The 72,089-nt window shown below is 44.1% G+C and overlaps 2 protein-coding genes across 2 annotated transcripts; one reads left to right on the plus strand and one right to left on the minus strand.

The window, feature by feature from the left end:
- Window positions 1-21,252: 21,252 nt before the first annotated feature.
- LOC106890677 lies at window positions 21,253-55,267 on the minus strand. Its single transcript, XM_014946631.1, has 11 exons — window positions 55,228-55,267; window positions 50,536-50,695; window positions 49,764-49,840; window positions 47,539-47,771; window positions 40,490-40,726; window positions 39,071-39,148; window positions 37,582-37,798; window positions 32,770-32,978; window positions 32,170-32,242; window positions 27,407-27,524; window positions 21,253-21,448 (listed from the first exon to the last, which is right to left on the minus strand). Exons 1-11 carry the CDS (start codon window positions 55,265-55,267, stop codon window positions 21,253-21,255), a joined length of 1,638 nt encoding a protein of 545 aa, XP_014802117.1.
- A 4,002-nt stretch (window positions 55,268-59,269) lies between these two features.
- Window positions 59,270-66,019, plus strand: LOC106890678 (2-epi-5-epi-valiolone synthase-like). The gene is made up of 5 exons (XM_014946632.1): window positions 59,270-59,439; window positions 61,698-62,331; window positions 63,983-64,216; window positions 64,899-65,151; window positions 65,919-66,019. The coding sequence occupies exons 1-5, from the start codon at window positions 59,270-59,272 to the stop codon at window positions 66,017-66,019; spliced, it is 1,392 nt and encodes a 463-aa protein (XP_014802118.1).
- The last annotated feature ends 6,070 nt before the right edge of the window (window positions 66,020-72,089 follow it).

Consider the following 72,089-nt stretch of genomic DNA (forward strand, 5'->3'; position numbering starts at 1 on the left):
CACAGGCCATTTGCAATTTTCATTTCTCTTCTCTCTTTAATGTCATAGACTTAACTTCATGAAGGTCTAGAGCAGGTTAGTGCAGAAGATTGATGATTACAGCCTAATAGGGTTTTTTTTTTCTTGGCCCCTCCACAGTATTAGAAACCTGCACAGATTCAGAGCAGCAACGTGTCTGTCTCCTCCTGGCCTCTAAGATAAGAGGCAGCTCCATTTTAGGTAAGAGGAGCTGGGATTTCAGGCAGAGCTAGGTAGTTCTGTGCTAGTGTTTCATATATTTGGATACTCAAGCAGGTAAACAGGGCCAGTGCCTTAAATCTAGTGCCCATAGAACTAACAGGGTCCCATCCACCGCATGAGAACTTTACATCCAATGCAATGCAAAATGTGTTACATCTGTCTTGTATTCCTACCTCGGCTCCTGTTAGGGTCATGGCCAAGGGCACACTTGTCCATAAAGTGTACAGCTCCAGTTCTGCATCCCACTAGGTCAAAACACCAGGCTTCCTCCTGCCCAAGAAGACAGCTGAATGCAAGCTCCTGCTCGTGCTCAGGGTCCATCTGCCACCCGGGGCATTGACTGGAGGGGATAGAGCAGTAGCACCAGCAGGTCCAATGCTGCAGTGAGCACCAAGGGGAAGAATCTGTGTCTGCAGCCCTGGTGGGTCCTGGAAGGAGGATTCAACCCAAGCACATGGTGGATGAGTCCATCAGCAGATATTCCTTCCCAGTAAGGTCTGGGTCATGCTCATTCACAATCAAACTGTTCCACCTGCACCAAGCCTGACTGTGGTCACATACATTATCATCAGCAGCTGAGACCTTGGGGAGTCACAGTCCCCTGTTCTTCCCTGCCAAGACACCCTGCAGCAACGGTCCATATACTCAGTTGCTGACTTCAGTAAATCATTCAAAATACTGCCTAGCTCATAAGATAAAGGACAGCTGTGATTTAGTAAGGCTCTCAGGCTGGGCAGAACAGAGCTGTCTGTGTTACCTCAACCTAGAAAAGGATGAGTTTTCAACAGACCTCCTCAGGATATTTTAATTTGTGTAAGTGCATTCAAAGCATGAAAGCAGACGGACAATATGTGAATTATGAACTAATTGGGGGAAGATGGAAATGAGAAGGTAAATTTCATTTACATTATCTCCCTTTTTACGCTTGCTAAGGTCTAAGGTAAAGGCTTGGTCTCTTTCTGGTCCATAAAATATGGATTGCTATTTTCAAACTACATCAACACTGCTAATAGCCATTCCCATTAGTCAGCCGTATAATAGCATTATGATGCTATGAAATATTGACATGATAAAACAATGTAAGCCAGAGGTTACTGACAGTGCACACTCTGATATTGACAAATAAATGCAGATTTTTAATGCACTCCTTTTGCCACCTTTCTACCTGGCTGACAGTATATAAAAAACATTTTTCCAGACCCTTCACTCACTATCGCTATTGCCAGTTGATGGCAGAGGACCATTGAAATTAATGGGGCTATTCCTGCTGATGTTTTGCAGTGTGGAAAAAGAATTCAGGAATTTGGCTAAAATGGAGGCAGTGCTGAAGATTCTGTATCTCAGTCAGTGCCGTGTGAGGGAGGTGAGACAGGGGTGGAGGTACAAGAAACCAACCAAGGAGATGCCAACTTGCTGGGCAATGCCCAGCTTTTTGAAAATGTGGGCACACGGAAATGATCAGTGGAGGACAAAGTGACAGACCTGGTTGCTCCAGCACCTCTTTATTGCACCCACACACCTTCTCTGGAAGGGAGCTGCCCTGTCCTGTATCTCCTTCAGCAGCTAGCTGCAAAGTCATCTTTCTGCAAAACAAACACACATAAACATATATCCAGCTACCACAAGAGAGTATTCTGTTGCGCATTTTTAAATATTAAACTCATTTCTAACTCCTGTTCAGTGCCTAATTTTCCACCCTAATCATACTTGCAGTACTTTTTATTTTGTTAAGTTCAGGCAATTTTCATGTAATATTTGATGATACAGTATAGATTAGAGGGACAAGCAGATTTTTCCAGAAATAATGATTTCTGGTCACCTACTAGAATGCACTCCAGAAACATTAAGTCAGAAATAATCTCCTTAATGGAAAACATATCCTCTGTACCAAAGGCTCCTATTCATTAGTGATTTCTTTACCTCTTGTCCTTAATTATACCTATTTTCATTGTGTAACTCTTCCTTTCTAACCAAAATATGTCCACACAAAATTTCAGATCTGGCCATCTCTATTATCCAGTCACTCCAATGACTCACTCCAATGATGCCTCCTCATTTACAGCTCTATGTCCCATCAGAAACTGGGATAAAGAATCTTGCCAGTCAATGGTGTTTTGTTCACTGGTGTTTGCAGAACAGTTGGATATTCCCAGGTGCTAAGGTCCATTTCTGCTTCCTCCACAGCCAAGAGGACCCTAGCACAGTTTTTTGTTTCTCCTGGAGAACATGTTTGCTGGACTCACTCTCCACCTTCCAGGAGTCTACCCTAGGATTGAGCTCCCGTTCTCATTCCTCCAACCCATCTGTTTTAATGATGACTAATTTCCACCGCACATAAATCAGCAGCTCCCCCTTGTTTCCCTGGAAGAATCCTTATTCTGTGGTAGATACACCCTTATCTCTTCCTGTAACCAGCTGTCCTTCCTTTGATGGTTTCTACCAGGATTACTGCACAAAATCCCCAGACGGTATAAATCCCATTCTGTGGAAATGTGGTGATTTTGCCACTGGGGTATCCAGCCCACTCCTGAGATGACAGGACCTGAGGAAGGGTCCATAACAAACACTGGCTTTGATGTTGTCTTCCCACACACTCTGTCGCCTCATGTCTGAGGCTGTACGTACCGCAGGAGGGTACAACAAGGGCAGCCTGATGAGAGCTTGTCTGGTGGGGCTCGTTCCAGGAAGACGCGTGTTTCTGGTCTCCATTATCTGCAGGAGTCAAACAGAGGACGTGTCAGTGCGAGCTGATGGGTAGTGCTGAGCTAAGGAGAACACAGCCGCGTCTGAGCAAACACAGCCCCTGTGTGCCTTTAACAACTTACACTTCACAGGCCAGGTCTGGATAACACAGGAAATTTCACTGCCAGATGCCGTGGCCCCTACCTGCAGCCACAGACCACACAAGGGAGTGGAGCAGCGCTGGGTGAGGAACAGGGGGAGGGAAGGATGGGGTCACTGCTCACCTCCTGTCTCCTGGCACTGCGGGACGATGAGATCTCCTCTTGCTTCCCATCAACATGTGTCACATCCTTTTTGCTTGAGATGCAAAGTATAGCTTTTGCTTGTGGAGGCGTGTGGATGCTCCAAACAGCTGTGCAATTAAAACAAGAATGAAACAGAGAAATAGGAGCAATGAGGGGAACAATAAAAAGAGAAAAGAGAAGCTCGAGCTGTCAGGGAATGTGCTTGCTCCCCAGCTATTGATGGTGAAGCTGTGAAGTGGGTCCCTTTGTTGTGCCCACATTATGGGGTGTCACTGCCACCCCACCTGCCAGACACAGCTCTGCCTCCAAACTGGAGAGGCAGAGACCTAACAGCGCAATAAACCCATCAGTGGGGCTTCATGTGGGATGTGGTGATGGGCAAATGTGGAATTCCCACCTAGATTCCACCAAGTGGAATCTAGTGCTTGCTGCCTCTGCCAATGCTTGAGGATCACAACCCCACACCAAACAGGCTCTACGGTTAGCCAAGGCTACCTGTGGGGACAACACCAGTTTGCATCTGTGATTGTTGTAGTGCTGTAAGGCTGATAGAAGTCCTGGAGAAAGCTCACATCACTTCTAATAACAACCCTTTTTCCTGGTCTTATTCAGGAGACAGCTCACGAGAACAGGCACTCAAAAACACACCTTTCCATAAGATTCAACATTACTGGATTTTAACACAGCTTTGAAAGCTTGCTCGCACTAGGATATGATGCTTGGAATATGCTCTCCTGAGTTAGCACTTTACTCTGCTGATTTGGCTCCTTACCTGAGCAATGCTTAATAACCGTAAAGTAGCAGAAAGCATTGAGGGTTGTGTGCTACGTTGCTGAGCTGATGGGTGAAGTATGGGCAATTAAAAATGTAATCAGAAATAAGTTTTCAGCCACTGTAGATAAGGGAAGCGATATGCAAAGCAGTTGCTTGTCCTTACTATTTACCTTGGGTTAGAAGTTGATGGCAACCCTCCAAAGAAATGAGTTTAAACTGAACACTGAACTCAGTTTAATTAGTTTTAAGGTATTGACACCACAGCAAGAACCATCAGACAAAACTTCAGTGCTTGATCAAACATATGGCTTTATCTGTGTCCGACGCGAGGCTTTTGCTGCCTAAACCTGAAAACTTCTTATCGCTTAATGGCTTGGCTCGAAAGAAAGCTAATTTGGGATGGTAAGTGGATTGACTGACCAATTTGTGTTTTAAGACTAATCCACATGTGCTGTACTTCACAGTGCTCCTTGGTGAACTCCTCACCTTGTTCTGAAGCTTTCTGTATAAGCTATCTTCTGTGACAAGTGCAGGGAGATGCAGTGAAGAGTTAAAAGTGAATCTCCTGCCTCTTTGAACTGTTTTCTCAGTACTGCGTGTACACAGATACACTTTTGATGTGTTAACTAGAAAATCTGACTGAAAAAGAACAAAGCAGCTGTCACTGAAAGGAAGACACTGACGAAGAACCACACAGCCTTTTATTGAAGAACTGTCAAGATTGATCCTACAGCACTCAGTTTGTCTGTAGTATTTATCAAAGACCTAGATCAGATGAAGGAAATTAAAAAAAAATAATAAAATTCTATCCACTGGACATTTATAAATGGTATCTGAAAATGCATTACATTTAAAACACCTATGAGAAAGGGCTTTTTTTAACAGTTCAGGGACTGGAATATAAGCACACTGGCATTTTCCACAAGTCTTGGAAAGTAATAATTTGTCATTGTTGAGCAAACCCACTTAATTGCTTGCAAAGTTTTAAGTAGCAAACTTGATTAAAAACCTTTCTGTGCTAATAAATAAATGAACTCGCAGAAAGTTCAAAATCTCCTGCCTTTAAAAGAGAAGCAAAGCACGCGGTTCACCCTTGTTAAGTACTGACATTCATGTCACAGTTGCACTGTGAGAGCTCAAAGCAAGAGCAGGGCACAAGTGTGCCAGAACCTCCCCAGATATCTGCATAGGGTGCTGACAGCCACATGAGCAGAAGGAGTAAGACATTTGCCCAAGGTCACACAAGGAGACCTTTGGATAGTCAAATCTGCAGCCCTGAGGGTTTCAATCCAGTACTCTATCAGAAGGCCAGCCCCTAATCGAACGTCCTTGGCTGGCCTAGGAATGAGCATGTGATGGGATAATATGAACTAGGGTGATATACGTCTCACAGGGCTGACAATGACTGCCATTGAAAGGATATTAAAAGCCCAAAAGCTCTCTGGATTAATATCACAGGTCCTGGTCCTGCACTGAGCTCCTCGGGGTAACCAGCACTCCCTGGTGGGTAGCACAGCAAAACCCATGGTTACTGGGTGGTATCTCTTTGCAAAAGCTGACAGTTTAATGACGAAGACTGTGGAGGTATCTCCAACACAGAGCCAATGAGACAAGTTCTTCTCCATCAACCTCTCTTTAAAAGTAATAAATTATTCTCCTTTCTTCCAAAGAGACTGTTGCTGCACAAAGAGCTCTGCAGTACTATGCAAGTGTCGATTAACATTCAAATTCTACTCATCTACACACATACATTTTGGGAAGGGAGGACAGATTAGGCTCTCTGTCAGTGATGGAAAAGGAAGTTGCACTGAGGAGCTGTGGAAGCCCATGTGAAAAAAAGAAACTGCTTTGTGTCATTGCCCTTCGTAGGAAAATGCCAGTAAATCCTGGCAATGCTGGTGTGCTGTTCTGCACCCTTGGCCATTTCAGGCACTGTTTCACATGGGCTGAGAGTGGTTGCTGGACTTTCTTTATCCAAAGCTCACTTGAAGAAATCGGGAAGAAACCTGCATCTCACTGGGTCCAGCTTCTTACACCACACTCACACATTTTCACTCATGATGGTTAACACCTCCTACCTACAGAGGCTGCCAACTTTTCCACCTCTCCTTCCAGTAGAGTAAAACCATATTCCTGAACAGGATAGGGCATATGGCCAAGGCAGGCATCTATATGGTACATCAAAGAACTGTCCATAGGGGGTTTATGCACACTCTCTTTGCACTGGGAAGCAAGATGCTTGCTAATCAGGTAGTCAGGGCTTCATAATTAATTCATGTGCCTACCGATGAGAACAGCACCGGCCTGCCTCTCCCATGAGAAACAGCCCTGGGAGACGTGGCAGTGGGTTAGGCAAAGCAGGGGTTAAGGAGTTGGATTGGGAATAGACGTGTGTCTCAGTTTGACAGTCATACGCTAACTGGGGATGGCTGAACAGATGCTCTCCGAATGCTAATGTCACTCATGGTGTTCTACTTTGGGCAGACTTTCTCCACCAGCACAAGTCATCTGGGAAACGGCTGAGCTTGGAGGAGCTGGTGGTCGTTCTCCTGGGCCACTGGGGCTCTGCCCAGCCAGAGCTTGCCCCGGCACACATAACCAGGCTAAGCCTCTTTGCTCAAACATTATTTAAGTACCTTAAACCAGCATTGTCCCTTTTTGCCAGCCCTTGGCAAGGGGTGGATTTCTATAAATCACCTGGGGATGGGGCCTTAGCCGTTCAGATACTCTTGGAGGAATTAAAAAGGTACATTGGACTTGCCATATACACTGTAAAAGATATTTAGCAAGTCCTTAGCCAGCATATCTTCATTGATTTAGACACCAGTTCTGTATTCAGACCGGCTCCTACTAGGACTCCTACTTCTGAAGCACCTTTTGAAGCTGAAGGGTTTCTGCTATCAAAGCCAGTGCATGGTCGAGACCTCAAATAACAGGCTGCTTAGATCGAGGATGTACGCAGTGACACGGAGACCTGTGACATCGTATAGCGATCACTAACTTAAAATCATTAACTAACTTACACTGCACTTGGAGAAGATATATATTTACATAAGCTGTGAGCAGAAGACCCTGAAATTTTAAGATCACGTTGGAATTGTCCATTATAACCAAATAGCAGAGCTCTTCCTTAGCTCTGCCCATGTAAACTTTCCCTGAAATTAACCAGTAATTTGTCTGGGCGATTACAGAAATATAGGGCTCTGGGCGTACAGGCAGAAGCTTGCTCACACAGGATGCTCTCAGTGGAGTAACACTGATTTACACCACCGAGAATCTGTCTCAGAGATTTTACTTTTTCTGAAAAACACTTCCCGCTGTGGCAGACATAACGCCATATCAAAGGCATGTGCTGTAATACACAATAAAGATATAGCTTTCATAATTTTCAATTACACTTCCTCTGCAATGATGTTAGTGAATCTCACCCAAAACTAAATTATTCAGTGCAGATGATATAGAAATCGTTTGATGAATGTCACTTTTCCATTTAAAGTTTTACCAAGATCTTCTTGGATAAGGGGCTCTTTTTTCACATGACACATTTTATATTTTGTTTCTGTCCCTCACCTTCATTCAGCAGGCTGTTTCAACTTTTTAATATACTTTTCTAACAAAACATTGAGTAGCCATTCAAACAGGTCTATTCAGGGGAAGTGCTCATTCATTCAACCAGAAATACTGATATGTATGTTTTATTTAGTTTTAAGAATACTTTTTTTTTTTTTAATTTTGAGAACATTGAAAGCTAGAGCCAAATATGAAACGACAACCTTCTTTCAAGGCAGGCTTGGAGGGAGAAATATCGTGGGCTGCACTGGGAATCCTTTTCTTTCATGTAAATAAATAGTTCATTTACAAGAGCTTCTTAAATGGAAAAACATATCCAATACACCAATACATTTAAACTCAATCATATGGTAAAATACAGCAAACTGAAAAGCTGAATTCCAGAATGTTTTTATCTTTCTTTTCATGAAGTTACAGATACATTGGAATCTAATTCCAAAAAAAAAAAATTAAATGTCCCTTTAACTTCACAGTTATTTTCTACTTGCTTTATTTCAGATATGTACAACAATTAACTGTTTCATTTTTCCATCTACTCTTTCTCTTCTACCAAGCTATTCAGAACCTGCCAATGTGAAATGGCTGTTAAATGATGCCCTAGGTTTATTTTTATAAGATACAAACTCCTACTTTTATATCTGGATCACTAATACCTTCCTTATTTCCTCAACTATACTGGTCAAGAAGCACTAGGCATCAGTACTGTAAGCGTTGTGTCAATTTTTCCTGTTTGGGAATGACACCTAGGTCCAGCCATAACAATTTTTGCAAACCTGGAAGCAAGGGAAGGAGCTGGAGAAATAAAATGGGGCTTGCACATTGTTACAAAGCATTCAACCAACATACAAGGAAGCCTCTATGCCATTATACTAAGTCGGCAAAAAAAGCCCCATCTCTATCTCCTGGAGAGAGGATGGTGAAATTTCGCTGATAAACACATATATCAAGATAGAGCAAGAAGAGTCTTGAATAGGAAAATAAGCAGCTTGTGTCCAGGACTAAAAGATGTAGCAGCAAAGGAGATAAAAGATGATGGAAGTCTGGATGAGAGAGATTTAGCGTGTGTCAATGTACAGGAAAGGCTGCATCAGCCGTGATGGGAGGAAAGACGACATTCTGCACTGTTTTTCTCCTTCTGCCTTAGAGTACTGCACCTGCCTGCGTTTCCCTAATTCCTTAAAAAAGGCCTGGATCTATCTGCAGCTCATGACAGGTGACACATACCCATGCAAAACCCCAAGTTTCAGCATCTGTCACTGAGCACATCAAAAGCATAGCAAAGTGTACCTGTTTGTCCTGGCATTTATCCTGCACTTGCCTTATTTTTGGCACCGCTGAGGCAGTGCAGTCCAAGGCTGGTTCCAGCTTGTTGCAAATAGCCCACAAGCAAAGGTCAAAGGCAGTTTTTACCCCTTGTGCCTTCTATACTAACAGTATTTTTCTTGACACTCTGGAAAACCTTCCTGAAGATCCAGAATTCCCGCTAGTGCACAGACACACACAGATTTTTGTTCTCTGCTAGCAATAATCTAACAACAGACACATGCAACAATATCTGAAAAAAAAACCAGGGAGTTTTCCATTGCGAAAACACCCGGCTGCATTACACTGCTGAGGTCTGTAAGTTCAGCCGAAGTTCTGCATCTGCAATTGTTGCACAGCCTTTGGGAGAAGGAACCACAAAGATTAATGAATTATAGAGGGGAGTTTTCCATTGCAAAAACACACGGCTGCATTACACTGCTGAGTTCTGTAAGTTCAGCCGAAGTTCTGCTTCTGCTATTGTTGCACAGCCTTTGGAAGAAGGAACCACAAAGATTAATGAATTATAGATCCAGTGCATGTACCAGAAGCACCGTTAGGGACTAGCACACCAGCATTACTCTCAGTTCATAGGAGAGTGGTAGAATAATCAAGCCCGCGGAAAAACCCTTATGCGAAGAGCTGGAAATGACTTGGGATTGTTTACCTTAAAGAAAAGGGCATAGAAGTGGGTAATAGGGATTGACTAGGACCTTCTGGACCCCCTGATTTAGAACATAAGAGGAGCATTTAAAGATAGGAAATTAAAAATTGATAATTACTCATGTTTTCCCAATTTACTGAAGTGCAACACAAAGTCCTTGAAACCTACACAAGGCAGTACCCTTGCAATATTCAAGAAGGGACTGGATGTTTGTACAAATTTCACTGTCCAGAGAAGTCCTAGCTCTGCTCAACAGCCAGTTTGGGAACAGCCCAACACAACACATCATGATTTTAACCATTCTTAGATTTTTAAATGGCAGACCAGTGTGGAAAGCAAAAAGCTCCTATCTTCCTGTTGTGGGGTTTAACATTACAAATGTTAGAGTTCCCAGCCTTTTGGGGCTCATGGACCACCATAAATACACAGATGTTCCTACTGATTCCCACCCTAGCAATGGAGAACTGATAGACTTACTAGCGTTGCCATCTAACACAGATCCGTACATCAGCTACAGATCAGATACCCTTGCCATATAACCAGATTGACAGCCCATGCTGGGAAAGCTGGTACAAACTTTGACTAATGTTGGCTTGCTCCTTGTACAGACTTCAATTCAAATGTGCACAGTACTCAAAGAAACAAGACCGTGGCCCAAAAGACAATAGGGCACCCCTTTTCGCAAGCCGGTTTTTCTCTCTCAAAGCCAATGATCTATCAGGAACGCGATTCCTCCCTACCACAACCGCTCATCTCTGAAAGAAAATTTGTAATTCCCGTTCTTGATTCCCTTTCAACCTGTTTCTCTAAAACAATCTTCCCCTCAGGCAACTTGAGTCTCCAGCCTTTGTTTGGCTGAGGATGTAAATATTTGGGCACTCACAGATTTGATATATATATACATATTTGTTGGAACATTTACCACCTGCTATTCAAAGTTAAATCCATAGATTACAGAAAACAAGTTCTTTATCGCTTTTTGTCTAATGTAAAATTAAAGACAGCTGAAAGCCTACAAGCTTTCTCTTGCTTGTGAGTCAGTTGTAGCATAATTACCCCTCTAAGGCTTGAATAGCGGCAAAGAGCCAGATCTTTGCAAAGGCCCATCATCCCAGAGAGAGCTCCAGGAACTTCTGTGCTCCTGAGGACATTAAATCAGAGGTCATTAAAGCAGAGGCCACAGACTAATGAAAACTCCTCGACTGTACTCTGCATGAGGTCTCATCTGCCAGTGATAAAGTCTCATTCGGCTCCTGAAGCAGGGAGACCCAGGGTCTCCATTAAGCATCATGTGTCTCCTTCTGAGACCAACACAGGTAATACTGTATTTTTGCATTGCACAGGGTTTTCCCAGCCCTGTTCCCAAAGTTAAAAGTGTTTTTTGGAGGTCTGTAAGATCTTTACACAGTCAAATGCTTCCTATGTGTGAAGTGAGGTCTATCAAACCTGCATTGCTTTCCCAGTGTGGCTTTTCTTCCTTAGGGCACTGAAGCAATACTTGGAACAAGGTCTACCTCTTGGCTATGGGCAGGTTTTTCCTCTCTCCAGGCATCTCAGAGACTTCTTTAGACTCAAAACCAGATGAAGCATCTGCATGACTGTCATTGAAGTAAGGTTCTGCCAGCACTCAAAAAAAAAAATCCCAAACTAACCCAACCAACCAAAAAACCAAGGAGATATACTGAGTTCTTATCTTATTGTTTTCATGAGGTTTTCAGGTGGTGACATGGGGTAGTATGAGCAGAGGAGAGCAGACTATGTAGGAGCAGGACATGTGTGGAGTGTACACAGCAGCACAGCAAAGCTGGTGCAAATAGTGATGCAAACTGCAGCAGTGCCATGACCTCCAGTATCAAACTGGGCTTCATTGTCAGTACTATGTACAGGCCTCTTTAGGTTTATTTCACTCTGTGAGCTTTCAAAATATGCTTGAATAAAAGATAACATCCCTAAAAGAGACCAGGCTTACTTCAGAGGTTTCAGAATTTCCCACTCCCTTGTGACTACTCTCGGTCAATGGGTACCAGTGCAGTTTCAACACCCATGTCCACTACTGGCAGTCAGGCCCCAAGCACAAAAAAAAAACCTGTTCACCTGGTAAAGGCTTTTTGCACTTCGTTGTACACGTGTAAGTATTTTTGAATACCCAGTTATAAATATGGGACTTACATGATGTACACCTAATGGTATGCATAACAGTATAAGCAGTAGCCTCCAACCAAGAAGGTTTGGAAATCTGAGAAGCAGAAGCGCTGAGGGCTGGTCATTAAACTGACTGTTTGGATCTGACTGTTATCGAAGAGGAAAGGTACGTCTCTGCTTCCTAATGAAAAGGATAGACAGATATTGAAGAAGAGTAAGTTGGACTTTAATTACTGTTTTTGATGTCTGATCTATAACTCCCTAAAAGTTTTGTACAGGAGCAATATGGAAGCATCAGAAAATTCCACTGGGATATAGATGAGGTCCAGTTTGCAAAAATATCCTCTTCATAAAGCAGCTCAATGCCCTCTTTTGCTTGGCAAACCATCATGAATTTATGATGCATTGCATTTGGAAGGCAACACGGTGCACAGCTGAGGCAAGTTACTGAAACGCAGGGAGAGTAAAAGCAAAATGTTCTGAGAATGAGGGTGCATATGGGGATGTATTTGAAAAAAATTATATATATATAAATATACACACACATTTGCTAGAGAAAATGTATATGTATTTATAAAAAAATCTAAACTTCTCACCAGTCAAAAGTTAGAAATGATGCAAAACGCATCTGCTTTGATAAGCCTGATATAAATCTCACAGCTTGAAGCTTTTAACTGACCCTTTCCAGTTCATGAATATTTTAAGTGAACCCAGTTTAATTTAAAACAACCCTGGATCAATATATGCATTTATTCTGGCACCATCCAAATTTCAGGTCCTTGTATTATCAAAAATTGTATCATACATCTCCAGTTTGACTCCAAATCTAGGGTTCATTCAAGGCTGGAGCTCAAATTAGGGGTAAACCTACATGGATTGAAACCTAAAAACGTCCGTATGGAACGCAGCCAAGCAAGACAATGTGGCTACCTATATTTAGAGCAATCCCGTGACATAATGACCCTCCTATTGCCCAAAGCTGACTTTCAGAGAAGCACACAAATGCTCTGGGGAATAAGTGGTTTCCAATATCACTTTGTGATGGTGTTCAGCATGGAATATCAGCAAGGAGACATTTCTGCATGTCAAGGAAGTTCACGCTACCAAGCTTCAGAAAACCCACCCCTTTGTTCCCCAGAGCATTGATGGGGAGAAGAATTGCCCATCCCACCAAGAACTGACACCTCACACCTACAGGGCACTTTCCATGAAACAACAGTTTCAACAACCCAAAACTGCTACCGTCCTGGACACCTCTTGGAAGAAGCCCCCTTACCTGTACGACTTTCTTCTCCATTCAGGTGTGCAGAGAGAGTCACTGGCTGAGAACTGCAAGATGATTGACAAATTATTCTTTGAAGATTTTTAGGGCTCCCCATAGCACTGATGGGCAGAAGAGTTGCCCATCCCACCAAGAACTGACACCTCCAACCTACAGGGCACTTTCCATGAAACAACACTTTCAACAACCCGAAACTGCTACCGTCCTGGACATCTCTTGGAAGAAGCCCTCTTGCCTGTACAACTTTCTTCTCCATTCAGGTGTGCAGAGAGTCATTGGCTGAGAACTGCAAGGTTGACAAATTATTCTTTGAAGATTTTTAGGGTCTTGGAGCACTTGTATGTATGACTTTGCAAGACTTGTAAAAAGCAGCTATTTATAAGAATGACTCCAAACCTACTGTCCGGTTTAAATATTAATGGAGTTAACAACTGCTCACTGTCCCACAGATCAGTGTTCTCCACCTCTCATCTTCATGTCAATGAGAGGCATTTCTTAATAACTACAGTGAAAGTTAAGTCCTGCTTTCCTCTTAAAGTTGATGAGAGTTTTGCTCTGTCGTAATTTATTATGTACTTACGTTTTTCCTTCCTAGTACTGTTCATTTTTTTAAAAAAATGTTGTCTTAAAAGACACTAGCATATATTCCACTGCACCAAATATATGGAAAGAAAGGTTTTAAAATGAAAAACATATCTCCATCCACTGCAAAATTCATTTGGTGCCACAAACATAACACAGATCCTGTATTAATCCAGGTGGCATACTTCTATTGCAGTTAAATTTCATAGCAGTGGCAGCCACCAGGCATCATCCTCTCACCTGGTGCCAGAGGCAGCAGCCTGCTCCCCGGCTGCAGTCCCTTGGGTGCCCTGGGACACCCTTGCGAGCACAGAACCCAAAAGCATGCACAAAAATGTATAGGTGTCCATGGGAAGGGCTGCAGAGTTTCTCACTTCTCAGGCATAATTTTAATGCCTGAAAAACATCAATTTCCATAGGAAGGACAGCCTAAATAAGCTTCCAGGTGCTTTGGTAAAGAGAAAAGCTATCGGTCATTTTAAATGCAATGAATAACAGATACCAACTGCATCACTACATCTGCCTCATCACACTGCAGCAGTGACAAAAAGGCAGAAATGTGGACCAGTTTAACACTTGGGGTGCATTTGTGGGGGCTTATTCAGTGCATAGATTGTCCGTATAACCAACCTCTAAGGAAATACCTACATAAACATCCAGCCTGTGACTTCATTAAGATGCTCGCTGACTCTATGGGAAGTCCATAATAATCTCTACAGAAAGAATGCGATCAATATGTTATCAAGAAGATAAGTCAGTGTCAACGTTAATGTTTAAATATTCATCTACTTGTACCAACATCTTGTCTGTTACTGAAACAACAGGAATATTCAAAGATTAACTCTACATAAAAGACTGGATAATTTTTTTTCTCCAATTCCTTGTTTTTCTCTCGTCAGTTCTACGAACAGTTGTTAAGTAGAACAGGTTGGCATTTTTTCATCAAAACGTTACTTATTTGAAAAATGGGTCTTGGAACAAACCAAGACTTTTGCAGAAAATTTTCATTTGGGGAAATTTTTCAGCTTGTTGTCAAGAAAAGTGAAAACTGAAAGGAACTCATTTTCCAGGATACACAATAGTTCTGAATATATAATCAAAAGAGCTAAAAGAACCAGACGGTATTTGTTTTAATCCAAAGAATTTGAAGGGAGAGAATATAAAAGGACTCATATTAACTGCAAGCACATTTATGAGGAGCTTCGGAAGAGAGAAGATTTGCTTCTTCATTCAGGACCACTAGACTAACTCCAGAAAGTACCGGAGGAGAGCAGGAGGGAGGACAACTTCCTAGAATTTACGACCCACTCAAGCCATTTCTGTCACTCAGAAAAGACTTCCCAACATTTCTGCAGTGAAAGAGATGTTTAAACTTAGAAATAAAGAAAAAACTTTACGTAGAGGATTAAGGAGCATGTGAAATGCCTGGACAGAAAGCTGCTGAAGTTCATTGAAGCTTGTGTTCTGAATGGTGCTGCTTGGAGGCTCTAAATATAACCAACACTTCTGCCACCAGAGGCAACAATCCCCTGCAAAAAGGGAGAAAACTGATCTCCTAGAGGATCGTGCTGCCCTGAGAAATCCCACTGAAGAGCAGTGACATGGTTTCCTGCAACATGGTGAGTACATCTACCTGAGACCTGGAAAAAGCAACATATGGTAGTGAACCTAGCCCCACAACTAATTCATCTCCTACAGCACAGGCACTGTGCAGCGTATCACAAGTAAATCAACACTTCTAACACCTTACTCACAGGTAAGCATTGAAGTAAAGCCTGTTACTATTTCTTAGGTGGGATTTGAGCATCAGAATTGGATGAGTGATATGACAATAAGAGAAACAACAGGGACAAACCACACTGTCATCAAAAGAGGTTTGTAATGGAATAACATAGTGTTTGCCATTTTGCTATTTACCAAAAACCTTGTTTTAATCAGGGTTGTAATTAAAGCCCTTAATCATTCTGAACAATTTCAAATGAATGGCTTCTCTCATGTGTTCACATGAGAGAGTTCATGCAAGAACTGTACGTGTAAGGTGGTGGCAGTAGTCTATCCAGACATAGGAAGTAGCCTATGGAAACATAAATCTATTTGTCGGTATTTTAATACAGATCTGAAAATGCTAGTTTACACATTTTAGAAGCTGTTACAAAATGCCAGACAAAAAAAAAAAATGTATCTTGTGAATTAATGAGGCTTCCTAAAGACACAAACTGTGTCTGTACACAGCATGCTATGCTGGTGGAAGGGGAGCAAATAGAGCATGGCAGAAAATGCTTGCAGCTGCAGCGTAGGGTTGGGTCCCAAGGGATGTCTTCCAGGGGAGGGCATATTGTCAACACACCCAAGCCAGCCAGGGCTGAATTAGTCCTCATCAAGCCCCAGTTTGGTAAAGGACTTGAACAAAAGTGGGAATGGGATCTACAGCCTTCCTTTATGTGTGGATACATTTTCAGGGCACCCCTGGATTCAAGAACATATTCATGTCTTGAAATGGGAAAGGACTGAGGTGGGAGTTCCTTTTACTCACCCACGAACAAGAGCCTTCCTGTGTTTGCTACCGCCAATAAAGTCCTGGTATCAGAAGCTTCATGCATCATGATGGAGTCATGGGGGGTGCAAGTAAATGAAGGCTAAATCCAGGCCTTGGTGTTGAGGTGTATTTCTGGGTAACCCATTTGTACTGTCAACATACTCTGCTTGGTCCCTCTCCACTCTTCTCCATTTGCCTTGGTGCCACGGTGTGACAGCAGCAGCACTGGCAGCAGATCTGGGGAAAGAGGTCAGATAGGACACACTGGGAAGGCAGAGCCCTAGAGAAAGAAGGAAGAGGTACTGAATGGAGAAAAGACACCGAGTAATTAAAAATATAACAGCAAACACTTGCTGTGATTTGAGACTTTTGAAGAATTTCAACCTGTTCTGGTAAGAAGGCATATGGTGTAAGACTGCATTGGGGTTCTCCAAGGAAGAGCATGTATTTTCCTTCCTTGCTTTAAAGAATTAAAACAGTGTGGAAATTAATATATAATCAGATTTATAATCACAGTGTAAAACACATATGGTATTAGGCAGGGCTGGGAAAGGTATCCAATTTTCAGTCCTCAGCTCCTTGCGTTTCCCCTCCCAACAACTATTTAACTCTCTTCTCTTGAAGATCATAAACCTCTTGGTTCCCAGGTGCTACTACTCCCTTCTGTTCCTCTATCAGCTGGCCAGAAAGGCAGCAAGAGCCTCACAGATCTTCTTGCTCCCCAAAGGAGTGGGAAAGGCAATCCTTTTCTACCCTGCTAGCCAAAGGTACAGGAACTTACCACAAAACCTTTTACCCTAAGGGAACTGCTGATTTCTTTAAGAAAACATTCCAAAATGGGTTTTGCTTAACTTCCAGCAAAACATTGGCATGTTCCTTGAGGAAGAACTGGTGGACTCACAGTGCTGTGATGGGCTCCACAGGGAATCCTAGCAAAGGGATGGAAGTCCTCAGCAGGGCATGTCAGAACCTGGGCCTCCAAAAGAAGCAGAAAACCACAAGGACTTGTGTCCTCATGGCACCTGGTAGGTCCAGTTTCCTCCACAAGCAGCAGAGAGTCCCAAGAGCCACATCTCACAGTGCACGTTTTTCTTTGCTGCTTTGCACTGGAAATTTGACAGGTCCCCACCACATTTGCTCTGGTTATGTGCTGAAACAGGTAAAATACACCTGTATGAAACGTTTTACCAACCTGCTGCCCTTGGCTTTGCATTCCCACATACCTGAGATACCCATCTCCCAGATGTCCTTCCAGCATAAGAAATGTCACATGTGCACTGCAGGGCTGCAGCGTGGGGTGCAATCAGCAGCTATTCCAGGTCTAGGGGCACCAGATGTCACCCACAGCACCCTATGCCTTTGGAGATGTCACCTTAACACATTTCTTTCAGGGCAACCAATGATGGATGGATGGATGGATGAATGGATGGATGAGTTAAAGGTATAAAATCCCCCTTTTTCCTCTCAGAGGCCACAATAACATTCAACCCCCCTTCCATGTCAATCTTAAGTCTGCATTTTAACATATACATTGAGGAGAGTGTGTTAAAAAAAAAATCTAATATTATGCTTTTGAATAGCGAATTTACCTAAGTAAATAATTATTTTTAAACCCAAGATTTAGGCAGCTTTAGTATTCCACATTATGCTAATGTTTGACAATTACTAAGTGTGGGTATCAGCCAGCATTTTTTTTTTAAGTTTAATTTAAAGCAATTTGACATGGAAAGGTTATTACTTTAGTTGCCAATAAAAGCTGTACTTTTAACATAAGTGTACACCAAGCCCTAGGGTATGTGACTATTATCTTTTCTGCAATTATGTGGTGTTCTACATAAATGTTTAAAAAAAAAAAAAAAAAGAAAAAAACTTAGAAATATCAAAAGTACTAACTTAGCTGCAATATAAAAGTTGAATCGCGGAGCCGGGAAGCGGCGGCTCCCGCAGACACAACACAGGTTGAGGTTTCCTCCTAGAGGTACCGCCGGGAACGGCGCCTCCACCACCGCCACCACCACCCCACAGAGCCCCCGAAGATGCCCTGAACAACCTCATAAAACTGCCATTTTGCAGCTTCACCTGCATTCCCCAAAAAAGCGCTTTTTTTTCCCCACAAGGTTTCCTTTTCTTCATCTTTTTTTTTTTCATTCTTTTTTTTCACCACGTCTTCTAAGACTGATACTCCCATTTTGCAGCTTCACCTGCATCCCCCAGAAAAGAGCTTTTTTTCCCACAAGGTTTCCTTTTCTTCATCTTTTTTTTTCTCTTTTTTTATTCTTTTTTTTCACCACGTCTTCTAAGAGGGGAAAAAGGCTTTTCTTGCATCCCTCGTGAGCTTCTGCTTTTCCCTTATAAGGGGAAATCGTAGTTTCCACTTGCTTTAGGGCTGTGGCAGTGGAGATTCCCCCTCTGCACAAGGCAGGGAGTCCCCTGCCCAGGGAGCAGCCGCCGTGCAGTCAGGCACAGATCCCAACTCAAACGTGAAGTTTGGTCCCATCAGACAGAACCACCGCTGCGTGGTCAGTCCTGCTTTTGAGTGGAAATCTGCCTTTTCCCCCAGGAAATTACGGGGGGGGGGGGGGGGGAGCATGAAGAGCCACAATACTGTTGCTGGAGCCCCTGGAGGGATGAAGACCTGGGTACAGTCTGCCCTTAAGAGGACACAGACCAGCTCTCACAAGCGTGGGGAGAGGCATTTCCCTTCTGACAGCTATTCTCCTCCAGGATTCATTTTGGTGGCCGAAGCAAGGATGCCACACAAGCCAAAAGTGCAGTGAGGGTGTTTGCCCATCACCCTGGGGACTTGGCACCAAGTGCCTCAAACCCTTGGGCAGCTGAGTCTTGAGTCCCTCCTGTCACAGAGCGAGTGAGAATGGTCTCTTCCACCAGTCTCTCTGGGCCAACAAGGGGCAGAGCCTGGGTCTGGGTGGGCATTTGGCTACATCTCCAAACAGGGTCCAAGCCCCACATCATCCCGTGCAGGCAAACTCACTCCTCTCTGCTCTGCCCTTCAAAGGCAGAGCCTTGGGGCAGCAGATTGGGCGAGACACGCTCTAGTCCAAACGCTGGAGGCTGCTTAGTTAAGAGATCATCTTGATTATTTCATTTTTTTTTAAAGTCTGGGTTGGGTTTTTTTGGTTGGTTTTTTCTTTTTTTTTTTTTTCTGTCTGGGTTTTGTTTTTAAAGTTACTTTGAAGCTTGTGAAAGTCACAGCATGACCCTTGCTGGCTGAAAGTCTTCTTCCCAAAAACACCCGACATTAGGACGATGAACTCCAGCTTCCTGAGATGCCCTGCCAGCACCTTCTGGTGCCGACCCGCAGCCACCGCCAGCCAGGGAAAGGCAGGTCAGCCCCTGCAGCCTGCTCAGCCCTTTGTCTTTCTACTGAGAAAGTGAGAACATTGGTTACGGTTCCAGCGCCAACTCAGTTCATGTTTCAAATTAGCTAAAGTTTGTTATTTTACACTTTTAGGTAGGAGCTGCAACAAACTGTTCACCAGCAGTGCAAGCGATAGTATACAAGCCCCTCTAGGATCCCTTGGAAGAGCTCCTGATGAGTTCACCAATGTTTGCACATTAACCTCTGGGTGAAAAGCCAGCCAGAGGGATGTGAGAACTCCACCGAGCCCTCCAGAGCATGACACAAAATGATGCAAGTGTGGGAGCTAGGAGAGAAAAGGTTTTGTGAGCCCAGAAAAATAATAAGACGTTTAAATCCTTAATTGTTTTTCTTGAAGATTTATCCAAAATTGAGCTCTCCTTAAGCCTGTGAGTTTGCAGAGCATTGTCAATAAATTAGATCATGCACACAAGGCAGGGATTTCCAGCCAAGAAGCTCTAGCCCTGAGTCGCTTAACAGCAACACTCCCCAGAAAAACGACTCGAGATGAAACATGAGATATGTATTAATTATCAATGGTCTAATAGAAAATTTAATGAAGACAAGTATCTTCTTGCACTTTATCCACGATAACGATGATAGTACGTCAGCGAGATGCATACCTTACAGTGTGGCGGTGAATGTCAAGTCTGAAGCCATTATAGCAATTCACCACAATAATGGCTAGCCAATGTATGGACTTGTAGCATTTAATCAAAGTAATGACATTCATCCACAATTATTTATGTTATGGTAACAAAGAGCTGCCAAACGCAAAACAAATGACATGAGGATTTGCAAGTGAATTCCTTCCCGTAAATTCTCCTTACGTTATGCTTAAAGGCCCTCAGGATGGAAGTCTGTATAAATTCAGAGCATTATCAAAACGGTGGTGTTACTGTGCCACGTTTTACTGCCTATAAGCACTGAACCCAAGCACTGTTGCAGAAACAAGCTCTTCAGCCAACAGGACTGTATTTGATCCCATTTGAGCTGGCCCTGATTTACACCTGAGAGTTGTCTTCAGAATTTTACAGGAGGGGGAAAAAAAAATAAAAATCAGAAGACGACCTTTGCTTACATCTGCCTATCAAGGAAAACAAAGACCCAGTTGTATCAACACTTATACATGTGTTTTACTTAAAGTATATGAGCAGTCCCCACTTACCTCAATGGGCTTTGGATTAGGGCCATTATAATTACCAACCATGATTCTCTATTAAGTGCAGTACTTCTCTTTCAGGGGCATTTCTGTGGGTGTTTGTATAAAAACACTGTCAAAAACTAAGAACACCAGTAAATATAAAATGGCAACATTCAGGTTCAAATGCAATGAACTAATTTATTTTTTTTAACACTACATCCAACTGTTTTTCAGCACTCACAGATGTCACTGGAACAACTTGAATACAAAAAAAAAGATCTCCTAAGAACAATATACTACACAGACCAGCTAATATTGATTGCTTTAAAAATGCCCCCTGTTAAACTAAATAATAGCCAAGTCTCACTGCAGTAAATGTGCCTTTATATCATTAAACACTAATTTAACAGAAATGTGAATGCATAGTGAAAAACATGAAAATGTTAAAAATGAAAGATTGCTTTCTTTTGCTTTTTTTTTTTTTTTTGGCATTATATGAGTCTCCAAAGCAACACCCGAAAGACTAACACAATCATTTCATATTAGCTGGTCACTTGGCCACACAGACCAAAACTGAGACTAAACTGAACTCTAATATGCACTTTCCAACGTGACCTGCGCTCCTGAGAGCGGAGGTAGGAGGAAGCCCCTCACCACAGGCTCTGGCCGCCCTCGATGACCAAATTATGGCCCGTCATGTAATCAGAGGCTTCGGAGGCCAAGTAGACGACGGCAGCCTGCAGGTCGGTGGCCTGGGCCAGCCTGCCCGCAGGGATGTCCACCAGCCAGCGCCGCACCAGTGGCCGCAGGTCCTTGGAGCGGATGAGCGGCGTGTCCACGATGCCCCTGCAACGAGCACATGCACCCAGAGTTTAGGAAGAGGTTTTGCCCAGAAGGAAAGGTGGCACTTAATAGGTGTTCGAGATGTTAATTTGGGAGGAAAACCCGTGGAATAGCACAAAGGCGATGCACAAGTCAGACCTGCTCTGCCTCTGCTGAAAGTCATGATGCAAACTTTGGCATCGATTCTTTCCTATTGCCTTGCGCTGCCGACGGGCAGGCTTAGTGCTTTTATTTAAGTGAGTACACATATACTGTGCACACACATATAGCAGTAGCCTTTAAGTTATTCATAGTTATCAATTTGAATTTTTTTTTTACAGAAAACAAGAGCGGCATTGGAACAAAAAGCACCTTGAACCAGGTCTGTCACAGCTCTTGGGAACTGTCATCCTTTTACTGATTTCTCTTCCTATTGTTTTGCAGCGTAACATCACACAACATGTTTGTGTACAGCCCAGAAAGTGAAAACAGCCCCACTTCCCATACGTCAAAAAATGAGGAGAAAGCAAAGACAGTGACCTTCTGGGCTCCAGACCCCTTCCACACAAAAAAGGAGAGGCAAAGACAAGCACGGCACCTCCGGCGCAATTCCCCTTAAACCAATACCCCAACAAATCACAGCGCATTTACCTGTCTCACCTCTTTTACATTAATGAGCGACTACGCCATTTATTAAAACTCTGCTAAGTTCATTTTCTTCAGGTGCCCTAAAAATGAGTGATGCTCCGGCAAGCACAATGCTGGGCGAACATTTGGCTGGCTTTTATGACTTTAACTGCGACTGATTTGTCATACTCCTCCTTAACAACATATTTGTATTTTGCGAAATGTATAATTTTTTCAGCCCCTGAACAAATATATTTACATAACTGTGTCTAACGAGAAATTACATTTAACTTCTCAGAAATGACAATAACTAAAACCTGAACTGCCAATTCCACTTCATTAGTGTGGTAGAAATGCATTCCAAATGTTAATAAAAATTCCAACATGCTGATAAATTAGCGCTTCTAAGGAGCATGTGACACCTTGGTTAACATATTCAACCTCAATTATATTTCTCTTCAGCACCCTGTTATCTGGAACCTTTGCTGGCAATCAGAGGTGCTGTTTTTCAGCGGCCAATTTTCTAGATAATGTAGCTTATCAACACTGTGGGTAAACTTGCCAATGAAATCAGGCTGCACTGAACCACACACACGCTAATTGCATCTCTTTTTTATGCATATTTACAGACTGTCACTTCAAAGAAATCAGTGGCCCATTGAGGCAGCCAGTTAGCTGGAAGAATTGCCTCTTGCAAATGAAAATTAGCAAACAAGCTAGTGATAAATATGAAATGAACAAAGTATAAAAACACCCGTTTTGTTCTGAAACTTCATCGGCATCCCAATTTATACTTCCAAGGAAATAATTTTTTGAGGCACACTGGATTCTGGGTATGAGCTTTACCTTTTGTTTTAAATGAAGGCTGAAATCTACTATTTACTCTGTTATGAAGTGGAACTAATTCAGACTTTCCCCCAAACATTTCTCTTTTCACTAATCAGGCAGGATTTAAATATCGGCTTTATTTTTTATTGTAATTGTCAATAAACACCAGAGCAGTTCAGAAACACTGAGCGATGCAGCTCGTTGAAGCTCTGGCAGTGTAATAAAATCAAACGCATTCCAGTGTAGGACTGCAGACCGTTTACTTATTTCCCCCAAGCACAGCCTCCTGTTCTCCCCCCTCGTTCACCCAAACTCCTCAAGAACTGGTTTTCTTCAGAGAGAAACGAGCTTTGAGAGAGACATGAAATATGTTGGACTCCTTTCCCTTATGTGCCTCTCACCGTGCTTACAAAGCCATCAACATCATCATTCTGGCTTTACACTATCAGAGATCAGATCCATGTGATTTTGTAATTTATTTTTTTTTCATTTACATATATGTTTTAACCCCAAGGGAATGCAGATTAGGGAATAGGACACATAGTCCTCCAGCACAACAGATTTTGCTAAAAAGAGGACATTTTTCAATCTGTTCGGAAAAATTCTCTTTGGTCTGATCATGGCAACCTGTAAATCACAGCGGTGTGCCTCAGGCTGGACCTTTCTTTAGGCTCAGTTCAAGTAGCAAAAATTTAGATGTGTAACAAAACTTCATTAGAAATTTTTGTTATAGAAATGAGAGAAAGATATAGCGCAAAACTTAAAAGTTGCAAACACACATACTGATGGCACTATAAATATTAGGCATGTCATTGATACTACACATCTTCTGGGAAAGCTCTGGTGCCAAGTTGGGCAATTTAATGTTGTCGAACCCTTTTAGGCAGATTTTAGTTGGCTTCTAACCAGTTCCAGCAAAGACAACTGCCAATGCATTAATTCCCTACCTCATCTCGTATGCAGTGCTGAGCCTATCAGTACTTTCTGTTGCATGTCAATGTAATATCAAACTGCTGGTTCCTTAACGTGAGACATGAGCATCAATATTTCATTATTGATACACAGGACAATTTGAGACATTAGGAAAAAAAAAAAAAAAAAAAAAAATTGCCTAAAACATTTCCACTTCGAGAGACACATTAGGAAAAATATCACTTACCAGATACTTAACTGGAATTGTTACGTGCGCTCAATCCCCAAATGAGAGCAAAAAAAGATTCCATCTGTGTGTAACTTGATTTCTTTCAGATGAGTTATTAATTTGAATGAGTTAAGTACACTCCACTTAATCAGGAAGTGTTTAATCAAGAGATGCACTTAATTGGGACATCTCCCAAGGAATTAGATTTAAGTCCAAAGATACTTACCAGCAACGGCTGCTGCTAAATGGGGATGGTAATGCTGCTTAATTGGGACGCCTTCAGGTGATGCTGGGGTGCTCCTCCTGCCAGCTCTGCCTCTCCTTCCCCCATGATGGGGTACACCCAAAACCAGTGGTGATGCCTCCCCACCTTCTTTCTGACTGGGCTAAAAGCTGATATAGCACCGTACGGTTCCTCCATACCGTGCCAGGGGAGCAAGGCAGGGATGCAGGGGATGAAGCCTCTTTGCCCATCACACCCCAAATCCCTGCAGCCCAGCAGTGGGGAACATGGTTGATCCCCTGGGACCGCTGGGTCTCCAATAAGCTGGCCTGGCTGTGGCTGTGGGTTAAGCTGAAAATCAGCTTCCAAAAGTTGATCATCATCAACTTTGCCCATCTCAAAGGTCATCACATGATGGCATTTTATGCCTTGCAAATCAAGCAGGGAGACCTAATTAGTCCCAGAAAATGGCCATTAATTCAGTGCAATGGCTGCAAAAATGAAGTGTTCCAATGCTGCACGTGCCAAAAACCCAGAGGTTCTCAAATGTGCCCTGCTCCATCAAACCCAACACACGCCACACGTGTGGGGACCAAAAAAGGGACTAAAACACACCATGGACAGCCAGGAATGGGCCACCAGTCACTGCTCTGTAAAGGTCCCTGTTCACACCCAGGTCCCCTCTGCAGCCTGACCCCACATCCCTTTCAGAAAGACACCAGTAGTGCAGCAGGCTACGAGGAAACCACACTAGACAGTGCCAGAAGGGCCACCATTGAGCGTTTCCACGATACACGGAGATGCTGGCTGCTGCATGGAGCAACAGGCAAAGTCAGCCAAAGCATCCAGGGAGTCTTGGCCACCTTCTCCCCATGGGAACAAGGCTTGCCTGGCCAGCAAGAGAAACCTAAATTTTCAATTTTATAAGTGCAATAAATTATCCTAAGGAGTCTGCTATAACATTTTATGCATTGATAACTTTTATGCATTGCTCTGCATAAGTTTTATGCACTCGTTAAGAAATTAAGTTGCTAAAAAGTGACCAGATAAGAAGAGGGAAAAAAGGCCAAAAGGTTTGCACGGTGAAATAATGTTTAAGGCCAGATTGGAGTGTTCAGAGCTTCAGAAAAAGGTATGTCCAGACTGCCTTAAAGCATTACTGCAACCATGAGTGGGAAGAGCAAAGGACATACTTAGATATTTTACTTATTCAGAGATTATCCTGGGTACCATCATGCCCCGTATCTACCTCCATGTTCCTCATAGTCCCCTCCTGTTGTGAGATGGCTACATCCTAGATTTTGCTGCTTGGCTGCCAGGGATGTTCTCTCTGGGTCTCCAAGCTGCTCTAGGAGGATAGTAAAACCATTTGTCCTCTCTGCGTCTTTTCTGGTTATTCCTCCACAAAGAAATACCTCTCTACCCGTTAAAAGATTTTTGAGCTCAGAGCTAGAGTTGAAGACAGGGAGGGAGGATACGGCCCCATTTTGGCTTGAAAATTAGAAAAAGAGAAATGTGACCATTTGTTCACCGTGCTCTGACAACTGCCTCCAGAAAACTAATTTCAAATATGAGTGTATGTTTCCAACTTATACAAAACAATGAGTTCTGAGCATTCAGTGGAAGTGTGACCATTTGTTCACCATGCTCTGACAACTGCCTCCAGAAAACTAAATTCTTCAAATATGAGCATATGTTTCCAACTTATACAAAACAATGAGTTCTGAGCATCAGTGGATATTTTTTAAATGTATGTAAACCCTCTGGAAATGGGTAATTCCTCATCTAAGAACCTCCTTATCCATGATTGCTGTTCAGTGGATATTTTTAAAATTTATGTAAACCCTCTAGAAATGGGTAATTCCTCATCTAAGAACCTCCCAGTGGATATTTTTTAAATGTATGTAAACCCTCTGGAAATGGGTAATTCCTCATCTAAGAACCTCCTTATCCATGATTGCTGTGAATGTGGTACTACTATCCCACCTCTGTTGGTATAGATTACCCGTCTGTTTTCAGATACAACTCCTGCCAGGTCCTGCTGAGCTTCCCTAATTCCCTTCATCTTCCCTGGCTCTTGAAAGCCAGTGTAAATTCACTAGCACTGGTTGTGAGAACGCTGTTCCAAAGCTGATAGCACTGGCATGGGAAAAATCCCATTACAAAGTAAGATGCTGTGTAAAGAATCTGTGGATCACATAGAGCGATGGCTGGAGTCACTGGTATAATTAGTAATATATAATCATAAGGAAGACAGCTAGTACAAGGAAGTGGACAGAAGACCAACAGTAAAAACACTGGCACTCGCCATTGAGCTTTGTCATTATATTTTTTTACTCCACTTTGTGGATTAAAATATGTAATTTGTTTTTCCTAATTTGATGTACATTATAACTTCATTATTACAATTTAACTCCTGGGTTAAAATCCTGCCCTTCTTACTTACTCTGACGGACTTCAATGGTCTACAGAATTTGACCGCTTCCAATTAACACTATCCACCTGGGTTTCTGCTTAGTACTATCATGCATTGTTAATTGTTTAATAAAATGCCTGTGTTGGATACATGTGTGAGAAGCAGGGAGAGAAAAAGTATATGTGGTAAGAAAACTTTTCTTTGTGAATAAATACCATAAAATAAAACATACAGCTCTAAGTCTAAAAATAAGGAAAATGCAATTTGCAATAAATATATATATATATTTACAAAATTACACCTGGCCTCCTGTGATTGTCAGAGCTGAACAGTATCTCAATTACAGCAGTACAATGTGGCTTTTAAAGTGCCTATATATTTGTCTCAAGTAAAAAGGGGAAAGAAGTATTGTCTATTAAGTGTCAAAAGCCTTTTCTTTAACCGCGGAAGGCTTGGACAGACTAAGGAAATATTTCATCTGGAAGAGAAATGCTAAAAACTACCCTTCACGTTATTGGAAAACCTATTATCAAATGCTAAAACCTCTTCTTAAATCCCTGAGTATACACAGCAACAGAGCAGGCTTGGTTCTAAGTATTTAAACCTTTGTTAAGGAAAAGACAACATAAAAAGGGATGCAATCCACCTGCTAATTAGAAACTTTATTTGCCGAGATACTGTTCATTTGAGCTTTTTAGAACATTTCATTCTCTTTGTACTTTCAAAATGAGACTACATTTTACTTACGGGGAAATGCAGTTGACTTTTACTCCTCTGTCAATCCACTCGGTTCCTAATGTCTGTGTTAATTTTACGACCCCAGCTTTCGAGGTGTTGTACGCCAACTGCTTCTGCGGGTGTGGGACTAGAAGGGATTCAGAAATAGGAAATTATTTATTCTCCACAAATTGAGATAGCTTAGGCACTACACGGACAATTCCCCGTATTGAGATGAACTATTTGCCATTTTCCCTGATACTAGGCAGGGAGGGAGCAACAAGAATTTAGCCACCCACAACGCAAAACTCGACATCTGTATTTTGCCATCTCAAGTTTTTGCCTCAGCAGCTGGGCTACTGGAAAAAAAATTGAGAAAAAAAAAAAAAAAGAAAGAAATTTAAAAGGTCTGTATTTGGACAAAGCCAAAATCGATATATTAAGCACACATATTCAATATTTGACTACTCCTAAGAAAGATAAATAATCATATACACACATGCACATTCATCTACTATATACATATGTCTGTTTATAGGCAAAATACCTGTACACTGTAATACTAACAAAATACAGTATAGCATAATGATATATGATATAATGTATTATGATATAATATAATATAAAGTTATAATACAATAAAGCACATCATAGATTTTATATAACATACTATATTATATATAGCTTCTTGGAACAAATTACTCTCCTTAATTTTTAAATTATCCATAGTCTGAAGCAAACACATCATATTATCTAATCTGTGTTTGTGTGGCTGTGAGCACAGGTGCGTCCCAAAAATTCAGAACACCCACCACTTTCAAAATCTGAAGCTTTTGACAAATGTTTCAGAGATGTCACATGTCACTCAGAGAGGGAAAATGATCGGCTTCCTAATTACCATGTTCAAGCTTGTTAGTGCTGTGTGCTCGGGTGGCTCTGCCCCTCCACCAGCTCTCGCACTCAAAGTATTCCCAGGAAAGCTACTTAAGGACAATTCCCCAGTGGGTGTAAAGTGCTTTAAACCCACGGGAGCCAAACCCAGTCGGTCCAGCTGTTGGGATTTACACCCACAAAGCGTCTCTCCTTGGACTTTTCTGGCTGCCATCGTGACTTTGTTAAACAAATCCAGTGCAAAGCACTGCTCCGTAATTAGCACCATATCAGTACTGAGCATCTCCGAGATGCTGACGCTGTCATGGAGGGAGAGTGGGGGAAATCAGTGCTAATATCAGTAATCACAAAGGCAGGCAATTGTAGCTGCGGGGTTAGGTAAGGCTGAACCCTGGAAGAAAGTGAATATCTCTGCGTTTGTGTACGGTGCGGCAGCCAAACCCCACCGCATCTTGATAAAAGCAGAGAAGCAGCACTGGTAGATGGCATTAAATTGGTCTTAATTTACGAAGTGAAGCCGGTGCATCAGTTCTAGATCAGTACCAGCCACGGTAGCCCAACATATCCACAATTGCTTTTATTGACTAAAACGATTGGTTTTGAGCATGTCAATTTAAAGGGTGAAAAGAAGACGGTAACAAATTGAGTTATCCAAATTCTGAAAGAGCAAAAAGCCCTGTTGCAAATTACTGAGCATGTGTGTGAATAAGGACCTTTGCCTTGAAGGAAGATGTTTGTGAATAGATTTAAAGCACACACATGACGGGAGCAACAATTAGTGTTTTTATGCATATGCTGAAGATTTGTTGAGAATGTGGAGGCCTTTTGCTTGCTACAAAGAGCATTTCACACCATGGCCAGCGTTTATTCTGGCCTCTTTTTTTTTATTATTCAACATGAAATAATTCACATCTCGACCAGCAGAACCACTTCGTGCTCTATATGTGCCTGTTGTCCCCCAGACGCAGCGCGCCGTGTGGGCTCTCGAAAAGATGCGGGGCGTAATTTCTTGATTAATTGCCATGCACCAGCTCCAAGTTACATACAATTTCGGTATTTAACCTCCTAACCTCCCAAAAGCACTTCTTTGCTGAACTTCCCAAACATGTCTGTTTGTGATAAATCGTTCGGCGTTTGCTAAGAGGAGAAGAGTTCTGGCACCAGCTCTGCACCTCCAGCGCACGTGGGTGAGAACAGCAAGTTGCCTCAAGCTATTCAGAACCAGCTCTGGTGTGGGGTGGGTGCTGAGACAGGGGTTTCTAGAGTCCTTCCGTGCAAATGCTTTTGCCTTCATAAGAATATCTCATTCAGAAGATGAAATTTCACCCTCCTGAGACACTTGGCCCCTCTCAATGGGAAGAGCTCAAGAAGAAGACAGTGGGTGCTGGGAAGCTCTGGAGCTGGGTGGGCTTTCTGCAGCCAAGCACCCCACGCTGCCTCCTCTCCCTTTACCTCAGGTGCTCTCTTACAGAGAGCAAAAAGCTCTTAAAGAACATATCGGCAAGCCTCAAAACTCATACAAAATGGGGCTAGAACTCATGAATAAAGCTATGCCCCTCACAGTGCCACCAAAATAAATCTGAATTTGTAAGGCTTCTGGGAAGCGAGGACACTCACTCCTGTTCCAGGCGGAGAAGACGGGAGGAAAGCAGATAAAAATGCTGCCAACATCAGCTGCATTACATTTTAAACACCTGACACTATGTTTTTGCAACCTTGTGCGGTGCATAAGGCTTCCAGCCTGACCTTGAAGCAGGCGCGTAATGTTAATGAGGGGGTGCACGCAGATAGAGAAGACCAGACCACTTACCACTAAAGATATTCACTGTAAAAATTCCAGATCGGAGTTACACCTGTGCGAATGGCAGAGCCGCAGCAGCCTCAGCTCCGCCGCTGAAGCATACGTCTGGAATAATTCCAGTGAAATACCAGAATCAAAATGCACATATGCAAAATGTATGCAGCTTATCTTCAATTAATTAAAACTGATTCTGAGCAGTGTATCTGGAAAAATCGCAAACAAAACCCTCCCTATCCTGCTAAGAGTCTCATCGTTTTCCTGTGTCTCTGAGGAAGGACTCAACCTACCAAAAAAAAAAAAAAAAAAAAAAAAAAAAAAAAAAAAAAAAAAAAAAAAAAAAAAAAAAAAAAAAAAAAAAAAAAAAAAAAAAAAAAAAAAAAAAAAAAAAAAAAAAAAATCCCCCAACTATTTCTAGAAACATTTCATACTATGCCAGTTGGCCAACATACTTAAATAACCAACCAACCAACATATTTATTTAACATTCAGCAGATGGACATGATATGAACATCGTGGTTTTCAGTCGTAGTTTTATAACTACTAGATTTTTTCAATGCCAAGATTCAAACAGGTTCAGAAGGTAAACGCATCTCTTCATCTCTTAACTTCTGGCCTAGCATGCATTAACTTCCAATGACATTTAAACACATCTTGCAATGACCCTTCCAGACTGCTCTCAGGGTTGCTTTCCAATGCTTGATCCAGCTCCAGCACCAATACTGCCCTCAAATGTGATCCCCATGTAGGTCTTGGTGGACTTGGCGTGCCAGCCAAGGAGGTGCACCCTGAGTTGGGGCTGGGATGGATGCCGTGGTGGAACAACATCACCTTCCGGCCCAACAAAGCTATGCCAGGACTTGATGGAGAAGCTGGGAGTTCTGAGAGCACTTCTGGGCTGCAAGAGTGAGGCCAGGAGCAGTGTGCCAAACCAGCAGACCCCCAGCTGGGGCCAATTCCCAGAGCTTCATAACTTTCTCTAGGGTGGAATACCTCCCAGGAAATTTTCCTTTGCAACAATGATGTGGATGGTGACAGCCCAAGCCCAGACCAGACCCCCACAGAGCACAAAAGTTCTGGGTATTTGAAATGTAAAGCTCTACATTTTTTTCAAGACTATTTTTCTTTGGGAGATTTTGTAACTCTACAAAGCCAGAGCGAAGGGATGGTGCCTGTGTTTAAGCATAAGTAAAACAGCTGGTAAAGGCACTTGAAAAAAAAGATTAACAACAACATTATAAATGCATTTTTGAAGAAACATTTAAAGTTACTGTGCAATAAACTGAGCAGAATGTCACAGAATGTCAAACTGGGCACAGTAAAAATAAATGTTATTCCCAAGGAAAATAAAAAGACTGCATATTTATGTAACATTCAGCAGATGGACATGATATTAATACAGGGGTTTTCAGTTGTACTTTTATAGCTACTAGATTTTCTTGCCTAACTTGGCAACCCAAGGCAGCATTTGATTTTTGGATTTGGACAATACTGCAACAGATGTCCAGACCAATAAAATAAATTCCTAAAGGGCTATGCTTAATTTGTGTAATTGATCAATTTTTGTTACATGGGCCTCAGTTCACCAGCATGTAACTGCCTTCCAGATTAGCTCAGCAGTAGGGATTTCATTCCATATGTTACAGTGGTTTATTGGCGCTTTTGACGATACTGCTGATTCAGCAGCGTTGGTGGAGACACCTGTTGGCAACGATAATGAAATAAAACCCGGGCATACTGGGGCGAAAACCAGTGAAAAAGCTTTTGGGTGGCTTGTTAACCATCATGGGGGCACAACTTCCAACACTCAAACGCGTTTGCCTGACATTACAGGGTATTGCACCAGCACCTCTCCCGTGCCATCAGCCCGTCGGAGTCAGGGAAGGTGACTCCGCCTCTTCTATAAAAAGTAATAAGTGCTCTAAAACATTGAGGACAGATAAATGTTGAAAAATGATATCAATAAAAATTTTGTAGTACATTTCCTCTAATACAAAATGTCAGTGATTTACTCCTTCCCAATACAGGTTTAATTGATTCAAATAGCATCGGTAGTAATTAAAATATGGATTCTGAAGCACAACTGTTAGCTCTCATCACTCACCTATTAAACTTGCCATAGATGCTGTGTTAATTATCTTCCCATATCCTTGATTCAGCATAATGCGGCCTGCAGCCTGTGACAGAAATTAAAGGAAAGACCAGTGACCCTTTTTGTGATTGTGCTAATAATGACATGATAATAAATTAGTCTTCACTTTTCAGAAGAGTTTATGTGCTAACACATTTTTTTTAAGCACTTGATATAAAAACTTGGTATAAAAATGGCTGATGTAGGAAAAATCCCATTGCCGTTTCAGACCCTCTTCACTGTTGGCAATATTTTTTCAAAATAATCACTAATGTTGGGAATACCCCCCCAAAGCCTTCTGGTTTTTAGGGTGTGTCAAATAACTACCATCAAAAAAACCCTGGACATTCTTAAATGTCTGCACTTGGGCAGCCGGTAAGTCCTAACTGCTTTTGAAAATATTGACCAAAATTTGTAATTGATATAAAGCAAATCTCTCCTTAACTCCATCAAAACTAGGACTAATTTTATTGTGATAATTAGTAATGAACTGTTATTATATCTCAGTAAAGTAAGTGCTTAGACAATTATTACCCATTTGCAAAACAAACCAGTCCAGCATTTCGCACTCACTTGGCAGCACAAAAATAATCCTCGCAAATTAACATTAAAAGTTTTGTCCCATTCTTCCAGGGAAGTGTCTTCACTGGCGGAGTTCATGTTGATTCCCGCATTGTTGCAGGCAATGTGAATGGTGCCCCAGCGAGCTACGATGGCATCCACAACCCTCTGCACATCCTCGGGTTTGCTTATGTCTGCCGCGAGGGCAATGCTTTTAATCCCTGCATTAAAATAAGGGTGAGGAAGTCAGGAATTCATACAGAAAGAGGAAAAAAAAAAAACAACCTATTTAACGATTATTTATCAATTCATATATATGTATTTTTTATATATACCACCTTAATTCATTGCTCCACAAATGGGAGCAAAATGTGTTTGTCATTATAAAACTGTTATTGGAAAGTTGCTAACTGGTGAGAGGTTTGCTTGTTGGAGGCAAACATAAAACTGAGGTTTGAGTGGAGTCTGCCAGTCCAGCAGCCGAAGCTTTGAACACTGCACCATCTTCTGTCCAAAGCCTCAACTGCAGCTTCTCTTTCCCTGAGAGCATCACTCCAGGGTGGATGGTATCAGCTCAGGGACAAGATCAAGCAAAGAACTCTTTCATTTGCTCAGATGTAGATGGGTTTTGTGCCAGTTCCCCCGAAGATACTGCAGAAATCAAAGCAATTTGTCCAAAAAGTGCTCTCTGGATGAACCGCAGCATCCAAGCAGCTCTGAGCCCCAGACAAAACCAAACCAGTTTTAGGTGGGAGCTCTCTGGGAATTCCTGCAGGTTCACGGGTATGGCAGTCATGGTCCCTGCCCGTATTTATTGCAAATCACACCACCAAAATAACACAAACATTCAGAAGTTACGAGATCTGCTGGGTTGAAGCATGCAAAAGTTTTGCCTTTTTTCCTAGAAAAATCCAGGCATTGACTTTTGTACCACTGCTGATCCATAAATAACTTCATTTAATTTACTATGAAAATCAGCTTTAAACACCATTATTACTAAACACCATTATAACTAAACTAATAAGCAGCCTACTGAAGCACCTGGTGCCAATGGAATTATGCCCATGCTCAAAGTCAAACAAGGCTACACCAGTAAGGGTTGTGGTGAACTGGGTCTTAACTCACAAGGAGGGAAGCATCTGCTGGGGTTGGACCACAGATCAGCAGCCTGCAAGCGAACAGTGCACTGGTAGGAAGTTACAGCTGTTAAAGCAAGAATTTTTACTTCTATTTAACCAGAAATTTTTTTTCCCCATTGGTCCCTCTTCTAAATAATTCTAAGAAAAAATTTATAAGAAGCCTTAAACCTAACCCAGCAGAATAGGAGAAGACTCTCCCAAAATGAAGGAGATGGAGGCAAAGCAATAACTGCCCAGTGATGTTTGAAGAAAGTGACAGAGTCTTTTGGATAGAAAACTGATCTCCAGCAGCTCCAGGAGCCTGACAGAGCACACACCCTGAGGTGATGCTGGTCTGGGGTGCTCCCCAGGCTGGGGCATGGGCACTAATATCCCCTCCAACCTTTGGCTATGCCATGGTCCCCCTTGCTTCCCATGGCAGAGCAAAGGGCAGACCCAAAATGCAGCCACCTACAAGAAAAAAAAAAATGAATGTACTTTCTGCCACAAAACAAGACCTCTTATTTTATCGCAGGTTTTATGCTAAATATGCTGAAAGAATAAGAATAGCCAGACAGCCCTTGTTGCTCCTCCTAATTGTTATCAAGACATGTAACGCACAGGGAGCTGCTGCAATCTTTCTTATTCAATTTACAGACAAAATGGGTGCAAGCGTGTTACTAATGGTAACAGAATGAGGCTCTTCACCTGCCCTCCAACTCTCACCCCATTTACGGCTTCATCTTATACAATAGTTCATAAAAACAAGACAAAAGGTGCCAGGCGTGAGTGTCTAGCGAAGAAGCAGTGAAGGCACAACTCACTTCAAACCCGAGTCCCACACTTGACCTTAATCAATTCAGCTGATATGCCTGTACCCTGAGAGAGGAAAAATAAAAATAATCTCTGTCTCCTCACTGTCCCCCCCCTCCCTGCAAAGCATCTGTTAAAAATAAATAAATAAATAACATAAACTGTGGAAAAATAGGTTAAAATCGGTAGTCCGAAGGTAAGAAACCCGAGATGTGACTGCGCTGCTACATGCGTGACAGTACCAAAGTATCTCTACAGTCCTTGGTTCAGTTTTGTGATGCTCATGGAGGCAGTTTTGTGATGAGAGGGGCAGGAGAGGGGCCCAGCAGCTCCGTGCTGGAGCGGCATCGATGTGCCGAGCCTGCCCGAGCCACCCTTCTGCAGGGGACATGGACACAAACCCCCTGCCATGGGCTTCATCTCTGGTCTCTCAGTATAAACGGGAGTAATACATTGCAGATAGGCAAGAAGATCAGAAGTGACATTGTGGGGAAGGCATTTGCATAGTTTACAGCGAAAATGCACATTTTAAAAATCCCATCAGACTAATTCTTCCCTTAAGGTACAGGCAGTGATTCCCCCTGAAGACAGAGGGGTATGTAGTAGAAAGTAACCCTTAGGATTTTTTGGTTATGTTTCATCATTTTTGGTTCTTCTGTCAGGATCCATTAGCAAGTGTTGAAAAAGGTATTCACGCAGGATCTAAAAACAAAGAACCCTGTAGCCAAGGGAGATACACCAGAGCTGTCTAACAAAGCTAAAACTGAGATCACAGAGGTTCTGATGTTTAAAACTCATCATGAAATGATGACACCATCCCAAAAGACAGTAAAGGGCTCCTTGGTATAAGAAGTAAAGTGGGTTTAAGAAAGCTAAGCAAAATGTTTTGAAAAAGTATCTATATGGGAATGACTTGGGGCACTGAGTTTCCATCTTTGAGGTACAGAACCACAACCAAAAAGGGGGGGGGGGAAGCCACAGGTTCTTTGAGCTTATTATAGTAGGAAAAAAGTATGTTTTAATACTACAATTGCTTCAATTTACTCATGTGAATATTTTGAGAATAAAGCTAGCTGAACCTTTTTGTCAAAATTTATTTCCAACAGAGTACGTTACTTCTTTGAAGCCAAAATGTTTCATGGAAACATATTGATTTCAACAAAAGTTTTCAAGGGAAAGCTTCTGAGGTCCAGGCTAGACTCTCTAGTTACCTCTGGAGAGAAAGAGATTGAAAAACCTGACCTTTTCAGATCCTTTCCAAAAACGGGCATTTGGATATAATTCCCTTTCAGAAAAGCATTACAAAGTTTGGGGTTTGTTCCAACAAGGAACGACAATAAATTTGAAACCTCAAAAACCGTCATGAGATGGAATAGATGTGCCCTGACCAGCTGCACTGGTCAAGTTGATAGAAAATATTTGACCTGAAAGGATAAAGATGTGTAAGGACTGTGAAGTGAGATTTTCTTTACCTTAGACTGCAATAATATTTGCTATCCCTCGTGACCTCTCCAACTGCATTTTGTAACACACTCCCCACCTCCTCTGGGCTTGTAGCCCACCGGTGACGGAGCAGAGATATAGGGCAGCCACTGAAGGATGGATGATCAAACTCCTACTGAAAATGCCCCAGAGAAAAGTTAAGTTAGTTTCCAAATAGGCTGTTGGCATCCAAAGTCTCATGGCTCTATCAAGTAGCCCATTTCTATCTGAATAGCTCTACTTGATATGCAGGATCTCACCTCGAAAAAATGTCCAAAAGGCAAGTTAACTTGTAGGGCACAGCTACTTCGTGCCAAGACCATATGGCTTCAGTGCATAAGAAAATGAAAAGCTTCAGGGAAGGAGGGGCTGGATGACTCAAGAATTTGTAATAGGAGCTGGACACTTTCTATTCCAGGTCATTATCTGGGACCAGACGAGCAATCAAAGCTTTAACCAGTACACTGGCACTCTGTGTATAAGTGTCTCCCACTTACTAGAGCTGAGATCATACACACTGGGTCTTGTTGTTTACGATGTTCTTTATGGAGGCTCAGGTTGGCTAAACATTCCTTGACCCTTCCCCATTGAGACTGGGTGACACAAATGCACCTGCAGGGACTGATTTTGCTGGAGAATATGGTTTCCAACGGCTCAATCCCTTTCTGAAGTCAGAGCGGAAACAGATACAGGTGACTTTGTCCATATGGGAATGCTAGAATTTCCCAGGTAAAGCTCCATCTTTAAAGACAAAGCAGTACTGAACTTTGAAGAAGGCTCGGCTGTAATCTCAGAAAAGGAATTATAAAATGAGTAACACTTCCTTTCTTTTCTCATTAAAATTATATTTCCAGTTTTCTTTTTCACCTTTACAGTTGCAGTTTAGCATGGCCCCAGGGGGAAATTCAATTTTATGTTACATTTTCTGTTTTTATTGCTAAAATAGAAGAGGCTTGTAGAGGATTTTACCTCTTATTGGGATTTTAGTTATTATGTCTATTAGTATTTTGTTTCTATATCTGATCTTGCACGTTTGAAAGAACAACAGCTGAGGGTTTCAGAAATGACTTGGCTTCAGTTTGAGGGCAGAATGAGAGATTCAGGCTGACAATAGCTCTACCCTGGTTTGGTGCTTTGGCTCATGGTCCAGATATTAAGGATGGAAGAGGTGCCAGGGAGGGGGTACATGCCAATGAGTTCAATGAGTTCATAGGCCTTGTCTGTCATCCATCCTTAGTGAAGACCAAGGTGCCTTGGCTGCTGCACGATCTATGCTGAGGAACACCAGGGGCTGGATGAAAGAGAACTGAGCCACAGAGAAAAGGTCAGGTTTGAACAAGTTAAACAGCTCATTACAGCACTCACTGTTGGTTTGTCAACAGCAGGACCTGCAGGTCAGTCCCCTGCTTACCTTTGAGGCTGAGCTCACACACCACTGCTTCTGCCTTTGCAAGGACCAGGTCCACGACAGCTACTTTAGCACCAGCTTCCCCCAGTGCGTGAGCAAAGGCTCTCCCAATTCCCTGCCCTCCGCCCGTCACATAGGCCACCTTGCCATCCAAACGCAGCCGGTCAAGGATGCGGCGCCTGTTATAACCCCAGAAGACGTCATCTCTCAGCACTTCTTTCTAAAACAAAAACACATATACATTGCACAATAAGGTGCAAAGCTCAGCAACGTGATAGCTATGAAGGACTCTGCCTGTCAGAATGAGGTGGGAGCATGAGCAGTGGTCCATGTCTTCATGGCCCATCAGTTAATACAAAAGGTATGACTAATTCAAGCTGAGAAGCACCCTTGTCCCCACAGATGTTAGTCTCAATAAGAGCACTAAGCTGCAAGACAATGGAGCAGAAGGGCTGTGATTTCAGGAGAGGCACTGACCACTCCAGAGTAGGGTATGGTATTTCCCTGACCTAGCCTCCCATGGGAGATGGGTCAGGTACAACCTCTTAGAAGATGACTGATTAAATCTTCCAGTTATTTCCTTCTCAGGGCCCAAACCTGCCCTCAGGCTCAGCTGGTTTCAGGGAAGCATGGAGGCTAAGAAGAAGTTTCTCAAGGCGGGACTTGGCTCAAGTGGAGTGCAATCAAAATATCTTCACAAGGCTGGTGCGCAAATAAAGATATCAGCCAATAACTTAAACCAAGCTGTCATCTGATCAGCTGCCATACATCATTTCCCCCTGACTGGAATCAAAATGGAAAATACAAGATGTTTAAAATATTGCGTTTGAAATGCCAGGAATTGCCAGTGGGTGCAGCTTTGGGAGCACTCAAACTGCAAAACAATCAGGATGTTTGGGTCTGGATTTACTGACTTGGGCCATTTTGATTCCAGATGGGAATTTCACTACAGCTGGATGATGCCCACTACATAAAACAGAGAAAGATAAAAGCACCATCTTTTCCACAGGACAAGCAAAATTGAAGGCCATGAAAATATTCAGCTCAGAGAGCATAGAAGGGCATCATGTGCTGCCTTCGGGGGGAAAAAAAAAAAAAAAAAAAAGAGCTGGTTCAGAAATATTGCATTGGTTCATTATAGCTGGGCCCTGGCTCCATCCGCCTATGTTCCCCTGCCCGGGAAGGATGGGAGACCATTGGGCAGATACCCAGCCAGCAGCACACCAACCACTCCGGGGATTCATCACAGCACCAATGTGGCTGAGCCAGAAGACTTAGCAAGGAATCAGCATTTAATAGCTTTAGTATAACCCTGGACCAGTGAGGCTAATACATGCCAAGTCCCAAGCTGGTAAGTCCATGCTGCACAGCACCACAGCATGACAGAACTCAAGGTTGGGTTCCCGCCACCAAACCCCTGGAAATTACTTTGTCATCGTCCTCAGCAGAGTCAAAATTTTCCCAGAAGTGCTCACAGAGAGGAAATACACACCTTGGATTCAATCACTGCATCTGGAGGTGCAGGGCTCCTTCGGATAATGCTCAGTCCACTCTGCACAGGTAAGATTATCTGCAAATGTAACACATATACACACAGTTCTCAACTGCTTTGTGCCTGGGTTTCCATCACCCAGATTCCACTGACATGAAGGATAGTCCTTCCTTCCTTAGACCGTGGCAGTTTTTCTCCTACTCCTATTCTTTAGCTGAAATTCCTTCCAACACAAGTATGTCAGGCACTTGTATTTGCTCACATTCTTCTTCCAAAGTCACAGTTTCCAGAAATGCCAGGAAAAAAATGCAATTTTGTCTCTCCATTTTCTAAATCAGTGCCAGCTGCTGAGGTTTCTGGGTTTCCACTGCCTGGCTCACGCTGTCACGAGGACTGGAAGTCTTACCCTTGGAGCTCAACAAACCATAACAGCAACACTTTGGTGTTCTTCAGCATTTGATGGAACATCAGAGACGAATGTCAGTGGGTTTTGGCACCGACCTTCTCTGGTACGCTTTAGTGAAAGCTGTACTCAGTGTTGGAGATCCAATGTTAATATCAAACTATTAGAACATTAGACAGGGAAACAACATGCTATTTCCATGCATTGGATAGCTAACAGTAAGATTCAGGACACAGAAAAATTGTCATTGATTTCTCCTTTTCTACAAAGAAAAGCTGTTGCCACTGATATGTCGGAGAAAGGATAAAGACAGAATCCCAGGAGGCATCTCTAAAGGCCTTCTTACCTGCAGACAGGCAAGGATCTTAAGCCTATGAGGCACGTACCAAGACCTCCTCGGCAGGACCCTATGGCAGGGGAGAGCGTGGGACGGGAGGGCAGGCAGGGATGTGGCCATCCTCAGTGGCTCCCCCAGCCACAGCAGCCTCTCTGCTGCCCCAGTGCAGCCATGGGGAGAGCAAGCTTTGCAGGCTGGTGCCATTTTTACTGCCCTGGGGCAATATCATTCATGCTGACTTTTAAAGCCCTAGAGAATATTTGTCTAATTTTGCCTCTAAACTCACAACATACTGTTAGTGCATGCTATTTCAGTATTTTTTTTCTCCTGCTGGAGTAGGACTTCATTGACTCCTGTTGTGCTGATGATGCCCTACAGCCTGCAGAGCCTTTAAAGCAGAGCAGTGGTTCCTTGGCCGTACTGTAGAGTTGATTATTCACTCTTAAGTGCTCCACTTTTATCTTGCCTCTAACACTCTATGATGTAGACAGAGAGTAGGGACCATTTCTGAATATAGAAACTCATACATAGAGCTCAAGTAAGGTGAATTATAATAAAATTTGAGTTCATTTTAGGTCCCCTGGATAATGGCACCAACAAAAGAAACATTTTAAAGAGTACTTTGCAAAATCCATAGATACAGTACCACGGGCACCTTAACCAATTGCATTGCACTAACCTGCTGAACACGAGGATCTGAATTAATCACTGTATTTAATTTTCTGACAGCTAGTACATTTTCATCAGATATGTTCTCCAGGTAGACTTGTCCTTTCATGAGTGTATTCTCTACACAGATCACTCCATCCATTCTCAGCAAGTGGTTATCCATGACAAAGCTGTAGTAGTTAACAGCGTTCCTTTGATCAGCATCAATAAAGACTATATCAAAGTGCTCATCCTCAGCATGTAATGCCTGGAAAAAAATTATGTTGGAGAAAACACTAATTATTTACCTGAAAATGTAAAGTCTTGCCATTAAAATGTCCTTTATATAAAACCCAAACCAGAGGGAAGCCTGTTCTTTTAAGGTAACGTTGCTAGAATTAATTCTGGAGATCTTGGGAGTTCTCCATGCTTTGCAAACAATTCTTCAGCAGGGCTGGTGTCCCAAACTCTGAACCACTCAGAGAAAATCAAGATATAAAAGAGGATAGCTCATCCCAGCTTGTGATGTTGAGAGTCACAGCAGAAGCATCTGCACATCTAGAGTCAAAGGGAATTGATCCATCAGGGTAAGGGAGAGGACTGGCATCAAACCCTGCAGCTGAGGTGCTGTAATATCTCTTCTCAAAAGAGTAACTATCAACAAATTGAAGAGCAGCAATTATATCAGTCTTTGGGAAAAAGAGGCATAAGGCTGATCCTGGGAATTGCAAACTAGCAAGTCCCACTTCAGTAGCAGGCAAATGGTTGAAATCCCAATTAATAATAGAATTATAAAGCACATAAAAGAACAGGTCATGATAGAGATAAAGCAGCACAGCTCCTATGAAGGAAAATGATGTTTCTTTAATCTAAAAAAATGCTTTGGATGGCTCAGCAACAGAGAGGATAAAAGAGAACTGGCTGCTATCATCTAATTGGATTTTCAGAAATGTGGCACACCTTCCCTCCAAGCAGGCTGCTGATGATAATGTATAAAAGTGTTGATGGATGACCAGATGGGAGCCTTTACAGCCTTCTCCTGTGGCAGTTAATGCACTCACTGCCCAAGAGGCTGCTATGGAATATTTCAGATTCCATCTGGGACTATTTAACTGCATCTGTGTGCGTTGCAATGAAACAAGGGCTCATCCACCTATCTCGGCAAGCAGAAATGCTTTCAAGTCTTGGCATTTCGAGTGAAAAGAGAAACAATTATGTTTTCCAGAACTCTCTGTTTCTACCACAACTTTTAACAGCACTTCTTGCGTCCAGATTTCCCTTTTGTGTTTGGAGACATTGTGCACAATGAGTGATGAGCAATCCCCTGAGATGTAGGAGAGAAAGCATCAATAACAAATGGCAACAGAATGTGAAAAACTAATTTGTTTTCGGGAGTGAGTTTGATGGCTCCCAAACAGAGATTTCAGGAGCCTTTCTGAAGCAGGAAGCGCATCACTCAGACAAGGAAATAACAGAAAGTGGATCATTCAAGCTCTGAATTACTCCATTGTGCAAACTGGTACCATTGTAAGCTTGTTAGTGGTTAAGAAATTAAGCCTGCCTGAGAGCCTGGATAGTCACACTTAACTGCAGATGCTTGATAGCACAGAAGCTCTGCCAAAACCATTCATGAGTCCGCATTTAGAACACCTTTTGATACTACGCTATAATGAAAGGAGACCTTAAGGCCAAATATATGCTGGTTGATAATAAATGTAGTAGAAACTGGGACATCTAGCTTCCTGGGATTCATCTTTTCTTTTCATGACCAGTAAGGAAATTTTTCCCTGTTTCCCTCTTGGGCTGTACTGGGGAAAGCAGCAGGAACATTTTTGTACTGTGGCAAGAGCATCTTATATCAGGTTGCATCAGCCAGTCTGTCCAGTGTAGATACTTCAGGAAGGGTCAGAAGATGAAAGCTGGGAGGAGGAATCCATCAGGAAGAGAGATTAGAGGTCTCGTTCCCCAGAGAGAAGAGCCAAAACCAAATTCAAGTAATTATCATGACTTATCACTACTTTCTGACTTGTAACCTTCCCAGGCAGAGAAGGTGGGGGGCAAACATTCAGAAGCAGATGTGGCCATCTCTGAACATATGTTACTACTGCTCCATGGTATAGCTCCCTAATGAAAAAGAATCTCACTTTTATGCATTGACTTCATTAGGTCCATATGGAGTTGTGTAGCTCTTTGGATATTAGCTGGACTTCTCATTTCAGCCCTCTTTCTGTACTATCTACCTGCTGACAGTTTATCTCCTTCTTAGCTGTCTTCTGATACCTTTTAACTTCACAGCTTTCATCCCAAGAGGGTTGTGTTGTATGTGTATCCACCACATGGTTTTTTTGTCCTTGCACTGTGTGTGTGTGCACAGACACCATTTGAAAGGCATTTCTTTTTTGCCAGTTCATCAAATCCTGAACAGCCAGCCACGAAGGTCAGTTGGGCACCCCTCATTTCTTCTAGATACCTAGTACTAGATACCTATATGGAAATGCCTATATCACGGCCTTGGAGTTCATACTGGAACCCTGCCATCATTTGAGCTTCTTCGTTCCACAGCTTCAAGACTGCTGTGGAGTTTTCCACATTTAGTTGGAAACAGCTCCGGGTTGATAAAGGGAAATCCTAGAAATTCCTTGAACCAGCTTTGCCTCAGGAGCATCTCTACACAAAAAGATAACAGCCACAGATACAGGAAAGTGCTCCGTTTCCTGGAGCTCCTTGGCTAGCAGAGCATGGGTCACCTGGACAGGGGATCCCCATGGCCAGGGTACCATACTGAAGAGGGTTTCTTCAGTGCCAGGACCCCTTGCTGAACCAAGAGAGCCAGAAGGAAAAACAGCTGCTCTACTGGTAGCTTTGACCATGGAGCTAAGCTCTGGAAATATTGGTGAAGTGATGAGGAGAAGAGGTTACTGCGGTCCTACTCAGAATGGATGAGGGGTTTAAGAGGAGGGATTGTCCCCCCTTGTCATTCCAGACCAGACTGGGCCTGGCCTTGCCTAGGACCTCACAGCACGTTGGAAATGATTTTGTCCTTTGTTAGGAGAGAGGCAGAGCCCAAACATCTCCAACTGTGAGGAAAGCTGAGATGCAGAAGGAAATAATCTGCCTGTTAAATATCCTGCTGAAACTAATTTCCTGAGTGTTTACAGTGCAATCCCTGCTCCTTGCTACGGAGGCATCATAGACAGTAACAGATGGCAACAAGAAGTGTCTTAATTCAGAGCAAACTTGGCTAAAATTAATACTTTTGCTTACAGTGAGTCTTTAACTTCCTTTGGGATTAAAAAAGGGGAAAAAAAACCCAAACTTGTAGCACTGCATTGCATAGAGAAGATGCATCAAAAGCAAGCACGAGAAAGGACACAGCTGCACTGTTGACGAACACGGCAAAAGATCAAGGAGAGGACATCCTGAAAAAACATGAATGAATCTTTTCCCAAAGCTGTAAGAAAACCCAATTGGAGTCCTGATGAGAGACAACACTCTCTCATAAGGCATATACTAACTCAATCAGAAAAAAAAAAAAATGGTTGTCCAGTTTGTTTGATATGGATCATACAATCAGAATATTTGTAATAAAGATGTACTCAAAACTTATTACCTTCCCTATGCCTTGTTCTTGACCTAAATGTAATAGCAATCCATCCTTAGGGTACATGGAACACATGAAAAAGTACAGCTTCCTTTTAAAACACCATTAGAATATTTTACTGTGTGTGGACATACACTCTTGTTACTCCTAAATGCTATTCTATTGAGTACAGTTTATATTCACCAGCAAAGCTAAATCTCTAGGGAAGCTAGAGAGGGAATGCAATTTCTAGTAATAACAGCTCACAACAGTGAATACTATCCACTTATCCCCACAATTTCCAGCTATTTTGGACTCCTTTCTGAATTAACCTTTCATATCAAAAGGAGCAATTCTGCACACTAGAGACTCCGACACAATTTCATGCATAATTTATTCACTCAGTTCAACATTAAACGCAGAGTCCTTGACTTTGTCAAGGTGGATTCTGTTGGCAGACTTCACAAGCAGCAAAACAGGAGAAATGAGATCTGCAGCGCAACCTCTTCACCTATTCTGTCTGGTAAAAGGAGGGAAAAAAAGAAAAAAGAAAACCCTGACATGCTTATACAATGCCCTGCAATCAGCAGAATCTGCTGCAAACATAGTGTTATTTTTTTATGTTGCGTTTTCAATTTTAAAATGGAAGGATCAAAATCACGGATGGGAATAATTTCCTGGTAGTTTGCATTCCCTCCGGACTCAATCCCGCAGCCATTGTTCAACCAGAAGTCCCCAGGGAATTAAAGGAAGTTCTTTGTGCAGGATCAGGCCTCTTGCTCACAGCTGATATATGGCAAGGCACATTATTCAGGCACAGCACGACAGAGTTTAGAATTAAGGAGCTTGTTGGGAAAGGTTTTTAAACGCTGGCCCAGCACGCGTTGAAGAGGTAGCTAATTCCCACTGAAAGCACCCGTGTCAGAGTCTGAACCCAGGAAAAGGCTTCCCCCCAGTCCACATTTCGAAATTCTATGTCAAAATACTGAGGTCATTGGGCACAGAGGTTTGTGCCATGGTGTGTGAGAGCTACAAGCTTTGGTGGGGACCTGAACTACCTTGGCAGTGCCCGTCCCTCACACCTGGGAAAGGTGAATTTTTTCCATCGTGCCCTTAAGTACCAAATGAACCCCACTGAGCTCTGCTTTGGTATTTAGCATCCTTTCACAGCTCAAAGTACCAGATGATTTGCAGCTGGCTCCGATCTGGGACAAGAGACAGAGAACCCAGCCATCCCTGCCAACGCTGTGGAATAACGCAAAGAAGCAGCAAGAGGCTTCAAAAACCCTGGTCAAGGTGCCACTATGGATGGATGGGCTGCCTTTGCACTGCTCTGTGCTCACCCACCACCCTGATGAGCCACAACTGTAGGTGGAAGAGCCAGAGCCACGTGAACACGCAGCAGGAAAGGACTTCCCTGCCACGTGGTGTTGTTTATGTATCATGCGACATTTTTATATGTTGAAAGAGCCAGTGCAGCAAGGCAAATCCTCTGCTCCAGGGAGCTTGCACTGCTGCAAAGCTTTGAGGAGCAGTAATCCTGCCCTATTGCCCTCAGCTTGGAAGCAAAATTCTGCCCTAGTCACCCCAGGAAGAATGCTGCAGCTGTCTTTAAAGAGCAAGTGGTGGGTGATGGGTTCTGTCCTCTAACTTCTGTAGAGAAACAGGAATGAAACCTAGAGCTGCAGACAATGTAGACAGCAAAGACAATCCTTGCCAGAGCTTGTTCCAGCTCTCCTGAATCTCACCACCCTTTTCAGCATCTCTTACCCAGCTTTGCTCTGGACCAGGCTCCCTGCAGACACTGTGGGATAGAAACACTGTTCTCCACCTCCTCTATGAAGCTGAGCTGTGAGAGTTCAGCTGTAACCTGTCTCCTGCCCACAACTGCCTTGTCCTCCTGCCTTTCAGCATGCCCAGGTGGCAGTGGAGGAAGCCTGTTTGATCTCCAACCTAAGCTGATTGAGAGAAAAAGCAGCACACTGCTCACAACCTGAGCCTCTTCCATCCATCCAGGTGTGTTTGCCCCACTCCAACCAGTCAAATCCCAGTGACCCTGACGTGGCAGGGCACCAGAGACACCACCAAACAGGTTGCTTTGTCATTTAGACCTGTAGGATGATCCTGATTGTCCTTATTCCACTGATGAAATATCTGCCAGGTTGGGCAACAAGAGTTCAGAGCCCATTGCATAGATCCTGCATGGAGAGGTGTCCCCAGTGCTAGGATCTCTCCTGCTGAGCATGAGCATCTCCACTCCCGTCAGCACCGGGAGTTATTCAAAGCCCTGAGTACCTGCAGAACTGGGGTCAGGATGTGCCTTCGCGTTGCAATCAGAGGATATAAAATCAATTGCAACATTCTGTTTTAAGGATTTAATTTTCATGTCTTTGCTCCTTTCTTTAATCTCTGCACAGCATGTACTCTGCCTGCCTCTAGATATTTTAATTCAGTCACAGTAAGTCAGTTGCACAGAATGGGCACTAGAGAGCAACAGCAATTCAATTAATTTCACACTCACTGCGGGGAGCTGGGATTTTAAATGCTGCACATTGCAGGTGATCTGTAACGTTTCGTTTATTCATACACTTGGCAAAGCTCTTTGTTTCTTTCTTATCAAACTTGGAGGTCATGAAAGCCAGAGGTCAGAAAGCTCCTGGCCATTTCATTTTAGAAGCAAATATGGTACCTGTTAATGCAAATACAGTTACAATCAAGCTCACACTGACACGTCCAGATTGAAAATGGAATCAGATCAAATTGGTTTGCGTTAACAATAAAAAGGCTATATACTTAATGAACTTGGCATGGGCATCACCTGGTAGCATGCTGGACGTGCAGCAACATTCTGGAGATCCACAAACTGGAATTAAACATGAAACTCCTGTAGGTGCTGGCAATCATGAACTTCTCTCTTTCTTGGGACAAAGCCACTAGTCAGTATGAAACAAATATGTCTAATGCATGCCCGAAGCTTATCACATTGCTCTGGAAGTGAGAAACTTGTGGTCCAATGGCCCACAGTGTTGCCAGATGGGGAAAATAGTGACAGGTTGTGGACAAATTACAAACTTCTACAGGACTTTTCCGTTTCTTGTGAACACTGGGAGCAAGCTGCCCTTAGGAGGAAGCTGTCCTCAGGGCATGCCTGGCAGGCACAGATATGCTTTTTCAGCTTGTTATGTTTGGTATTAGATCCACTGAAACAGAGTCAAGTAAAACTCTGCCACTGAAGCCCATCAACCTACATCTATAGACCCTTTGATCAAAAGGTGAAGTATTTTAGTTAAGAAGAGAAAAAACTATCTTGTGTGATGGAACTATCCTATCACATATCATCATGAATAAGAAGTAACTCCAGTGCAAGAGAGTGTGTTCACTTATTTGCAAACAAACAAATGTCACCACCAGCATCCTGTGGGCAGGAAACAGGACCTGCCTGAAGCTCTCTAATCTGCTCTACACAAGAGCTCCCAAACTTCCCGTCCAACGGACTTTACCTCCAAAGTGTCTGCCAGCGGTCCCACTTGCATGCTTATCTTCTTACCATCTGAAGAACAATCAAATGCTTCTTGGCTGTTCACTCCGAGATACGGCGCTTCTGCGCATGCAAAGATTTTGCCATCATCTGGCAATTCTTCTGCGATAGCAAGGATACTGTAACCTTTAAGCTTGCCAATTAATAAAATCCTCCTGGCTCTGATCATATGAACAAACATCCTAAAAATTTGGCCTGTTGAAAGACAAGAATGAAAATTTAAGAATAACACCATAAGAAAGACTGTACCCTGCTCACAATGAAAATTAGATGTACCTTTTAAGTGATCATTAAAAAAAAAAATAATCTAATCTTAAAACACTTTCAAATAAGGGTTTAACAACAGAATCTGACAAATTTTCATCTAAAATGCAGCTAAAAGACAACAGAATAAAGGGACTGGTTTTAAATGTAGAACCTTTATCATCAATGCTGCTATTGTTCAAGTGCTTGTTAAATAGTGCTTGAAATATTGCATATTTTAACATTCCCCCCATATGAAAATGGCTTTAACATGTCTCCATATTCTTTGTGGAACCGGGTTAAAAAAAATCACTACATTACCTTGCATTTGCTCTTAGAGTCATTATCCCTAGACAGCACCATCATTTAAGAAATTTATCATCAGTGGTGTCCTTCGAACAATGTATTAGTGTAATACATTATAAGAGTACTTCACTGTGATGATATATTGCTCAAAAGATGGGAACATCTGGGAAGAATGAATCTGGGAATAGATTTAGTGTAATAGGCTTTATATGGGGACACAAGCCTGGGTATTGCTCTTTGAAAAGGTGCAGTGCTTGGCCACATGCCACCTCCACCACAATAGCACGTAAACCCCTATCAGACACCAACAAACCCAAACCAATATGATTTTTCCTTTCCTTCCCCTTCAGTGAGGACGATGATCTCTTTGCTCCTCACTCAGGGATGGGGCTGGCACTGTGCATTAAAGCACTCGTGAGTATGTGTGTGGGCATTTGTGCGTGGGCACAAAGGCACAGGAGGCGGGGGACAGGGAAAATTTATGCAAAAGGAAGATCAAAGCCTACTGGAAGTTCTTATCTTTCTTTTTAAGTAATTTTCCATGTTTTCTGAGCATTTCCATGGTGTTCATTCTTTCCCCACTCAAAAGGGAGCAGAGGATGAACTTCAGTGATAACCTTTACACCAATCTGCTGCAATTTTAGCCTCTTGGTTGACCAACTTGCCATTCAAAGAGCCAGAGGTGCATCCTTCCTGCAGCCTAACCCTGGTTTCAGTTCCTCCGGTGTCCTCTGGGCCATGGCCAGGTGAAGTTTTTCTGAAGAAAGAAATTTCAACATTATGGTAACAATCAAAATCTGAGTGTCCTGCATTAAAAAAAAACAGCAATCAAGAGGGAACTCCTGGAAATGGTCCATCTGTGTATGAGCATGAAAAATTAGCCCAGAAACTTTATGAATATCCCTAACTTACAGTCCTATGAGGACCTGGCTTGGCAATAGGCCCATCTTGGTGCTGGCAACCACTCCAGCCACAGGGGCTTGGGAAGAAGTGGTTGTGGGACCCACCGTTCAACCCCAAATCTTTCCCATTTCCAGCTGGTCCAAGACAGTTGTCTGTCTATCTACTGGTTTGGAGTAAATGGTTCCAGCTGTCCTGGCCAGGTTTTGGTTCAACTCTAGGGTCGGGGGTTGGTTTTTTCAGCCCAGACCAGGTTTCATTGCAGAAGAGGGGAAAAGTAAAATCAAAAAATTTTTTACAAGACGGGGAAAAAAATAGTTTTCCTCACAAATTGCTAAGATAAGCAGGGTGTCTCCAGATGCTATTTCACAAAAGCCAGACCTGTGACAACGTCTATGGATGAAGTGAGATGCTACCTATTACAAAGAGAAGGGAAGAGACTGGAAGAAGTCCATAGCCTCCAGACAGGTTAGATTACCCTATCTAAAGAAAGTAACCACCAGAAATGGCTGGTGATGCTTCTGCGGGCCAGAATTTAGAGCCATTTCAGCCTTTATTTCCACCACCCCCCAGCTCCCCTCCCCACTCCTAAGTAAAATGAGAAAGAATTCATAACCCATGTCAGCCACACTCAGATAATCCAAGACTTAAAGAGTAGAACATTTCATATAACCTCTTTTCTGCCCCTCACAAATGCTTTAACAACTTTAATAAGATAATGTATAGCTATTATCGTACAGCAAGCGTAAGTCAAACAACTATCAGCTATTATTTCAGCAACAGAACGAACGCTCAGCGTTCCCGTAATCCACAGCCTGGAACAGTTTACACATTGTCAATTTTAGACAGAACTTTCTTTTTCCACATATCAAAATGTACACTGATAAATGGGAATTGTTTAGCAGACCCCACATGGCTGGGTAATATACTGTAGCTCAAAAAAGAATAATGAGGGTATCAGTTGGACTTCTGAATTAATGATACCTTAAATTAGTTTAATTAATTAGTTTAGTTACTAGAGTAATTTAGTTAGCAGATTAATTAATGTTTGTTGAGCGCTTGGAGATAAAAGCTGCAGTTGATATAAAGGCTGTTATTATAGGGTGGATCCAGAGGTGCAGGCTTTCTTCATTCTTGATTTATCCCGGCACTGATTTGATCCAGGGGCTAGAATGAGCCTTTCAGCAGGCGCTGTGTGGAGCCTGCCATGCCGATTTTTCACAGGATATGGTCCAACACAGGCACTCCCATAGTCAATAGTCAATTGGCTGAATATCTTCCCAAACTTAGAGTTAGGACTGTTTGTTCTCACCTCCTCTCCTCAAGACCATAGGCTCACACAGACACACACGTCCATGCACACTTTGCTATATATTTGGGTGCAGTTAACTCTTCTTCTTCTTCCTTCCACTGTCACCCAACATTTATGGCATATTCTGAACAGAAAATCTAAGAACACACTCGTACAATCACAGGAAAAAAACACAAGGTTACAAAGGAGAATCCGTACCTCTCTGAAGTTGCCATTGCATCCAGGTAAGGGTCTAATCCAAGAGCAACATCAAGAGCTTTTTGTAAGTAATTCTTGAGCTGTTCAGGAACACGAGAGTCATTGAGGGCTATTTCTTTGGCTTTGAGAAGGTTCTCAGCAATGAGTCCAGCTGGGCTTTCTGAAATGGAAAATAAAAGGAAGAACAATGATTTGTTAACTGCTCAAATCAGCAGAAGAGGAATTTAGCACCAAAAAAAAAAAAAAAAAAACCCACAGATGTCTTTTTTTCCGTACAAAATACAGGTTTTTGAAGGAATATAAAAACAACCACGTAAATCTTCTCAAACTGAAAAAATATTCTACTTCTAATTCATTTTTGTCCCCTGCATTCTCCCTTTTTTTCACCCACTGCTGATCCTTTTCTGAGAGGAAAAGGATAAGAATATTTCAGAAATATGATTTTTTTCACTTTTGAAGCTCTGAGATGGACATTGAACACTGAACAACTGCATACAAACCCCACTTCTCTAGCTAACATTTTCCTTGGGGAAAACAGAGAGTTTCTCAAAGAGCTCTTGCAAAACTTGGCAGAGCCTCTCAGGCCAGGACACGCTGGCACTGGGTCTAGCTCTGTAAAAAGGAGAATCTCCACCACCTGTGTGCCAACGGGGCACACGAGTCCCCCCGACACGTGCCCGTGCCACGGGGGCTGCTGTGCACAGCGTCTGCAGAGCAACCCATGGTGCTCATGTCTAAAATACAATTACACCCGTCCTAATGCAGCTGAATTGACAAGTACTCAAATAAAAAATTATAGTGCCAAATCCATGAGGGCATAAAATCAAAGTTACTCTTCTTCAACTAATGATTTTTAAGCAGGTGATGTAACAATCAACCTGGCAGGAATGCAGCCTCCTATCCCTTCTTCTGCCTTCAACCTGCCACAACAGCTCGCGGTGGTGACGCACCGTTCTGAACCCTCGGTTTCTCAGGTCACAAAAACTAACTCTGCTTGAACTCATCACCACCACATGGCAGATCTCCCAGCATCGTTTCACAAGCTGGGCCCTGCCAAAAGCTGGTTATTCAGGTGGAAAGAGAAACAGTTACATACAACACAACAACATGTCAGCGTTCCAAAGGCTTCACAAACATATCCAGGATCAAGATAGCCCATCCTGGGGGCAAAAACGATGTTGCCCTTCGCACTGTACTTTCCCTGAGACCCCAGAAAACCCATGTCACCATGTGACAGCAATGCAATGTCAGATCCTGGGGAGCCATGGCCCCACAGAGCAAGACATGGTTCAGAGAAGCTCCCCCACTCCTCAAATGTAAGACCACGTGCTGGGTTATGAAAGTACCAGCAAGGCCAGATTTCAAAGGCACGGAGCAAGCAGGCTGTGAGTGTAACTGGGGTGGATCAGATTGCCCCTGGCGGGATTTTATTCCCTATGATAGAAAAGCTGCAGACAACTAAGTGAAGCGGGTGAAAATAGGATGTTTCCTCTGGAGGACTGGCCCAGCCCAGCCCAGCAGCTGTTGGGCAAAGCCCTGTCCACGTATGGCTGCTGTTGCTGAAGGCACCACGTCTCCATCCTGAAACAAATGTTTTTGGTGGGGTCTTGGACACCATAGAAGGCATCCAGCCCACCCCACAGCCTGTCAGCAGAGGTTTGGTATGAAGCCACTGAGGACATCAGAGCATCAACTCACCCAGCCCACTGTTGAGAAAGACTCTAAGAGGGCAAATGCAACAGCAAATTTTAGGAATAGCTTTTAATCAGAAGATCATTAAAAGATCAGACTGCAAAGTGGTGATACATATGGGCCTCTGAACTCTGTGGTCTTCCCTCAACACAGGATGTGGGGATTGATAAGTGTCCTTGTTATAGGCATGACGACTTTGAGTGTCTCTTTCTACAACCCCCCAGCACACCAAGATGAATGGAGATAGAGCAGATGACCCCATCACCTAAAGAGCACCAGGGCTTCCAGTTGCTGGGAACTGTTCTTTCCCCTGGTACCAAGGGACACCATATGAATAAACTTATGTCTTTGGAAATGGGGCAAGGTCTAAACCTCCCCAAAGGTCTGCTTCTCAGAGCAGCATTTCTCAGCTTTCTGTAGTTATTAAGATGACAACTCTGTTGTTTTTTGAGACAATTTCATTATTGAAATTACAAAAAAAAAAAAAAAAAAAAAAAAAAAAAAAAGAAAACAGAAAAGGAATATTATATGTATATGCGTTTTACATGAGAATTTCCAGCCTGGACCAGACTTAGAGGCCATCTGACCAGCATCACACTTGTGGCAATAGCTCAACTTGATGTACAGGGAAGGCAGATTTAGGCCAGTTACAGCAGCTCTTGATGTACACCTCATGCCAATCTCTTGCTATAGGGACAGCTCATATCTCTTTCAGCAGTTTTACAATTAATTGTAAATGCAAGAATAACCACGCCCTTCCCAGACCACGGTAGTTCGTTGACTCCAGCAAATCCCTCAGCCCAGCTACACGTTTGTGTGAAGACACATGGTCTTTGTGCAGCATTTTCACCACCACAAGAGCATCTTTGGGCTCCCCCCGTACGGCTGCAGGATGCTGGAGGTCGAGATCAGCTCGCTCTCCCTGCCCATCACTCTGAGCCTTTTGGTTAAGTTGGGGGGAAAAAAGCATGCTTACAATCCATGTCGGATTTTAGCAATCATCGTATCATGCTTCTGGGTGAGTAACAGACAAGGATCCCCTGCCACTCAAAGAGGGGGAAAACAAGATTTGCCTCCAGCTGTTTTGTAACCTGTGTTATAACACACCAACAGCCACGAGCACCAAGAAGCGCTACAGGGGAGAGGGAGGATGCGGTGCATGCCAAGACCAACTCCGTATCTAAGGTTATACAATATTTTTTGAGGAAGTGCTGCATTTTTTCCAGCCTGATGATGCGTTGGACCAACAGCAGAGGTCAGAATTGCCTTCGTTTATGCAAGCACCCGAGACAAGTCAGAGCAGAGCCCAGGGCTGGCTCCAGAGCCTGGCCAGGCTGCACTCAAGGCTCTGAGCACTCAGGTGAGCAAAAATTTATGTAACAACATTTTTTTATTTTTTTTTCCTTTTTTCCTGTGTTTATCCAGGAAAAGCGCTTCATTTTAGTGCATAGTTTTGAACAACCCCATAAAGCTGCTGGGCTGTATTAAGCACTAAACAGGATGTCTAGTTGCCTCTCTGTGACTCTTTCACTTTTCCATCTGGGGGTGCATCATCTTTTCATACATATAAGGGGGAAAAAGAAGAGAGCTCACTCAGAGGAGGAAAATGTTGCCAGGTGCAAAAGCAGAGGAGCTCAAGCCCTACCATGAAAGAGCAGGAAAAGACTGCTTTAAGCTTTAAGCATCTTCATAGAAAAGGTAAGGTGGCACTTCTTAAAATGTACCACAGTTGCCAGCAGGATGGTTCCCAGCATCTTCCTCAGTAGGTGCTGAGAGCACAGTCAGCCTGTTTTACATCTAAGCTGAATAATAAACTGAATAAAAAGCTTCTACTTTTTCTGAAATCAGGCATTTTCGGTTCACACTCAAGTCAGGACTGCAAGCGGAGGTGCAAAGTTCTATGTAGGGGATATTATTGTCCCCTGAGCAGGCGGGTGTCACAGTGCCATTGAGGAACGCTGGTCCAGAAGCAAAATTAAACTCTGCAGTTTGGGGTTAGATGGCACTCTTTTAGGTGGGGGGAGCTCAGCCAGGAAAGGGGAGGATGCTTTACTGTTTACAAGGGCATGCCCAGGAGAAGGCATGGAGACAAACACACAATAGTCTGGATTTGGCAAAAAGAAAGCAAAGATGCCACATCCAAAGATGCGGGATCAGATCTTTGGTTCCCATTTTTGTCCTATCCTCAATTTCACCCTCCAGATCTATTTCGCAGCCCCAGCAGTGACTTCCAGAAAAGCTCCCCTTCCCAGCCAGGGCAGAGCATTGAACCTGGTCCACCCAAACACCACACTGCGAGTGCCGAGCACTTTTGCAGGAGCTGCTCGGTGCTAAACACACGGAAATCCAGTCTGATAAAATCTTCCCAAACAATTCCAGCCATCATATTCACCAAGGCACCTCAGGCATTGCCAACAGCTTATCAATAACACTCACCACTTCGGCTGAGCATGTAAATACACCTCAGCTGTTGCATTTTACCAGGCAATTCTCCTTATAGAAACCACAACGCAATGCTTGAGCTATTGCCTTACCCCACAGAACCCAGCACACAAAACTGCAGGAGACACCTCGACCAAAATACATTACACTCAGCATCGATGTAAGCTCAGTGTATGGATGGAGCTGGAGCAGAGGGAAGCAGGAGTGTGGTTGTGGCACATCTGAGGCTGCTTGGTGGCTCCAAACCCACCACTCATGTGCCCGGGCAGGGCCATACAAAAGCACGTCATAGTCCAAGGGGGCCAAAAGCAGGCTGGCAACATGGGCTAAACCCAACTGCCTGGCCATTAAACCTTGCAGGGGGTCCTGAGCAGAGCCTAGCTTCAGCATTGGTAGTACCTGCAGGGAAGTCAGCAGTGATGGCATGGGGAGAAGTAGTGAGCATGAGGAGGAAGAGGGGAGGAAGCAGCTGAGATGGGGATGCTGCCGCTCACAGCAAGAGCCAAGGTGCAAAACTCTGCCTGAAGTTCAGGGGAAGGTGAGAAAAAACATACATACCATTCATGTGCCCGGGCAGGGTCATGCAAAAGCACGTCATAGCCCACGGGGGGCCAAAAGCAGGCTGGCAGCATGGGCCAAACCCAACTACCTGGCCTTTAAACCTTGCAGGGAGTCCTGAGCAGAGCCTAGCTTCAGCATTGGTAGTGCCTGCAGGGAAGTCAGCAGTGATGGCATGGGGAGAAGTAGTGAGCATGAGGAGGAAGAGGGGAGGAAGCAGCTGAGATGGGGATGCTGCCGCTCACAGCAAGAGCCAAGGTGCAAAACTCTGCCTGAAGTTCAGGGGAAGGTGAGAAAAAACATACACCAGCCAACACCTTTTCTATGGGCTCTACTGCTGGAAAAGCAGCAGAAAAAGCTGGCTGCTCCCAAGCGCTCCTCTGCTTGCATTCGGGAGGCTCTGGAGTCACTGGCAGAGAGAATGTAGAGCATACATTTATTTTCATCCATAATAAAGGATGCTGTGTGCGGCAGGGGTGAGTGGTACCCACTGACAGTAAGATCCAAAGCCCAAGGCACTCAAGGGGAGTCTTTCAATAGCTTCAATGGGCTTTAGATCAAGCTGTGAGAGAACAAAGTCTCTCCGTTCAGAGAAGCCTGGATTCCCACACTCAGCTGTTGATTTTAGAAAACGGCCAAAAAAAGGCAGCAAACATCTCGCTGTGTGTGCCACACCAGGCACACGTGGCTATCACACAAAGCACCAAGGCAAGGTTAAAGCTGCAGAAAAAATATTTACAAAGCAAGCATCCCAATCCATCAGAAATTAGTCACAGCTAAAGCTCTCTTGGCACTACAAGGTGTCCACCTTGCCACCCATCCCTTTCTCCCGGGAGCGTCCTCCCTCCACTTCAAGTTCTTGCAGACCCACCCTCCCTGCTCAACCTCAAACTCCTCTACCTAAACCCTTTGTCTGCTCCTTTCTTGAAAGCCACAAAGCCTGTAGGTCCCATCTCTGGGACATCACCCGGTGTCCCCTCTTGTCACACCACCTCTCCTGGAGCTCCCCACCCCAGATGGGGAGTTTACCTGTAGGATTATGCATGTTGTTTCTTGTCCCCCTGGCCTCAGAGGATGCTGCTGTGGGTTTGCTGCCTCTGCAGAGCCGCACGTTGGTGCTCAGGTGTCCGTTGAGGGGATGGGCTTCTCCACCCGTAATCACCTGGGCAGAGGCTGCGCAGGGAGGATGGCTCCAGGCTGGGGCTGCACCCTCTCCAGCTGCACCCACCTGTCCCCACCCAGAGCACAGGCAGCGGTGAGATCCAACAACATCTGACATGAAAGAAGAAAAAAGGAAAAAAAGCCGACTTTCAATGCCTCCGCTTTACATAAGAGCAATGTTCACATCCTGACCTCAGGAAGCTGCTGGCTCTCAAGGAGATAACCAGCAATTTCATAACCTTCTGGTTACATAGCACAGACACGTGTCCCAGCTAAAACATCAAGTATGAGGCTAAAAAACGTCTCAGGACTTTGAACCCCATGTTATCCATAAGTGGTCCATAGCTATGAGGTAGCCTGCTGCCTCATGCAGCCAATCATCGGAGTATCCGCTGCTCTCAGGTCCAGCTCAGAGGCCAGGGCTCTGCATGGGCTGGAGGAGGTTGTGTCACATGGGTACCAGTGGTCCTGCACCCCCAGAAAGGGTCCCAGGAATGCATGGGCTGGAGGAGGCTGTGTCACACAGGTACTAGTGGTCCTGCACCCCCAGGAAGGATCCCAGGAATTCACTGGCTGGAGGAGGCATCAGGAGAAACCACTGGTAACATCCAAGATACCCAAAAGCCTGACCTGGCCTGCAGCAGAGTTGGAGTAGAAAAGGTTGATGAGGATTTAAAGCAAAAGTAATTAAAGAGCATGTGATGGAGTTGAGGTCGGCTGGCCGCCTCTTCCTCTTGCAGATGAAACACAAACTGAAGTTAATGAGGAAATATGGACAACCCCATAGCCAGAATGGCATCTTTCACCTCTGGGATATATCACCCTGGGCTAGTTCAGTCAAGGACCAACTCAACATATCTACCAAGTGTGTCCAGAGAGACCGGGACTGGCAGAGGAGGTGAAGAGGCTGGGGGGAGCTGCAAGGGTCTTGGCAGCCCCTCTGCAGGATGGATGGTACAAGGACATGGCCATGTAGAGCAGACAGAGGTTAGAAAGGCAATTTTTCATCTTCTAAAATGAAACAGAAGACTTTTCAATGCCCTCAGAATAGAACAGGGAAGTATAAATGGAAAATAAATAAACACACAGAACAAGAGCCTCAAAGAAAAGCAAATAAAGTAAGTCCTAACACTCAGTAGATTTGTATTAATCAAAACAAATAAACAAGACTAAGAAGACAGACCTCCTTGCATACCTAAGATTATTCTATCATATGATTTAGTAAACAACAAACTGCATTAGACCTGCAGCCCCATGGAAAGCAATCCAAATTGTGTTTGGACTGGGAGTTAAAATTTCAGATGAGTATTTGGTAAACAGTCTAAGAGATTTTGTATGCCGTCTAATCTGCCCTCTGCTAGATTTGGAGGTGACTTTGGGCAAGTTCCTTCTCTTCTGGTGACTCTATTTTCCTTTTCTGTAAAGTGGGGATAACAGTCTGTCCTCTTTGCAAAACGCTTTGCCATCCAGAGATGAAGCCAGCAGCAAGAGCAAGAGCTAGGTGTTAGAAGTTTCCTTTTAACCCTCCCTGGAGCAGGGTTACTTGGCTTTAGAGTTTATTCTTGTAACTTTTTCACAAAAGGAAGGTAAATGTAGGTTCCTAAGTGAGTTTGGCTGTAATTAAGACTTCAATGCAATGAGAGCTTGCTCTTGTGCAATGGGCTCTTGAAGAACCATTTTTTCCAGCCTCTGCTTTTGAGCCTGTTTTCGGTTTTCTTGATCTTTATTCCTGAACAAGGACAGCTTTCAGAGACACGGCCAAGGAGAAGGCAAAGACGGGTTTGTACCTTCAGGCACTGCTGATGAAATCAAAGGAAGACCTTCCCCAGTGCTCAGCACACAGAACCCGATGCCAAGGGAGTGTTTGGTGTGGCAAGATGAGCCTGGGGCTCTCTGAAAGCCCCAGCTGGAAGATCACATGGAAAGGTGAATTGTGCATCCCTCTGTCACGTGGGGAGCAGGGTGACGGCCACCAACACAGCCTCCCCACTGGCCCCCATCCCACCATCACTTACTTCCCAGAGAAAGGAAATTCATCCCTCTGGCTGAACACATCCCACAGGATCAACGTGTCTTTGGGTCAGGGAGGTGGGGTCTCCCCAGATGTGTGAGAGGGATCTGACATAGTCTTAATAAGACAAATAGGTGACCATTTGAGGAAAGCCCAGGGCACAAAAGGCAGGGTCACCATTGCCTGGACCACCTTGCTGATGCTGAAACAACTTGCTGCAGATAAACCTCAGCATCTTGGAGTCCCCCAGGCAGCAGGGCAAAGGAATCACAGCTCAGCTCATCCCCCAAACAGCCCTTTAGGTGACAAATTCTCTCAGATTATTTTTTAAACCCACCATAAAAGCTAAAAACAACAACAACAACAATCATTCTGTTCCTCAACACAAGAGAATCCCGGGAATGTGAGCTCAAAAGAGGTTTAACCAGCTAGTATTGACCCTGTCCCTGTGCTCCTTCTTCTATCTCACCCCATAAGAGCAGGTTAGAGACACAGCCAGATCAAAGGCACCACACAGCAAAGGAGTTTCCTGAACATCACAGAGAATCACACAAATTGTCTTTCATAACTTTAAATTTGCTGTAGGGCATCATGCTGGAAGTTAATGTACGTACTGCTATTGTACTTCTTAAACATTATAAAACTATCTGATTATACAAGCCCATCCCAGTACTTGCACGTGTCTCCAAATGCTCCTACCACCCCAAAACGTGCATCCCAGATTAGATAATCTTAGTTTTGTAACTGGTCTCCCCCGTGGAGACACATCCTCCCCCTCCAACGCCTGGTCACCTGAAGCCTTTAAAAAGCACCTCAAAGGCACCCAGTTACGGGAGATCTCTTAACTGGGAGATTTTACCTTCTGGAAGCATGCCGGTGTCTGAAAAGGCCTTTGCTCCGGTGGCCCCGGCCACCATGCCCCAGGAGCCCCGACAGACGGACTTCCAGCTGGTGCGAGTCAAGAGCACGTGGTTCCGGATCAAGAAAGGAGAAGCACTATCCGACTGCGAGGACAAGGTAACTCTCTCCGAAGCAAAAATGTAAGTACAGGGGCCCATGATGCTCATTGGTGATTTGCTGGATGGCTCTGGCTGGCTGAGCTGTGCAGTCTCCGTGGTGGGATGCATCTCGGGTGGAAACACCATCTCGTGTGCCTTTGTGGCTTAAACCCACCATCATCCCTACAAAAGTGGGCTTCAGAACACGTGCAATATGGCAGAACAGGTATTTGCTGTTCTCCTTGGCACGTCTTGGCTGAGATACAGAGGGAATTTTATCAACAGCTTGAATTTATGTAGATGATAAGTTTCTTTAAACTTCTGAAATGCTGATGCTGGGACTTCTGAATGCTGCATTTGGGCTCCCCCCGCCACGTACAGGAGATCATTGTGTGCAAAATCTCATGCACAGGCGAGGGAGAAGGATGCATTTATGGGGAGAGTTGCAGGTAAATTAAACACCTAAGTGGGAAAAATAAACACAGTAAGTATCTGACAGGAGCAAAACCACTTCTCTCAAACTGGAGAAGTCACCAAATGCTGCTTCAGACAGAGGAGAGAGGCAAATTTCCCCCAGAGATAAATGTAGCTCTTTGCTGATATTACATCTCTCCAGTTAATTGTCCTTTAATTACAAGATACTCCTTTTCATGAGCGCGTGGAGCCCCATTTGTGAGGCAGATCTTCCTTAACACAGCTCATTTTTGCATGTCAGAAGTTTTCTAGCATTTGTGGTACTCAGGTTTTAAGGTTGCAAGTTTAACCCCTTTTCTCAGCCAGGGCAGAGGGATCACAACCAGCGTGGGCAGGGGCTGCACACAAGTAGGGCTCAGGCTGCAGAAGATAGAACAGGACTTCAGCAGACCCAAAGGCAGTCTGCTGGACCTCAGCCCATAGCATAGGGCCCAAAGAACACCCAGAAAACTCCTCAGCTGACATATGCTTCAACAAGGGTATGTTCAGCCTCAAATTCAGTACGGTTTTTGTGCAGCAGAGGGGTTGCAATGGATGCTAGTTGTGCCATCCAGCACCCAAAGCTGATTCCACCAACTAACACTCAAACCCATCCTGTCTCTTAGAAGGGGCACATGGCAGAGACGGATGCACATGTACATAAAGTACAGCTATAAGGTAAATATTTGGTGCATTAAAATGTACTTGATGGTGGTTTGTAATACTGCATTTCAAAAGCCCAGAAGAAACTTTCTGGAAGGTATAAATCCTCACTGGTTTTCTTTAACACTTAAAAAGGCTAGGGCCAGATTCAGAGGCAATTTGGTAAAGAAAGCAGAGAAGCATCTATTTAGACCCTTAAGAGAAAGTTCAGGCATGTGGAAAGAAATTTGGCATGTACGGAAATCTGATTATCCAACGAGCCATCTGCTTATTCAAATAACAAAACAAAGGTTGATGGAAACTTTCAATTTTTACCCAACTGCCGCTCAAGGAGAGGTGTTATATAAAATGCATTTTGCTGTTTTGTTCTGTATATAAAAAAATATAAAATAATCCTTTTCTGATTCCCAACAAACTAAAAAAGCCACTTGTTTTTCACCTGGCTCCCCCTTCCCAACAGGTGAAGCAATAACTGGGTTGCAGGACTGTGTTCTTCACTGTTTTAAATAGATGCTACACGCCACATTTGTATGCTTCTATTTATCCTTTCAAACTCCACTATGGAGTGGAAACTCCAGGTGGCGTTTCAAACTCCACCATTGCCAGCTTTCAAATAATTACTTTTTTATTTTAACCAATGGGAGCACTTTCTCTTTCTATCATACCTGTTTTGAGGTGAAGAGATCCACTGTTCAGCTGGAGAACTGGAGAGACACTATTTTTTATGGAGCAGGCAGACAGGAATAAATCCAATTACATCACCCAGATATCCTGGGCAGAAGGATGCTTCCTTCATAAATACTGTGGAAAATTTTGGCAATCTCTTCCCCGCTCAGGATGATTGGTCTGGTGTTTTCTGCTGTTTTATTGACAAATGAATGGAAAGGAAAATTATTTGCTTCTCCACCCCTTCTTGCTCTCTGCTTTATCATTACCATGTAGAAGTTGAGCCATTTGACTGTTCTCTAAGATGCGGGAGGTTTTCTCTGGTGCTAAAGCAATTGAGGGCTGACACCCAGGAGATGTCAGCCCCACCCCACCCTCGCAGCCCCACACTTTTGCAGTGCACAGGAAGGGCACCCCACATTCCCCACACCCCAGCTACATCCTTAAGCCAGTTCAGACATGCAAAGTACAAAAGAGCAATATAATGATTTCAAACCATATTTTCTGATCCTTGCCAGAGGTGAATGCGTCTCCGAAGGTGGGATTTCCTGGACAATTGAAGCTCCCATCTATTTTTGCTACAAAGTGGTAGAAACGTACAATATTCTGGATCCTTCTAACACTACTCTGCTTTGGGGTCACATTACTGACCCCCAGCAACTCGAGCTAGCCACTAGCAGCAAGAGGAAGCTGAGGCGCTTTATTGTCATAGATGAAGTCGTTGATGAACTTTATGGCTCCAAAGTCAGAGAATACTTTGAAGAGAATAATGTTCAGCACAAAATCCTCGCCCTGCCTACCACCGAAGAAACGAAATCCATGGACCTGGTCTTGAACATCTTGCAAGAAGTCCAGAACTTCAGCATTGACAGGCGAACCGAGCCCATCATTGCCATCGGAGGAGGCGTCTGCCTGGACATCGTAGGACTAGCCGCCTCCCTCTATAGAAGACGTACCCCTTACATTCGGGTCCCAACAACCCTCCTCTCCTACGTTGATGCCAGCGTGGGGGCAAAGAACGGGGTGAATTTCCTGCAGTGTAAGAACAAGCTTGGGGGCTACACGCCCCCAGTAGCTAGTTTCCTGGATAGATCCTTCATTCAGAGCATTCCTCGGCGACACATCTCCAACGGCCTTGGTGAAATTTTAAAGGTATGAACTTTTGCAACTGCAGTTTTCAAAACTGAAATCATAGAATGGTTTGGGTTGGAAAGGAACCTTTAAAGGCCATCTAGTCCAACCCCTTTACAATAAGCAGGGACATCTTTAACTAGATCAGGTTGCTCAGAGCCCCATACAACCTGATTTTGAATGTTTCCAGGGATGGGGCACCTCCCACCTCTCTGGGCAACCTGGGCCAGTGTTTCACCACCCCCATCATAAAAAATTTCTTCATTGCATCTAGTATAATTCTACCTTCTTTTAGTTTAAACCATTACCCCTTGTTCTGTTGCAGCAGACCCTGGTAAAAAGTCTGCCTCCATCCTTCTTCTAAGTCCCCTTTAAGTATTGAAAGGCCACAGTGCTGGTAAGATGTCCATCAGCATCCATGGCATTGTATAAATCACCCCATAGAAACAAGGGGGGGGGCATCAAGACTGCATGGGGACTTTTAACTCTCAGTGAGCCTATATATATATTTACAGCTGCTGAACTTGTTAGGATACCCCTTTAGCTTAGTGCTAAGCCTGCGGAGTAAACTCCAAAACTCAAGGCCAGACCCAGCACAACCAGGGAAGAAAGCATCTCCCCATTGAGGCTGATCCATAGCACTCTAGAATGAACTGCTGGCAGAGAATTTGAGGTTCATTATACTGGGGATTAATAGTCTGCAAGATCATTTGCACCTACCTCGCAGGGTATGTTGAATGTGGTCAATCAATCTCCTGCGAGACAAATTCTACTTCTAAAATTACCCGGGAAGTACACAGTAAATGGCTTTATGCTGAAGAGCTTTGAAAACTTTTGATAAAGCAGAGTCCGAGCTAATAAAGTGTATTAGAGATTAATTCATCAGTATCAGTAACATTTTTCAGTTGCTTGTGCAGTGGGAACTCCCCAGGATATCTGGAGGTTTCTGGAAGGCACCGGGAAATCCACAGGTCACCATTCCCCACTGCAGGAGGGGACTAATGGCTGAGTCAGAGGGTGAAAAATTATGTACTTGTGACAATGACACCATTTCTGAACCCTCATGTTGCCCACATTGCAGTGCTTTCCCACCTTCCCTTGCCCAAAGAGCAATTCCAAGGGTTAGATAAGACTTATCCTAGGGAAGCCCACCATCCAATCCCTGTCCTGGAGATGGCCACTGTCCAGCTGAGACAGTCTCAAGTTTCCTGCCAGGCACACAAATAGCCAAAGCTCATTAAAAACCATTTGCTAGACTACTGGAGCTTGTAGCAAGCTCACAGCATGGTCACGGTCACCCAGTAGCAAGGGGAACTTGCCCACCAATGCTCTGATCACCTCTGCCATTTTACCAGAGCCCCACTGGGCATTTCCACACTGCCTTTTGCACACTTCTTGGCTTAGCACAGCTGACAACCTGTGTAACACCACCAGATCATGTTCCCTAGAGACCTGTTGAATATACATCAAACTTACACGTGCTAAGCAGGAACTGCGTCTACAGAAAGGTTGCAGAGGTGGAACTTGCTCACCTATCAAACCTGCAGGTATTTCTTTGCTCAAGTATAACATGATATTAATTATAGTCCAGTCTTGAAACACCCAAGTTTCCAGCGGCACATGCAAAGATCACATAATTATCTTTAATTGCCTCTTCTGTTCTTTGTCCTAGATGGCTCTCATGAAACACAAGGGGCTGTTTGACCTGCTCAAGAGCCACGGGAAATACCTGCTGGACACCAAGTTCCAGTCCTACAGTGGCTCTGCCGCCCACGGGGATGCTGCACTGCAGACTACCAGGATTGCCATTGAAACCATGTTGGAAGAGCTGGCTCCCAACCTCTGGGAGGACGACCTGGACAGACTGGTTGATTTTGGTCACCTTATAAGCCCAGAGCTGGAAATGGTGAGTGACAGACTTTATATTTCAACAACTTTTTTTTATAAAAAAACCCTACAACGTTTTCAGTCAACAGCATGAAAACTCTGTGCTAAAGGAGCTGGGCCAAACTCCAGATTTGCACATTACCTCAGATCATCCAACACACCCAAACTTGGTCCTGTTGCATAAAAAGAGTCTCCTTTCCCTGCCCCATTTCCCAACACCTCCAACCGTTTTTCCTATTGAGACCATAGGTCAGTTACTGCTTCTTACCAGGCATTTACCAAAGATGACCAGATTTCAGTGAAGCCATTAGAAATCACCAGCATGAGCTACAACAGTAGGAGGCATGGAGACCATAGCCTATATTACTGGAGAGAAATTGCCCCTGAGGAATAAGGGGGAAGGATTAGACCTTATGCAATATTCAGAGCTCTGCTCTCCATCCCATGGTGCTCTTCATCAGTGATTTGAATGGGAGGAAATTAGATCCTGGATCCCAATGGGAGATTTTACATGCAATTAATCACCTCTAAAAGAGATCATCCTCTGCAATCCATAAATCACAAGATGCTAACATCCAGCAAATCTGTACTTCTACTGCTGTGAGCTGAATGTCAATCTCCACAAGTACTTTCAGAAAAAGCCTACTTACTATTTGTCAACCCAAACCTTTTCCCCTTCACCCACCTTTGCTCCATTTCAGAGGGTTTTGCCATCGCTGATGCACGGAGAAGCTGTGAACATCGACATGGCCTTCATGACGTACGTCGCCTACACGCGGGGGCTCATCACGGCCGAGGAGAAGGAGCAGATCATCCAGTGCATGAGGGGCCTGGAGCTGCCTGTCTGGCACAGTGGCTGCAGCTGGCCCCTCATCAAGAAAGCCCTGATGGAACGCCTGAAACACAGCGGGGGACAGCCCCGGATGCCTCTCCCCACCGGCCTCGGCGTGGCAGGTACTGTGGGAAGGGGACACCAGGGACACCCCAAGAGTGGGCATTTGGGGGGCAGAAGGGATCCCAGCACAATGATGTGCTGGAAAACGGGCCCTGCAGTTCTGCAGCTGGACATTTCTGGTTTTACTTCTGCTTTTCTTAACATCTCAATAAACCTGTCAAGACGCAGGATCCTTCTGATTAGACTCAGGTCTAATTAATTGCACGTATTGACCAATCCACTTTGCAAACCAGCAGCCCAAATGCAGTGCTCTGGCAGACAAACCAGCAGCATCACAAGAGAAAAACAATTCCTTTGTTATGCTTGAAAATAGTTGTTAAATAATCCTTGGCAAAAAGAATTTAATGTATTACTGTGCCTAGAACTAATACCTGAAAACTAAATAGTAGCTCTTCTGTATCTGGGATAAAACACACTTATAGGATATTTAAAAAAAACCCATCCCCTATGACAGAAGCAATGCATGGGTCAGGTTGTGATCTCCTACATCAGTGTCCATCCAGACTATGTCCATGAAGAATCACAGGACAGTTTGGGTTGGAAGGGACTCTAAAGACCAACTAGTTCCAACCCCCCTGCCCTGGGCAGGGACACCTCCCACTAGACCAGGTTGCTCAAAGCCCCGTCCAGCCTGGGCTTGAAAGAAAATTCATAAGAAAACAGTCTCATAAACTGCTTGGAGGAGCTGCTCTCCCCATTCAGGAGTCTGTGTGTGCAAGCAGGAAAGGGTCTGGATGTTCAATTAACTACAAGTCTTATTTTACAGAGATATTCAATGACACAAGTGAAGAGACCCTGGAAAGAGCATACAAGCTGTGGGTCAGGGAGTGCAAGACGGCGCTGGAAGAAGAGCCAGCTGCCTTCTGAGAGCTGCGAGCCCGAGCTGAAGGTCCTGCCCCACGCCTGGAGTTGTTCAACATCGTAAGTGAGAGGGCAGGACTGAATTTTTAGCAAGATAAATACAGCAGCCCCTGTGGAACCACATACACCCCAGAGCTGCATGGAACAAGAAGAATATTGGCGTCTGACCCAATTTACCTCTTTCAATCGCTCTGTTTGAAAGGGAATTCGTTAGACTTACGTAGTGCTCAAGAAGTGATGGCTCAGAAGTGAAACCACCAACTGCCCATAGCGTAGTTCACAGCAGGCTGTCTCCTCTGGGGGAAAGTGAGTGGCATTTGTTCTTTTCTTTGGTTAATTCAGCCTGGGGGCTGCCCTGGCCTTGCCCAGTGCTCTCCCACCGTTGCTTGTTGCTGGAGCCCTGAAGTCAGTAGGTGCATCTGGCCCTTAGACCATGTAAAAGAAGTGGGCAGTCTTCATGGCACCACCCAGAATCTCCATGCTGTATGAAATCTTTGAAGTAGGGCATCTCCTTCACTGGTTTTGGCATTCTGAGTTCTTCTCCTTTTCTCAGCTCACTCAATCTAGCAAAAAAAAAGAAATGTAGCTGCCAGCCTTTGCTCCCAGCATAAGGGAAGGACACGCTGATTTCAGGTACCGTCACGTAGCCGCAGATCAGCAGATATTGCTGCTGTGAAGCACGACGGGAGCTTGGGACTCTCAGATACTAAGGACATGCTGGCAAGACTCATCTTGCTGCCAAAACCTATAGTTGTGGCTTTCCTGCATAACCCCTGCAAGCCACCCGTGTGACAAATACGATTTGCACCAGTAATGCCTATGAACCAAGCTGAGGTCCAGGCTGTACAGCAGAATCCCCCACCCATCCCCATGGAGCATCTGCCCACGGGCTTCCTCGTACCTGGCTGGGAGGGCTCCTTCCCCATTTTGGCATTTTTCTGGTAGGTAAGGTCAGCTGGGGGAAAACCAAGAGAAATCAGAGGACACCAAGTGAGTTTATCATCTTCAAGCAGCCTCCCCTGTCACGTCTCAGGGTCCTGGCAGACACAGAGCAGGTTACATATCAGATGCTGACTGTGAAAAACGTAAAGGCAATGTCATCCTTCTCCCTGGAGGTTGAATCAAAGGAATCACAATCAACAAACAGCCTTTGAATTATTTACGGCATTATTATATTTTTATTTTTTCCTTATGTAATAGCAGTTTGTGCTGATCTGCTGGCTCCTGTTTTGCTGAAGTAATAAAAGCTATTAAAACTGGAAAACTTTTAAAATACTGATTCCATTGCTGCACACAGTGCACATCTGTGTGCATTTGCACGTGCTCAAGAGACAGAAAGAGACCAGAGAAGTGAGGAACAGAGCTCCTTTTAAAGTAAATCCCTTTTCTTCTTGAGCTCGGAGAATTTGTGCCTCAAAGTACACAGAAGACTTCTCCAGCCCTTCTCCAGATCCAGGCACTTCTCCAGCTTCAGGAGGGGGTCTCACACAGATGGTGCCCCCCTACCAAGCCGACCCCTCATAGAGCTTCTGCAGCAAACAGCTTAAGAGCACATCCTCAGAGCCACATCTTCCCATAGAAATCACCCCCTAACGCCCCGAGTTAAATAAGCCTCTGGCTGAGGGTATCAATGAAATTTTGTCCTTTTTCCAGAACATCAAATGCAGGTTCATTCAGACGGTTCCTGACAGCATCCACCAAGTGGGGAAAGCATCTTTCCTGCTCACAGGGAAGCCATCTGCACCATCAGCCTTTGGCTAGAACAGAAAGGGACAGTGCAACTCAAGATTAGATGAGAACCTGAACTTTTTAGGAGTGTAAGAGAGCCCCAAGTATATCTGTGCTGAGGGACAATGGGCCGAGAGCCTGTGAGAGGGAAAGGTGGTGGTGTCTCTGCCCCATTTGGTGCTGGCCACCTCTTAGAAATGGTCTGCAAATGGAGACCTGCAGCTCTGGTGCTCCTCTCCCAGAGTGATCACCTGGGTGCTCTCACAAGTGGTTTACCTCCTCTGCAGGAGCTGGATGGGCCATTTTTCACCTCAGATAATCTAGAAATGAATGAAGCACAGGATTATTGGCTGCCCAACAGTCAGTGTCCTTCAGTGCAGGAGTCCTAGTCCCATCTACCTACGTGGAGGAGGTACAAGACAAACATCAACTTGAGTTCCTTAATTTAAATGTCCAGGGAGGGACCCTCAGGAGCCCAAAGGCATTTAGCACCCCAGTCCCATGGAAAACCAAGCAGTAGCTTAGCAGGGTCCAGCCAAACTCAACCCAGAAGAGTCACAAAATCACACCTACCCATTAAAAACTCAACACCTAAGGCCCATGTGCAACTGGTAACAGCGACGTGGCTGCAGGTCACCTGCCAGATGTTCCCACTCGTTGGCTTTGCCTCCACCTTCAGGAGCTGGTGTGTGTGTGTGTGTGTGTGTGTAACAACATATCAAAGGAGCTGGTGCACAATTAAGACTGAAAAGTGAACACATGATTATTATTTTTTACCCTCCCTTCTGCCGTGGGTGACAGAATACAATCAACCCCTGACACGCTTGGTTGCTTAGTAGCAGACAGCCACATTTTTAATTATATACTAAAATATGCTAAAGAACATAAAACGGCTGCGTGACTAATACGTGTGTATCAAGAAAGGCATATGACAGCAGCTAAATTGCTGCAGTGTCTGATAGAGTGCCTCTGCCAGGCTTGTCATCCGAAGATCAAGGGAAGGAGGTGGAAAGTATTATTAATAAAACAGTGACTTTTAAAAATACACCTCATTGTTTGCAGTGCATTTTTTTTTTTTAATGTCTAGCATGAATTTAATTCTTTTCCATTTATTCAGCTGTGATTTAATTCCTGCTTTTTCAGATGGAACTATTAGCATTAGACCTAAAAATCTCTGCTTATTTTTCTATTACCTCCAGCGACGTATTACTCCAAGGAGAGAAGTGGGGAGCCGTAGGGGACCCAGCTGGGGTCTCTGCAGCACAAGTTCTTCCTGGGCTTGTTTGAACAAAACTACTTTAGTGGTCAGAGAAGAAGAAATTGTTTTATTATTTACACATTCTGGAGTAATTTCTTTTGCAACAGCCTGCTCTAGAAACTGTTTTTCAGCAGGGAAAAAAAAAAAAAAAAAAAAAAAAGAAATTGTTTTATTATTTACACATTCTGGAGTAATTTCTTTTGCAACAGCCTGCTCTAGAAAATGTTTTTCAGCAGGGGAAAAAAAAAAGAAAATGATTATGAGCTCTGATATTTTAAATAAAGGAGTAACTATGTAGATGTCACTCACGTCCAGTCAATAGTAGCATTTAATGGACCCAGTGTACAATGAGAATGAGGCCAGAGGTCTTGAAGACACTAAAAGATTTTGATTAAGTGTATTTAAAGTGGCTAAACAAAGACCTCTGAACACACCACCAACTGCCCTGTTCCTCGTTCACCACCACGTTCCCAGTGGTGCTTCTCTGCCCGGAGCCAGGTAGAGCGGTTACAGGCTGCAATCCAGAGAAAGAGCCTCTCCAATGACAGTATTAAATCATAACTCACCTTAGAGCAGGTTGGGCTGGAGCTCCCAGGGTGCCGTGGAGGGATGCTGCCGAAATCACCATGGTGGCAGGGTCCATGGCCAGCGAGGGAAGCTGCCATCGTTAAAGCTTCATGAGAGAAAGGACACAAGAGCTTTTCCCTGCTTTTTTAATTATCGTCTAACCTTTGTTGCCCTCAAAGGCAGGGAGGAAGGCCAGGGGGAGCAGGAAGCTCTAGAGAGGCTCTGCGAGGGAGCAGGATCCCTTGAGTAAGACGGGAGCCCCCCAGGCTGTGTCCTGTCCCATCCACACAGAGCCCAGTGCCCTGCCAGTGCCTGGCCCCACGGGACCAGCACCACACTGGGACGCCGGGGCTCACTGTGAAGCCAGTGCTTCCCCTCCCTCCCAAATACCTGCACCTGCACTACCTGTGGCTACAGTGAGGTGAACCCTGGCAGCTCCCAAAGCCTCCGTTGATGTCCTACAGCCGCCCCAGACACCCCGTGTAGCTCCTCTGGCCTCCCCTGCCCACAGCAAACACATTAAGGACGTCTCCCATAGCTCCTTTGAGACAATACCCTCAAGATGCAACTGCGTGCATAGTTTTTATAAATACATCAGAAAAGCAATCAATATTTAGATGCTTTGCATGCCCTACTGACCACAGCAGCCTTCTCATTGCCTTGGACAGCATTTAATGTAGAGGTGTGTCGCAGGAACCATCGTTTCCCTCTAACCATAGAGCACAACGGTGCCTCAGCCCAGTGACCCCAGCCCAGGGACGGGGTGAGAATGGCAGCACAAGGGGCTGGGAGCTTCTTTTCCTCCATGGAGCTGCAGATGAGAGCATCCATCCGTGTTCATCACTGCCAGAGCTCCACAGAAGCGTCTTCGCTCCTTCACAATCCAGGTGAGAAAGTCATGAAAAGGAAGAAACTGCAGCTTCGGGTCTTGGTGGAGACACGAGCCTCGAGGCACATCTATTAAGAGAGTTGCTCTCAAAAACTTAGTTAAAAATGGAGCAGTTTCAAGTCAGGGTGCAGCTCGGATCACAGGCAAAGACAGAGGTGATGGTCACTGCACGTGCATTTAACCCGCGAGCCAGCATCCTGGTAAGCCCTTGTTGACTTTTTTAAGTCAGGGATGCTTTTTCAAGCCGTTCCCCTGCAATTTTAAGCAAGTGCATTTCAAAGGAGCTGGAGAAACAGGGAGTGTGACAGTGGGGACTGCCCAGGATGCGACAGCAAAAGGAGCAGCAGCTGCTGAACCCACAGAGGTGGCTCCATCACCATCCCCTTCCCAGCACCGGGAGCTGCCGAGCTCCCAGGTGCGTCTCCTCGGAGGGAAAGCAGGATGTAGTGCCGTGGTGACAGAGTCCTGCCGTGCCACCACACCACGTAGCCAAGCCTCACAGCACCCCGCAGCCTGGCCACGGGGCTCTCCAGCAAACCAGGCACTGGCAGTCTTATTTTTAATGTCCACTTTCTTACCCTGCAGAGAAATTTTCAGTCTTGCCCAGAGGAACCAAAAGACTTCTAAGCAGATCTCCTACCACCTCTTTGGTGACACACACCAAACAACTGCTTTACAGCCATTACCCCCACCATGAGTTTTCTTCCTGCTCCTCCTGGGCTCCGCAATCCAGCCGAAACCTGCAGCTGCTCCCACCGACAGCAAGAAGTTCACCACCCCAAACACAGTGCTAACCCAACTGAACACCAACAGGAAAACCAAAATACATCTAAAAACTCACAAAATTCGAAACTATATCCTAGGCTGCTGATAAATGAGGTTCCCTTTGCAGTACTCCAACACCACACTCTAATACTGTGCTGAATTTCTAAAGAAACAGCATCACACAGCCTGCTGGAAACACTCAGGAGCTTCAACTCAAATATCTTCTACAAAGAGGGAGCAGAGATTTTCTGCTGTAGTCCTACCAGCGTCAGGCTGCTTCATCCAGCATTTTTTATTTGGTTGGTTTTGAAATTGAGTGATGCAGGACAGAGAGTATTTTTTAGCTGCAACTGAATTAAGCACCTTCTACTCCTAATAGGTATCGGATTTTCAAGACAGGCCAAATTCAAAACTTGTTGTTTGGATTTGGGGCTTAAAACCCCTGAGATAATGGGCATTAACCTCCACTGCTGCTGCAGCAACGTCGACAGAGACGTCAGGACTCCACGCTGAGAGCACAGTAAGAGACAACCTGTCAGAGAACAAGACCAGAAGGGATGAAAGCAACAGAGAGATGGGGAAAAAGAACAAAGATGGGAAGACAAAACAAGACCCCAGGTGGTTCCTACCCAGTGCTGCAGCTCCCACCACAACCTGGGAGCGTGTTGGGCGAGCGGAGGGTTCAGAGGAGTGGCCCAGGGGTGGGCAGAGTGAGGACCAGGATACCTCCGTGTACAGGTCAGCTGGAGAAGATGGTGAGGTGCTTCTGTTGAGGACTTACGGGGGTAGTTGCAGGAGTGACAGCAGGACAAAGAGGTACCCTGAGGGCCCACTGAGCCCATGCCTGACACAGGGCAGAGGGTGGGAGG

This window comes from Calidris pugnax, unplaced genomic scaffold (assembly GCF_001431845.1).
Source record: "Calidris pugnax isolate Ruff unplaced genomic scaffold, ASM143184v1 scaffold81, whole genome shotgun sequence".
Classification (NCBI taxonomy): domain Eukaryota; kingdom Metazoa; phylum Chordata; class Aves; order Charadriiformes; family Scolopacidae; genus Calidris; species Calidris pugnax.

What these genes read in the sequence shown, in the direction of transcription:
- LOC106890677 (XM_014946631.1), bottom strand. Translation starts at nt 55,267, where the DNA reads ATGACGTGCTTTTGCATGACCCTGCCCGGGCACATGAATG. An exon ending in ATCTATGGCAAGTTTAATAG is followed by an intron (nt 27,525 to 32,169) that starts GTGAGTGATGAG and finishes AATCCCTTCTAG; the next exon opens with TCCCACACCCGCAGAAGCAG. An exon ending in AAAGTCAACTGCATTTCCCC is followed by an intron (nt 21,449 to 27,406) that starts GTAAGTAAAATG and finishes TGCTCGTTGCAG; the next exon opens with GGGCATCGTGGACACGCCGC.
- LOC106890678 (XM_014946632.1), top strand. Translation starts at nt 59,270, where the DNA reads ATGCCGGTGTCTGAAAAGGCCTTTGCTCCGGTGGCCCCGGCCACCATG. An exon ending in GCCTTGGTGAAATTTTAAAG is followed by an intron (nt 62,332 to 63,982) that starts GTATGAACTTTT and finishes TCTTTGTCCTAG; the next exon opens with ATGGCTCTCATGAAACACAA. An exon ending in TAAGCCCAGAGCTGGAAATG is followed by an intron (nt 64,217 to 64,898) that starts GTGAGTGACAGA and finishes GCTCCATTTCAG; the next exon opens with AGGGTTTTGCCATCGCTGAT.